At 33.4% G+C, this 72,089-nt stretch overlaps 1 protein-coding gene across 1 annotated transcript; it reads left to right on the top strand.

Moving 5' to 3' along the window:
- The first annotated feature begins 13,914 nt into the window (after positions 1-13,914).
- Positions 13,915-15,177, top strand: LOC120067330 (auxin-responsive protein SAUR50). The gene has a single exon (XM_039018895.2). It carries the CDS (start codon positions 14,425-14,427, stop codon positions 14,950-14,952), a length of 528 nt encoding a protein of 175 aa, XP_038874823.1. The 5' UTR covers positions 13,915-14,424; the 3' UTR covers positions 14,953-15,177.
- The last annotated feature ends 56,912 nt before the right edge of the window (positions 15,178-72,089 follow it).

Genomic DNA, 72,089 nt, shown 5'->3' on the forward strand with positions numbered 1-72,089 from the left:
AAATCAAAGGATGAACCCTCATAGGTAGGAGTTCATAACTCACTCAGGATTAAGATTGAGTTACACATGGTTATCCTAAGAAATACTAATCTCATCAGTCAATAGTCGTTACAAAGAGAGTTTAAGTATTTTACAGTCCGATCTTATACATTCTCATTGTATAGGATACTCTCACTCGCATGTCTCTATATGAACGACTTAGATCACATTGTTTGTAACTATTACAAAGTGGGTCATATCCATAGTGTTACCAGGATAAGACACCCAACATTTATCCATATTTAGGTTATTACTTAAACATGATCCACATGTGTGTCCACTACATACTATTCAAATCTTCATAAAATAATCTTGGATTTTTTTCCGTAATAGATAACTCATTATTGCATATTTAAAATAATGAACTATTATACTAAATAACAAATTAACTACGAGGCTTTATGGTATAAATCCCAATATATTGACATTTAACTTAAATTTTATAAACTATGATAGATAAAAACCGCCATTGAAAATAATGAGGAATAAAAAGTTAAAAATTGCTTGGAAAAAAGACACATCATAATGAAGATTTTGAACCATCACAAAAAAGAACAAAAAAAAAATTATATAAAACCTAAAACGATGTCGTTTGAGTAAGCTGAAACCGTCATCATAAACCTGGCACAAAACAACATTATTTTTGGCTTAAAGTTACCTTTAATCGCGAACTCTCGATCACACTTCACTTTTCACACTATTTCCGACTTCTACTGTTGACTCCCATATTCATAGCAAACCATGTTTAGTGAAAAAGTAAGGAGAATTTGCATTTTGAGTTGTTGACTTTTTAGAATAAGTATATCTACTCCTTCAAGTTTTAATTTGACTAATCTAGTACCTCAATTTTAGAAAATAGGTTCAAAATATCCTATTATGATGTTAATGGAATATTTATTATTATTTTAGAAAATTTAAAATCTAAAAGATTAAAAATATTTTATATGTCCTCTTTCTCCTCCTCTCCCTCTGTTCACCAATCTTTCTCTCCCAATCTTTCTCTCCCATTCTCGTCGTCATCAACCCCTTCCTCTCAAGCAATACGCCAGTTGTGTGTGCGCGCTTGCTTTCTTGTTTTTTGGGGTCGTGTCAAATGGAATTAAATTAACTCATGTTCTAAATTATAACGTGTTTGGTTTAATTTTTCAATATTTAATTTTGAAAGTAAGTCATTTTTAAAAATTGAAGTGTTTGACAACCTCTCAAAATAATCTTTTGAAATACTTTTAAAGTGTATTTTAAATAGTTTTTATCGAAAGAGTTTAAAAAATTATTTTTTTCTTTAATCAATCCAAACAAATCTTAAATTGTCGTCTTCGTCTTTCAATAATAATGTGGGTTCTTGTTCTCCAAAATCCTAACAATGTGCATTAAATCGTTAGTGACGGCAAGTCTGCAATAAATAAGTGTATTGAGGGTGTCTTTAGGTTAGTGATGGAAAAACTACATTTTTTGTCTTTAGGTTTTAGCTCTAGTTTCTATTTAGTCTATAGGTTCCAAAATGTTATACATTTAATACTTAAGATTTGAGTTTTGTTTCATTTTAGTTCCTGGATTTCAAATTACTACAATTTTATCCTCGACACTTGAGTGTTATTTCAATTTAGTCCTTAGATTTCAAAATGCTACAATTTTACCCTTCTCATTTGAGTAACTTCAATTTGGTCCCTATATTTCAAGATTTACACTTTTTACCTCGATTTTTTCCAAAATATTTACTTTTTTTGTTTTTAGAGTCAATTTATGTTGATAAATTAAAAATCATTACAAAAATATATAATTAATTAAGTTTCACAATTTTTATCATTTTTAAAATTAAATTTAAAAATCACTTTATAATTATTTGTAATTGATACAATGATTGAAATTGAGTATCTGATAAAAAAATAATATAAAATATTGAAATTCCAGTGACCAAATTGAAACAAAATTCAAATCTCAATGGTAAAATTGTAACATTTTGAAACTTAAGAACTAAATTGAAACAAAACTAAAAACTTAAAAACTAAATGTATAACATTTTAAAACTTAGGTCCCAAATAAAAACTATAGATTAATTGCTCAAAAGACCCATTTTAAAGGTCCAAAATGGCAAATGTCCCAGTTTTTGAAAAAACATATCAAATGTCTTTTTGCTAATGTCATGACCATAGGAAGTTGCGTTATTACCCTTCTTTTTTCCTTTTCCTCTTTTTTTTCGGTGTAAGAAATCTTCCTCGGCACGTCGTCGTCTTCTTCTCCGGCTTCTTCTCCTCTGTACATCGTCTTCTTATCCGACACGACGAGTCCACGCGAGCAGCTCCGATGCGACCAACTTTAATGAATAAGAGATGAGAGAGAGGAGTGATTTGGTGAGTGAGAAAACGGAGAGAGAGCGAGACGAACTAAAGCGAGACGAGTTAGAGCGAGAGATATAGTGATTTGTGAGTGAAACAAAGAAGAGAGAGCAAGACGAGCTAGAGTGACAAACATAGTGATTTATGAGTGAAAAAAGAAGACAGAGTGAGACGAGTGAGAGCGAGATTATTTTTCCTCATGCGTGCGAGTATATTTTGGTAATTTCATCCGAATTTGACATCAGCAAAGGGTCATTCAATATTTTTTTTTTTTTTTTCAAAAATTGAGTCATTTCACATTTTTTGTCTAATTTTTGGATCATCCATCCAACGGACCCTAAAAACTATAGTCAAAATATAAGGACCAAAATTGTATTATCCTCTTTTTAAATAAAAGATTTTAAAAAATGGTATTTTTAAAAAAAACAAATTGAAAACCCTAATCAAATCAACTACGTATGTGTCCCAACTAACGTCGTTTTGAATTTTGAACGGCCTGCAGTCAATTTTCACATTTTGCTAATAAAGGAGTAGTTTTGAACCATTTTTGAAAGTTCAGAACTCAAGTAATTTTTTAACTTTTCAAAGTTAATGAGTATTTTTACCCAACATCTGACATACTTGGGTATATTATAATTTGGCCTTTTTTTTATTACTTAAAAAAAAAAAAGGCTTTGTTTTTTTAATACTTAATGTGGAAGATTAAAAGGAATATATGTATATGGAAATAATTTATTTGATAAAAATAAATGCGAATACTTCCAAATTCCAATTATTTTCGGCCGCCCATATGACTTTTGATATTTGGAACATTATCTTTAATCAATCATAGTAATACCTTGTCTCTACGAAAGCATATATATTATTTTCTACGAAAGCATATTTATTATTTTCATACTTCTCAAGTACATCCAATTTTCCAATAAACTATTTTCATCTAAAACATTCCATTAAATTACTACCCATATTGACTTATTTGGCATATGCTTTTGTCAATCTAAAAATTAGAAGTCAACAACCAAGTTCATCTTCCGTTTTCACCTCATTTTCCCTCCACTTTTAATTCATTTTTATTTTAAATATGTTAAATTATAAATTTAGTCTTTAACTATGATTTTTCTGAACTTTCAAATCTTAAAAAAAAAAAATGTGAATGTACTAGACACAAATTTAAAATTTCATGTTCCAAATTTAATAGATTAACGAATTTTAAATTTATTATTACTCTATTACATATAAAATTGAAAGTTTAGTGACATATCACTCACAAAATTTAAAGATAAAGGGTGTATTTAATTTAACTTTTCAAGTGTTTAATTTTGAAAATAAGTCATTTTGGAAAAAATTAAAATATTTAGTAACCACTCAAAATAGATTTTGGGATACTTTTAAAATACATTTTAAACCACATTTGTCAAAAGAGATTAAATAAAAATGACTTTTTTGAAAAATATATTTTTTTCTCTTGTCAATCCAAACAAACCCTAAATAGACATATACCTCAAAGTTCATGGATTGAATTTGTAATAACCTAAATTTCAAATTAAATTTATTCTGTTTTAATTATTAAATACCTTTTAAAAATAACTTTCTTTTGATATTAATTGGCATTTTATTACTTCATCATAGGGTGGGGAAACTCAATTCTTTTGGTTGAAAATACACATTTTATGTCTATTGAACCATGCTAATGTAATATATTTTTTTTTCAATTTGTATATATTAAAATGTTGTCATGAATAGAGTATTGGAACTACATATAGCACCTACAAGAAATATCATAGACATTTGATAGCATTTTTGAAACATTGTCACAATGTTACTGCAAGTCTTTAACTTTTCATACCATTTTTCGACACTATTGAAATACTATGAGAAGTCTACTTTCAATTGCATAATTTTATTGTTATGGGAGACTTTTCATAGTATTGGAAAAAATGCTATGATTGCTCTTGCATAACATTGTTTATAATATTGATAAAATGTAATAAAAGAATTAATATAGTATTCTTAGATATGTTCTCATCGTGAATGAAATAGAAAAAACTATAAGGGTTATATCAATTTTTTTTTTTTTTTTAATTTATGACTAAAGATAACACCAATGGGGTGTTTGGTTCATTAACTCTAAAAAATACACTTAAAACACTTGAGCCATAAAAGTTGAGAGAAGAAAAAAAAAATTATGTGGAGAGTATTATAAAGAGGGTAATATAGAGAGTGCATTCAAATAAAAGAAAAATTGTCAAATGGATCATAATTCAACTAACATATAGATGTATTAATGACCAAAAGGTCTATGGTTTGAATCTTTCTCTCTTCTTATTATTCTTATTATTCTAAAACAAATTAAGTTTACGAGAAATGATTTTATTTAGATATTTTTTAAAAAAAATCATTTCAAGTTAGAGCAAAATATCAAGGAAAATTAAACATCTTTCTAAGTGATAGCTTCCGATTGAAATTCTGGTTTTCTCACCATTTTCACGAAATACATTTCAAGAAATTTTCTTTTTTTCTTTTTTCTCTTTTTAGGAATTAGCTATGTTACTTCCATTCAAGTTTTTTTCAATTTTATCGTCCTACATGTAATTGTATAGTTTCACTTGCAAAATTTTAGTTTCACACATCAATATCATTTTCGACAAAAGATGAAACTTTGTCAATGTGCTACTTTTTCTTAATTTCCAACTTTTTTTAAATTTCAACTTTATTTTTAATCCAAAACTTTTATTATCAAAGAACTTGGATTTAGAAAAAAGAACCACAAAATTGAATTGATTTGATGTGACTTTTGTTTCTTTTACCATCCAAAACTTTTATTTTCACATCGTTTTACGTCAAAATATTTCAAAATTTTCATATTATTTTGTAAACATGTCTTTTTTTAAATTCCTGCTCTCACATTGACATTTACACATATACTTAAGATATACATCTAAATATTATCCTAGTTTATAGATTTTTTTTTTTTTTGAAAAACTTGTTTTTATCTTTGAAATTTGGCTAAGAATTCAACTCTTATTTGAGAAAGATACAAACCATTATAAGAAATTAAGAGAAAATAACTTTAATTTTCAAAAACAAAAAAATTAAGGCACCGTTTGGTGACCATTAGTTTTCTTTATTTTTTGTTTTTAAAAATTAAGTTTATAAACACTACTTCCACCTCTAAATTTCTCATTTGTTATCTACCTTTTACTAATGATTTAAAAAAACCAAGATAAAATTTGAGAACTAAAAAAACAACTTTTTAAAAGTTGTTTTTGTTATTGCAATTTGGCTAAGAATTCGACTATTGCCCTTAAGAAAAATATAAATCAGGGTAGAAATGGAGAGAAAATAAATTTAATTTTCAAAAATAAAAAATAAATAATGAAATGGTTACCAAATAGACTTAAGAAATCATTGGATAATCAGTTGGTTTTGGGCTTTGACTTTGACTTTTTTTTTTTTTTTTTTTTTTTTTTTTTTTGGGTCTGGTTGGTATTCAATTGAGGTTTTTTGTTTTTCGATTAAAAAAATGAAAACGAAAAAAGCATTTTAAAAAAACGTTTTCGTTTTTACAACATAGACGCGTACGCATGCTCCAATAGCAATAGGCGAGGCGCTTATCTCCCATCTCTCATGCACATGCTCGAACCATTAGAATGTGCACAATTTTTCTACTTTTATTTTTTACTACTTTATATTAAGTTGATGAAATTTTCAATGTGGTCTATTGGTCAACTAGATTGTCTTCCATCTTTGAAGGCTTGGATTCCAATCCTACTTTTATGTCCAAGAAAACACTTTTTATATTCATTTGAATGAAAAATAATGTTACAAATATTTTCTTGTTATACACTTCATTTCCACACATCAATTCTCATCTTTTTTATTTTAACAAGAATACTTTAAATATTAAAAAAAAAAAAACTATTTCACAATTCAAAGTAGAATAATAGGATAATGTGAATTTGGAACGACACAATATTAATAGAAGAATGTGTCTTTTCTAAAAACAATAATGATTATTTGAATCGCTCTTAATAGTTTTTAAATATATGTGATTTTCTTATTAATTTAAAAACACACAAAAACATAAAGAATTATTATCTCAATTCTCATTTATTTTATATACAATTACCATTATTACTTACACAATGTAGTGTTTGTAGAGTCACGTGATTAAAGTGTTACATTTTCACATTAGTAATTTGTCCTATTTTGAGAGATGATTGTTCATGATACATGGAAAATTATAGATAAAACAAAATTATTTGTCTCCTATCTAACTTTAATCAAAACTATTCCTATCTCACCTTTTATATGTACAAATCTCAAGCTTATTAATGTTATGATAGAACATCTACTCGACAAAGATGAAGCCGTTAAGGATAGGTTTTTTTCCTATTTTAAGCGTGGAAAATATTTTTCGTATTTCTTGTAGTGTGATAGTTGTGTTTATTTATATTCTCTTATCATCACAATCGTTTTGGTCAAGACTTTATTCGTGAGGCAATTTTATTTTTAAAATTTATTTTTAAAGTAGCTGATTTTGTTTGGCCACTTGCAACGAAATTGAAGTACATGCAAAGTAATGTAAGCTTTAGTGGTGATTAATAATTAGCGATTTGCATATTATTAAAATGCAAATTTCTAATGTGGTTTGACTAAGCCCTCCTACCCACTAATTTCTGCCCCATCAATAATTGACTCCACCATCATTCTAATATTGACTCCAATTCCATAATTCTTTTTCATTTTTTATTTTACAGCACTATTTTCTTTAAAAATCTTACCATTCAAATAATTTAAGAAAGAGATATTCGAATTTATAAACAACAAAATCGTGCTAAATGGGCTTAACTTTCACTCATCCCCGGTAAAGAAAGGTTATTAATGTTATGAACAAATAAAATTAATTAAGATCGTGAAATATACCCATCTTTAACGACGAAAATATTTTATCAACAAATTTTGAGATGAAATCCAAATTTGACGTGTGTTTTATGTTGTTACATATATTCTTGCTATGTTTTTAAAAAATTGTCGCAATTTTCACTCACGGAAATTTCCAATGTTTAATACAATATTTGTTTTTTCATCACTAAAGGGGTATAGCGAAACTTTTTTAGTCTTTAGCAACATTTTCATTTTGTTGCAAATTCTGATTTTGTTGAAGTTAGTGTCATTCTTAAAATATAATTTGTATGTTTATCACTTATAACCCAATGAATATCTTTCTTATTATTATTTAGGCTAAAATACAATTTTAATCCATATATTTTGAAATTATATATTACTAATAAATTTTAAATTTAGTCGTTTGAGATTTCCTTGCTTTTACTCTTGAAATTTTTACCTTTGATTCGTAACATTGATTTTAATTAATTAACTTATAATAATTATGATCTAGAGTTGTTTAATTATTTTTAATAGTGAAAAATTAATGAAAACTAACTCAATTATAATTGTTATAATTAATTGTTTTTAATTAATCAATATAAATTAGCACAAATGCTAGCATAAATGGATTTGAAAGTAAGCATTTGGAAAAATTCATAGGTGAAACTATAAAATCTTAAAATTTAGGACCAACGAGTAAAAGTTTAAAAGCATAAAATTTTAAACCAAAGACCTAAAATACTATTTTGGTCCTGCCTTGGGACAATTTTATTTAAGTATATTCTTTAAATTTTTAATAGATCTTAAAATTAGTCTTTAGTATTTTTTTAATTTTTTCAAAAAATATATTAAAAAAAATCTTCTATTAGTCTTCATCCTACAAGTTTTGAAGGAAAAAAAATATTTACATTGTCTTTTTTTTAAATTTATTATCTTTATTATGCCAAATTCGATAAAATTATTAACCTCAAATTAATATAGTTTGAAAGAGAATTAACTTTTCAATCTTCGAATTTTGAATAATATATATATTTGGTCTATGAGTTTTCAAAAAATACCTTTTTAGTTCTCGAATTTTTTAGAATAGGTTCATTTGGTCTATCTCAAAGTATCCATTAACTCGAAACTGAACCGCTTCCATTTCAACTTTTCATAAGCGGGCTCAGGCTTTTCCCAGCTATTCAATGGCCCCCCACGGAGTTCTTCTGAATTTTGAATTGTTTTCAATATCCTCTGTTTTCGATTATCTAATAAATCACTTAATGAAAATAGATTGTCTTTCCATTCATTTCAAAACTTCAACGATCCCTTCCTGAATCAAACATGAATCTTTTGATTCATTTGTCTCTTACGCTCAATTATTGCAATTATTTCTAGGAAATTCTCATATATCGCATTAATTTATTTTATTGTTATTTTAAATTAAAAATTAAATTTTTTTAAGATTACCTCTTCTCTCTAAAATTATTTTAAATATATTTTTGTAATTCAAAAATTCATATAATTATAAAAAGTGAAAATAAAAAATAGTTCAGAAAGCTTTTAAACTATTCTTAAAAACTTGGAGACAAAAAATATATGTTTTGAAAATTCAAGAAACACGCACCCATTCTAAAAAATTAGGGATTAAAAAGGCATATTTTAAAAATTCAAGTACTAAATACACTTATTTTTCAAAATTTGGGACTAAAAAGATACTTTGCCTTAGTTTTAATTTATACTCTCCTCTTCATTATCGGTGAACTATCACATATTAATAAGATAATTGCGTTAACTATTAGCTTCCAAGGCAATGGAGCCTTGAAAATATGATATAAATAGTACATATATGTATATATATTTAAAAAAAAAAAAACCTTAATTATTAGGGGTCTCCCTTGTTGGTTCCTAAAAAATAAGAAAAGTTGCTCATGGTTTCTTCTTTCACGAGTATATAAATTTAAACCTATTATATAGGATTTGAAAACCTAGTGTCAATGGCCAAAACATAATTTTAATTAACAATTATTTTGACAACTAAAGTATAATATTTGAAGGTATAAAATCTAAAATAAAACAAATCCGAAAATGTTTAAATTATAAAATCGATCATATTTTGTGTGAGTCGTTTGTTAATAGAAGAAAACCTTATATATATTTTAAGTGAACATTACATTACAAATTATAAAAATAGGGATTTGAACCAATGGGCTGAAGTAGTTCTTAGAAAGTAAAAATACCTTAATTACATTTTGTTGTCTCATATGGTTGGCAAAGACAATTTTACTAGCAACACAATGGTAAAAAGTAATGATAATAATTTCCAATACAAATTTGATGTTGTGAAGTTAAAAAAGTCAAATTGAGTTTTGTGTTTTTTTTATTAATATTTGTTTCCTTCTAAATAAATGATTACATATAACGAAAAGTAAAGAAATTAAATCAAGAGTATTCAGAAAATCTGATGACCAGAAAAAACCGATCAACTCAATCCAAATTGTGCAGTTTGGGTTGGGTTATCAAATAATTTGAGTTGGGTTGGGTTCAAATAAATTAAAATTTTATGGTTGAGTTGGTTCATGGGTTCACCTAATATAACCCAAACCAACCCAAATTTATTATTAATTTTAAATATTAAATATTAATTATTAAAAATATTGAACACCATAAAGATCAAAAGATTTTAATCAAAATGCAATATGATGGGTAATTTGTTATAATTGATCAACATCATATATCATTTTAATACTAGAAAAAAAAATAGAATTAGGTTATTTTTATAATGAATTTAAGAATAACAAGTCCTTCAAAATTCAGTTTTAAATTGTTCTAAGACAAAATTCGAACCTAAAAATAAAATTCAAGAACAAATCACATTGATCACCAAAATGATTGGTCAATTAATTTTCACATGCAATAAGAAAACTAGCCTTTTATTTTTGAGCTCAAATCTAAACTAATGATGCAATTGATAATGCATAATTTATCAACTTTGGCAATTCAATCATTAAGGATCTTTTATTAACCTTCTCATCTTTTGTTTTTCGTTCATGTTTCTCATTTTTTTTAGAAATTAAACTTATTTGATAATCTATTTCATTTATTGTTTCAAAAAATTTTAAAATATGAAATCAAAATCCTTTTTATTAGAACGTTTCTAAAATTTTGGTAAAAAAATTTTCTTCCAAGTAATTCTGAAAAATGAGAATCCTTAAAAGTCAAAATCTTAAAATTTGTATGATTATCCAATGGGCATGCTTTTATCTACTTAGAGGGTTATAATTCCAAATGAAAAGTCTATGAATCCCACCAATATTAATTTGTCATTTAAATTTGACTTCGATATAAGCAATTTCATTTTGGTTGTTTTGTTTTAGTTTAGTTTTTTTTTTTTCTTTCTTTTATTTTATTCACAATAAAATTTACTTTGATTTTGGCCACTAGAATTTGACAAAAATGCTTTCATAAATCAAAATTAACTGATAAAAACTGTCTGCTTTTTTGCTTTGTGGTCCAATACAATTAACCTGGACTTTTAATGCCACCCAAGGGACCAAAAAAAAAAAGTATTATTTAGATTTTTTGGCCTTTATGTTTTTTTTTTTTTTCATTTAATAATACACGTTGACTTTTTAATTTAAATAATATTTATTGTTTATTTATTTCACAATGTGCTCTTTTTTTAAAAAATGTTTTATCGGTTTCATTTTCTTTTATATATTTGTCTATTTTTCAAATTTGGTTCATCAAATTAAATGTTGACAACGATGAAAAACGTCATTTTCTCAAATCTAAGGAACTAGTCAATGGAAGTTCCAGATGAAATATTAGATGTTGAATTAACAATAAAAAAATTTAAAAGGTTAATGCTCCTCAAGTTAAAAAAAGTAAATGCTAAATCAACGTTATTAGATTTATCTTCTAATGGTCAAAATTTCATCAGACATTTATAAGGAAAATCTTATTCCACATATTTAATCTGGTATGTGGTGCTTCGAACGATTAAGAGTATAAGATTTTTATTATTATTTACATATTTGTTATTTTTATGTTATTTATGTCTATAATCTTATGATTTAAAAAAGTGCGTTATATAAACTCTCTAGACCCTAGAGACGCCTTCATTATGTAATTTTGTATTATTCCCTCTAATAAAACTGTTATCTCTATATCTCGTTGACGTATCTAACACACTGTTAGTAAACTATGTAAGTTTGTATATTGGTTCTCTATTATTATGTTTTTCTGCTTTTTTTTTTCTTTTTCTCTTTCTTTCTTTCTTTTTTTTTTGTCAATTTCATGACATGTAAGGTCAACTTCTTTAAACTAGGGTTTTTTTTAGATTATATATTTTTAAAAAAAACATGTATATGAAAAAAGGCAGTGATTTTTTTTTTTATTTTTTTTTTTTTTTTATGTAGTAATGAAAAAGGTGTTGATTGAAGATTAAAATTTGAGTGATTTTGTGACATGATTAGATAGCTTTTCATTTTTGATACGCAAATTCACAAGACGACAATAGATAACCCTATTAAAGACGACGACAAAATTAATCAAATTAAAAAAATTTACATTTTCAAATCGTAGAAGCTAGTATGAAAAAAAAAGCTACCACTCTATTTTTGTTAGAAGTGTCTTTCAACCACTTGCAATGCAATGTTTTCCTCTTAAACAAGTAACAATCTCACATAAAAGTCACATTAGGGGCTATTATGAAAGCAACTCTTCAAAATATTTGTTGTTTATTTTTCATGAATCTAAAGAAAGTATTTCTAAAAATCAAGAACGGCATCTCTTATAAATACTATCCTCTAATGGCACATTCATTGAATTACATTAATAAATATCATAATTTGTTTTTATCACCAATTTAAATTTTAGTCTACCTACTCGATCTATCAATTTCATCCTATCCAAGTGGCAAACTTCCCTTAAGCCACATTACGTCACATTATAAAAGAGAGTTCGTTTAATCAACATGTCACGTTATTGTTCGAACACAAATTAATAACAAAATTCTATTAAAATCAAATTGGAAGCAAATTGATGTACTTCAAATTTGTTTAGAGACTAAATAGATACCATTTATTAAAGTTAAGAATCTTGAGTATAGTTCAACAATGCAAAGTGGGGGATTCAAAACTCTTTCACCACTTAATATTACATGTACGTACACTTTGTATTAATCATTTTGTTGTTAGTTATATTATGTTCATATTAGTTATTCGTATTAAATTATTTAATTGTAAAACATTATATATTTTCTGTAAAGGTTAGCGATGCCCAAATTCCCACTTCGCATTATTTGAACTATATATATAGGAATATACACGTAATTCAACCTAAAAATTGTCATAAAAATGAAGAATAGTTTAATTAAAAAAAAACATTTGCTAAATTAAAATAATAAAAGCCGTCAATTTCAAATGTAAGCTCTTCACCTACCATTATATTTTTTTTTTTTTCTAAATTCAACCATTTTTGTATAACTTCGAATTTTAATAACCTATACTTGGATTGACATCTAAAATTTTACTCCAAATTGTATATTTTGAATTTGATTTAATTTGTCAAATGAGTTTATTCATTAGTGCTAAGTCATCAATTTATTAGGATCATGTTTTTTTTTTTCTTTTTATGATCACTAGATATCATAATTGAATGGAATATTAAACAAATTTAAATGACTAAATAAACACAATTATTGAAGAAGTTTAATACTGAATTAATTATATTCTAACCTTAAAAATTAGTAAAATTTGGATGCTAGTTGAGTTGCACGAGTTAACCACGGGTCCCAACCTTATGATTCCACATGTCAACTTCGGTTTTTTTTTTTCTTCTTTTTTTTATACAAGTTTTCCTTCTCCTTCTCCTTCTCCTTTTCCTTTTTTCCTTTTCTTTTTTATCTTTTCAATTATAAAAGAGAAAAAGAGAAAAAAAAACATAAAAAAGGAAAAAAAATTATATAAAAAAAAAATTAAAAAGGGACTTGATTCAAATACTACGTATCTCGTAATATAAGAGTACCATATTTTTTTATCCACACTAAAAATTTATCTTCATAAATACTTTTTTAATATCGTAAGCCACACACTATTTATAAAGATATACTAATGTGAGGAATAAGTGGAATACTTTCATACTCATGCATGTATTAGAAATTTTCCATAAGTTTTCTCTAAAAAAATTTGTTCTAAAATTCAAAAATAGTTTCTCAATATCATCCTTTTAAAAAGAAATTTTTTTAGAACAACAAGAATGGGTATACTTCTTCTATTTATTATATGTCACATTATCATTCTATTTATTTCAACTGACATCGATTTTGAACTCAAATAGACATCAATTATAGACTATCGAATTTTCGACAGTTAGTTCTATTCGATTTTGATAAGGGTTTTAATCGATTCCATATTGTTGGTGAACTAAATGGGAGTTGATTCGATTGATTTTAGTCCGTCACCTCAAATTTTTTGTTTTGTATGCTCACATCTAAACTAAAATGTGAATAAAGAGGGTATATTTCTCGTAGTAATAGAAATTTTTCCTCAAAACCACCCTCGGTCATTGACTCATTAAATCATTATAAAATACAATAAATAAACATTAATAATTTTTTTCTTTCTTTTCCTTATTAAATTTTGCACTAAGAGACACAACAGTTGACAAGTGAGTGATGTCATATAAAATAATGTCAATAATTTAAAATAAAAAAAATAGAAAGAGAGAGAAATTGAAGGGAAAAAAAAGTTAAATATTAAAATTCCACTTGGAGTTGGCTTTATATATAAATCTCTTCTTCCTCCTTCCAGTTTCATACAGACGCCATTTTCAATCAATCCAGGATTAAGACCAGAGAAATTTCTTTTTTCTTTTCTTTTCATTTTTCTTCATAATCTTCAAGAAATTTTCACAACCGAACTTTCTTCCTTGTTTCTTTTTCTTTTTCATAATCATCATCAATTAATTTCCTCCCCAAATTCATCGAATTGATTCTCTTCGTTAATCACGATGAGTAACACAATGAGGCCTAGGGTTAAGATCTTGTTCTATCTGGTCTATGATCGAGGCTAATTTCCTTCAAATTCCACAATATCAAATCCAAATTTCCGTTCAATTCATCTCGCTAGGTTACGATTCGGAGGATTTTTATTTCTAATTCGTTTACGTTTGATCCATGGATTTCAGTACAGAGAAAGTGAAAAACAAGGGATTGATCTTGAAAACCTGGGAGCGGTGCAAGTCGATGGGCCGAAGGGGAAGAAATTCACCGTCCTCCGCCGGAATAAAACGATTATTAACGAGGAAGACGAAATCCTTGCCTCATCTTAAGGTCTTCTCCGGCGGAGAAGACGACGACGAGAAGGAACGACGGCGGAGCTTTGGCGGAAAGGGGAGAGTAGCGCCGGAAGGGTGTTTCACGGTGTACGTCGGAGCGGAGAGGCAGAGATTTGTGATAAGAACAGAGTGTGCGAACCATCCTCTGTTTCGGTCGCTTTTGGAGGAGGCGGAGGAGGAGTACGGATACAACTGCCAAGCGCCGCTTTCCCTACCGTGCGATGTAGAGAGTTTTTACAACGTGTTGATGGAGATGGACGACGACGGCGGCGCTGATCTCCGCCGTGGATGTGGATATCCTACTCCGAAGAGATTTGGATCTTATCATCTTCTCAGTCCTCGTTCTTCATCTCTCGTTGTAAAGTAAATCAATTCCATTTCTTTTTGGAATTTAAAAGTGGCTTTTATATGTATTTGGTGGGTTTAGATTCTAGGATATGTGTTGTTGTTGTTGCAGCAAAAGGAAGTTGTTGTAAGTGTGGTGTTTTTTGTTGTAAGGGTTTGTCTTTAAAAAAAAATCCAACCGTACCAAATCAAATCGATTTATTCCCACTTTAGTTGAAATAATATACATATAGTATGTTGGTTAAAATTTGTGCAAATTCGATTTAAAGAAGTTTGTATAATCAAATTAAACTCAACTCAAAAAATTCGACAATTGAGATTAACAAAAAAAAAAAAAAAAAAAAAAAAAAAAAAAAATTCAATTTTTACGATTTTTACTTATGGACTCTCTTTAAATATAATTTAAATATTTATATTAGAATTTAATCTAGATTAACATCATATGATAAATACAAACAAATTTAATGAGAGGAGTTTAAAAATGATGATTTGTTTTATAATTAGCTTTTAAATACATTTGATTGGGAGTCCAAAATTAATGTACTAACAATGATGAATTATAAGTATGTGTGAAGCAATTAGAGATTAGAAACCATATGAGATGAATGAATGTGCCAATATGTTTAGTCATTGTCATGAAAAATTATTTTTCATAATTATTATTAATTAAACAAGATGCTTCGACTAAAGAGCCATCAATAAATAATTCTTATTAAACACAACAATTCAATGAAAGAGACACATGGGACCAATTATAAAGCATAAACTCGATGGTTCAACCGAGAGCAATCAAGGGCCATTGAAAACGTAAAAGGTTTCGAGGTAATAGGCTTAAATAGAGGCAACCTACTTAAATTTAAATCATTTTAAAGTAAATTTAAATATTTTTAATATCCTATAATTTTTCTTGAAAATCAAATATAGCAAGGTCAAATAGAAGCTAAGTGATTATTAAGTGAAATAATAATAATAATAATAAACTTAGAATTTGTATGTGTCATTATTAAGGAGCAGGTAGATTTTAGAACCATATTCAATAATTATTATAAGGCAGCCATATATTGTAGCGTACTTATCGATAAATAAATATAGTATAATTAAATTGTTCCGACACTAATTGTTATCGATATTTTGAGTCTAGCTTTATGTTTTTTATATATTTAAAAACTAATTTGACTTCGTGTAGATTATATTGCAAATTAGAATGGATTAGATAGCTAATACTTAGAGGTATGTTTCTTGTCGTTTTATGTATAAATATAACAATTTAGTCTAAGATAGGCAGCTAAAAAAATCTAAGAATATTATATTATCACCTCAATAAATAAATAAATAAATAATCTAAGAATATGATATTGTTGCCTAAAAAAAAATCTAAGAATATTATATTATCCTTGGTTAATAAGGGGGCCTATTCTACAATTGTACAATACTACATTTATTTTGGATGTAGATAATTCTCTTTATTCTAAGGAGGGTGATTTCATGTACTTTGATGAGATTTGGAACAGACTTTCTCACTCTAGAGAGTTGGACGACCTTTTTGCACAAGTTCATTTGATTAGGATTGAGGTTGATCAAGAGGACAATGTAACCTGACTCCTTTATGTTGAGGTTTGTATACTAAATCTCTCTAGTATTCATTCTCATAATTTGTAAACTTTGTAAACAAAGTCTTATCAATAAAATAATTGTTATTTTATGAACATACATTCTCCAATAAACTAAGATCCTATATTATTTTATGTAATTTAAACATATATGTAGAGATAGAATACACATACAAGTGGATCATGTTTAAATGATAACTTGAACGGTCTGTAGTAGATGGATAAGGCTAGGTACTTTATCCTGGTGACACTACGGATACGACATGCTTCGTAGTTATTACAAGTGTTATAAAGTGATACAATGATTTGGTCCTGATCATTCACGTGGAAACATGTGAGTGAGGGTATCTTATACAAAGAGTTTGTATAAGACCGAACCACGAAATGAATAGTCTCTGTTTATAACACCCTTGCTAGAAGAGACTTACATTTCACCAAGATGACTATAGGTGACTTGACCTGAATCCTAAATGAGTTGTGAACTTCTACCTATGAAGGCGGTTCTTTGATTTGCATAGGTAAGAGTGGTCATTTTCGCCGACTCAATATGCCTTCCATTTTGGAAATTCGTCTGATTGGAGAGCTGGAAACACAGTTACACAAAAAGAAATTCACTCATTCCCTATTATTAGGGTAAGTAAATAAATTACTCTCTTAAGGGCTGATTCTGAGGCTTGAACAATGAGGCGCCTCACCCTCTCTTGATCAAATAAGGGTTCGATTATAGTTGGACTATAACTAATTATTTATTAGAGGGATTAGTGGTACTTAAAAAGTTATATGTAACTACAGAGACAAAACAGTAATTTTTTCTAGATGTACTTGCGAGAAATTTGTGAAGGATCAATGCGTTGTTGATTGGTTATATCCAATGGACACATAAATATATCTATCGTGTGAAGAGTGCAACTGTCGATCTTGTTGGGTTTTATGCACCAAAACTCATAGATAGTAAATGCTACTAATTGACCGTCATCAATAAAGAATTATACATGTTAAATCAATAAATGTTATTGTTTTTATTATTGCCTATTTTGTCTAAATAACCCTAAATCCAATAAACTAACATCCAAGACTGCCTTATGAGTCTTGAACTGTATGTGGAGACATATAAAGATCAATGTTCAAGATACAACTTAAAGAGTCTATAGTACAGGGATAAGGTTGGGTACCTTATCCTAGTAACACTATGGATATGACTCACTTTGTATTTGATACAAACGTAATGATCCAACGTGTTTGTGTAGGTGACATGTGAGTGGGGTTATCCTATGCAATGAGTTTACATAAGACTGGACCGCGAAATAGTAACCACTAGATGTAACACCGTTGACTAGTCAGGTTTCTAGTTTAATAGGATGAACTAGGCAACTTAGTCTTAATCTTGAGTATATTATGAACTCCTGTTTACGAAGGATTATCCTTTGATTTTCATGGGTGAGGATGACCAGTTCATCGACTCAATATGCCTACCATTTTGAGGATAAGACTGAGTGGGGAGCTGGGAATATAATAATACAAGATGGAATTCACTCCTTCCCTCCTTAATGCTAAGAAGATGAATATTCTCTTAAGTGGTGTCTCCAGGACTTGAACATAGGATCCTACCCTCTCATTGGCCCGAGAGGCGTTTTTATTTATTGGTTGGACCATAAATAGGTTGTTCATTAGAGGAACACTGATACTTAAGGAGTCAAAGGTAACCTAAGAGTAAAACGATAAGAGAAAATTGGAGTTATGAATACTCGTGAAGGACTAATGGCCGGTATTGGTCTATATCCGTGGATACAGAAATATATTTGTAGTGAGAAGAGTGCAACTTCAGGTCTTAGTAGAGTATACCCACAGGTAACGAATATTGATTAATTTGGTTAATGAGTTTAGTCAATTAATCTCATATCGTTGGAGCTTCTGATCTACAAGTCCACCAGGTCCCCTCGTTAGATCACTAGAGGATACTTAAGAAAGATAATTTGAATTGTTCAAATTAATTTGAGGAAACTATATATTAATGTGATTAAATTATAATTATGGATATGATTTATAATTAAATTGGAAAGTGATATTTGAATAAGATTCAAATTAATTAATTCAAGTGAATTAGATTCACAAAGAACTAATTAATAGAGATATTTTGCACATATACATGAGGCGTTTCAGACAATGAGTTAGTTATTATAATCCTAGATTATTATAGTTGGATTATAATAATGTGTGTTTGGGGTATAAATTATTTTAGTTTAGATTATAATAGTATGTGTTTGAGATGTAAACTATTTTAGTTTGAGAAGGAAATAATAAACATTGTAGCAATGAATAAAAAAATGATGAATAATAGTAAAAACTGTAGCAGATATTAAATACTGTAGCAAATGAGGGTTTTGAAATAGTGTTGACTGTAGCTAATTGAAGAATGCAAAATAATATTTACTGTAGCAAGAGGTGGTTATTATAGTCTAAGGATAATCTTCACCCCAAACACACCCCTAGTGTTACTGTATAGAATTTTCTTTAAGTGCATCATCTTTATTCTCCAAAACCTTTTTCTCCTCTCTCTCTCCCAATAGTTGGATACCACCCATCCCTTTATTAGAATCCTAGAGAATAACGAGGTTACTCTCATGGAAGTGTTCAAGATTGTTCAAGAAATTGTTCATGATCAAGATCGTTGGAGATTCGTTCGTTGGAACTTGGAGAGGATTGTTCGTGGTACTTGGGAATCTACAAAGGTAAGAATCGTTCTAATATTTTCCCTAAAGCATGCTAATTTACATGTTTATATATTATGTTTTGTCTAATGATTTTATTTAATGTAAAAATCAAATTGCGGGATGCAAGGCGTTCTAACAAGAACACTTCCACTGCGGGATTCGATCCCTTCAATTGGTATTAAAGTCAATTCCTTGCATCTTCATTCTTCGTATTTTTCAAAACAAAATCGTATAAAGGTGTGTTTCATATTCTGCATTCTGGTTTTTTTTGCAAAATTGGATGTTTTCAATTTTGACATTAGATTACTTTTAAATTTGATTAAATTGTAAGGGCCCATTATATTTTTTGGGCAATTTATTTCTTGCTTCGAGTTTGTAAGTCTGTGTCGATCGATAGAGCAATGGTCGTTGAAGAGATCGAGAAGAAATGAAGGTGTTCGGTGCAAGTTCAGAGCTGAAAACATGCATAACATGAGTGTTCTGCCGATCAATGTCGTGACGCTGTTATCGTAGCATTGCAACGCTGAAAAGTGGTGGTAAAGTGTAGGGAACATCTTCAGGTGCGTTTTTAACCTTTTTTTTTGTAATATTTAATTTTTATATTAATTAATTAAATTAATATAATAGTTATATTAATTTAATCAATTAATTTTTCATTAGGGTGCCAAAATCAGTCCAATTTTTGCTGTTTAATTTAATTATGCATTGGATGTATTTTTTAATTTATTGGAATTCATATTACATATTGTATGTTATATAAATTAAAAAAATACCCACCTTAGGATAAACATGCACATGCATCATAATTAAATATAAAGAGTTATATTTTATAGATGCACGATTGAATTAGCATGCTCATGCATCATAATATAAGTATTATATTAGTGATATATGATTAACCTAAACATATCCATTCTTCATACTACATATTAAAATTGTTCTAATAAATGGTGGAATGATGTATGTGAATGTTTGAAGTTTTTATAGATTTAATAATTCATTAATTTATAAAGAGATATATTATTAATGAAATAGATTAAAATCTATAATCTAAATTGCATGCAAAATAGATCCAAATTATTTTAAATTATTTAAAATTGACTTATGTTAATTCTAATGGGATTAGGAATAGGTTAATCTTTTTAATTTATTTTAATAGAATTAAAATGAATTTCAATAAAAAATTAAATTTATAAAATAATTGTCCATAAGGGACCTTTGTCTTAAGGTTCTGTCTATAAGGGGGTGTTTATGCTGACGAAAACGGAACACCTCCACCTGGGAACCAACCTGGAAGGTGATTTAGGCAAGTATTTTATAAGCATGCAATAAATGATTGATTTTATTAAAAGAGTTTAATAAATAAAATCAAGTATTGTTAAATTATTTAATATAAATGTTATATTGAGCAAATTTAAAATACTTAGAAAAATTCTTTAGCCGGGGCGTTTTAACTAAGTATAATAAAATCCTAATAAAATATTATAATACTTTAGTGGGAGAAAATTGGTATATATGATATATCAGATATCTAGCTTTCACGTCCCCAAGAGTTCACACCGTGAGATTCATGCTCGACTTCTTGTCGCCCTGGGCACGACCTCGCTTCGGAAAATGTTTGCATGGGTCAATATAATAAGGTGAATGGGGAAAGTATTCATAGTAAATGGGAGAGGGATGTGTGTCAACGAATCCCACAATCTCCTTCATGAGGTTGCACCATAAGATTCCTATGGTTTGCCTACGTATCGTCCTAGAGCGACCATCCCTTCGGAAAGCCTCATCATAGGGGTCAGAACAACGCAAACTCCAGAAATTGATAGAGTTTCTTAGGTTAATCTTCAACAGTTGTCTTTTCCTTCAGTAGGCTAGTGAAGCGTACCTCTAGGATCCGAAAATGGGAGGGTCACAATTACGAGAGGAATTAAGTCAGTTAATTAATCATTGACCGGAACAACGGTAGCTAAAAACTATAGGAATAAGAGTTATCCTAGTATTAGTGATTGGCTGAGATTGTCTCAATTCAGGGGAGGAATGGCTGATCACCCTTCAATGGTTGTTACTTTAAACCTCTGAAGTATCGTTGCAAAAACTGAAATCAATAGTTTAATTAGGGTTCTATGATTAAATGTATTTTTGCTAAATTGATTGGATAATTATGTGATAGGTTATGAAAAAGATAACTAATAAGGTCAATTGATTTTTATATGTTTCAACATGTCTTCCACAATCATATCTTTGCTTAAAAATGAGAAATTAACCAGTGAAAACTATGCAATGTGAAAATCTAACCTGAATACGATTCTGGTTATTGATGATTTGCGGTTTGTCTTGCCGGAGGAATGTCCTCCAGTCCTCGCTCGAAATGCATCTCAAGTGTTGAAGAATGCTTATGACCATTGGACAAAGGCTAATGATAAGGCCTGAATCTACATCTTAGCAAGTCTATCTGACATTTTTACCAAGAAGCATGAGGCCATGATGGCTGCACGTCAGATCATGGAATCCCTCTAAGAGATGTTTGGATGACCGCCCACTTAGGCTCGGCACGAGGTCCTCAAGTACATTTATATGTGTGCATGAAATAGAGCTTATCAGTGAGAGAACATGTTCTTGACCTGATGGTCCATTGCAATGTCATTGAAATAAACAGTGCAGTCATAGATGAGCAGAGTCAGATGTTCTTTATTTTGGAATCTCGTCCAAAGAGTTTTCTTTAGTTCCACAGCATTGTGATAATGAACAAAATACAGTACAATCTGACTACCCTTCTGAACGAGTTACGAACTTTTCAATATCTTATGAAAGATAATGGACCAGTAGAAGGAGAGGCAAAATGTTGCCCATTCCAAAAAGTTCAATAAGAGTTCATCCTCTGAAACTAAGTATGTTTCCTCGACTTCTGATACTAAGAGGATCCAGAAAAAGCTAAGGAGGGAAGAGGAAGGCTCTCTCTACTGACAAAGGCAAGAGCAAAGCTAAGGCAGACAAGGACAAATGCTTCCACTGTAATGTAAATGGTCATTGGAAATGAAATTTCCCCAAGTACCTTGCTGAGAAGAAGAAAAAGAATGAAGGTAAATATGATTTACTAGTCTTGGAAACTTGTTTAGTGGAAAATGACCATGATGTCTGGATACTTGGTTTAGGAGCCACTAATCATATTTGTTCTTCTTTAAAAGGAATTAGTTCCTTTAGCAGCTAGAAAAGGGTGAAATAATGCTCAAGGTTGGAACGGGAGGCGCCATTTCAGCTCGTGCAGTAGGAACTGCTAAGTTACCTTTTGGAAATAGATTTTAGTTTTTAGAAAAATACATTTTTTCCAATATGAAGAGGAATCTTGTTCATGTTTCTTGTTTAATTTAATAATCATACTCAGTTTCTTTTAATTCTAAGGAAGCGTTCATTATGAAAAATAGTGTGATTATTTGTTCAGCTAAACTAGAAGACAACTTATATGTGTTAAGACCAACTGAATTAAAAGCACTTTTAGATAATGAGATGTTTAAAACTGCTACTACTCAAACTAAAAGGCGAAAAATTTCTCCAAGTAACAATGATACATACCTTTGGCATTTGAGATTAGGCCACATAAATCTTGATAGGATCGAGAAATTGATAAAGAACGAACTTCTAAGCAAGTTAGAGGATGATTCATTACCTTCATGTGAATCCTGTCTTGAAGGAAAAATGACAAAAAGACCTTTTAGTAGAAAAGGTTATAGAGCCAAAGAGCCCTTAGAGCTCATACATTCGGATCTTTATGGTCCTATAAATGTAAAAGTTAGAGAAGGATACGAATACTTCATCTCTTTTATAGATGATTATTCGAGGTATGGTTACTTATACCTAATGAAACATAAGTTTGAAGCTTTTGAAAAGTTCAAAGTGTATAAAGCTGAAGTTGAAAACCTATTAGGTAAACTAATTAAAACACTTCGATTTGATCGGAGGGAGGGGGAAGGGGGGAATACATGGATTTAGAATTCCAGGACTATTAGATAGAACATGAAATTCAATCCCAACTCTTAGCACCTGGTACACCACAGTAGAACGGTGTATCAGAAAGGAGAAATAGAACCTTATTAGATATGGTTCATTCTATGATGAGTCATGCTCAATTGTCTACCTCATTTTGGGAGTATACAGTAGAGACTACAATACACATCTTGAATAATGTTCCCTCGAAGAGTGTTTCTAAAACACCTTTCAAGTTATGAAGAGGACGAAATTGAGTTTACATTACTTTAGAATCTGGGGTTGTTCTGCACATGTATTAGTGACAAATCCTAAGAAGTTGGATTGTGCCAATTTGTTGGTTACCTTAAGAAAACGAGAGGTGATCTGTTCTATGACCCTTAAAAAAATAAAATGTTTGTCTCAAAAAATGCTATATTTTTAGAGGAAGACCACAGGAGAGATCATAAACCACGTAGCAAAGTAGTATTAAGTGAAGCGACTGAAGAATCAACAAGGGTTGTTGATGAAGTTGGTTCTTCATCAAGAGTTAATGAAGGAGTCAACACTTCAGGTCAGTCTCGTCCTTCTCAATCATTGAGAGTGCCTCGACACAGTGGGAGGATTGTGATACAACCTGATCGTTACTTGGGTTTAACTAAAACTCAGGTTTTCATACCAGATGATGGTATTGAGGATCCATTATCCTATAAACAGGCGATGAATGATGTAGACAAGAACCAAATGGGTCAAAGACATGGACCTTGAAATGGAGTCCATGTACTCCAATTCGGTATAGAAGCTTGTAAATTTACCTAAAGGAGTCAAACCCATAGGGTGTAAATGGATCTACAAAAGAAAGAGAGATGTAGCTAGAAAGGTACAGACCTTCAAAGCTAGACTTGTATCTAAGGATTATACCCAAAGGGAAGGGGTTGACTATGAGGAAACTTTTTTCCCTTTTGCTACGTTTAAGTCTATAAGAATCTCTTGTGCATAGCCACATGTTATGATTATGAGATATGGAAAATGGATGTCAAGACTATTTTCTGAATGGCAATCTTGAGGAGAATATCTTTATGTCTCAGCTCCAGGGGTTTATAGCCTAAGGTCAAGAGCAAAAAATTTGCAAGCTGAATCGATCCATTTATGGTTGAAACAGGCATCCAGATCTTAGAACATTAGATTTTATATAGCGATCAAATCTTTTGGTTTTGATCAAAACGTTGATGAATTTTGTATCTATAAGAAAACCATCAAGGATAACGTAGCTTTCCTAATAATTTATGTGGAGGTTATCCTACTCATTGGGAATGATGTAGGATATCTTACTGATATTAAGGAATGGCTAATAGCTCAATTCCAAATGAAAGATTTGGGAGAGACGCAGAATGTACTATAGATCCAAATCATTAGGGATCGCAAGAACAGAAAGTTATCTTTGTCTCAAGCAACTTATATCGACAAAATATTGACTTGATTTCAATGCAGAACTTTAAGAATGGTTTAGTACCTTTCAGGAATGGGGTTCACTTGTCTAAGGAACAATGTCTTAAGACATCTCAAGAAGTTGAGGATATGAGACGTATTTCCTATTGTTCGTTGAATTCGTGATGCGAGCTTAGGAGTGTATTGTATAAAGTAATTGGAAAAATAAGTGCAAATATGAATGATGCGTTGATGCGTTAGTGATGTGCAACGGGATGCATGACACTCCTCTATAGGCGTTTAAGTTTTCCTAAATCAGATCGAAGTATAAATCCAACTCAGGTTCCTGGTAAGTCCAGAGTCGAACTCAGGGATTCAGATTAAAGCTAACGCAGACCTTGCGTTGTAACTATTGTAGAAATATCCTAAGTGAATGTAGAAATGAGTTATTTACACTAAGTTGCTGTGTGCGTGCAAGAAGATACAAAAAGGTCAAGTAGAAAATAAGGGGTCGTGTGAAAATGGAGTTTGATGCAGGGGATATGCGTTGATCTAAGTTAGATGTACACGAACAAGAATGAGATGCGGATGAGATGACTTGCTTATCTCCGTTTATGCGTTAGACTTCTATTCGGCACTTCTCAATGCGAATGTCATACAGTACCTTATCTCTAGGATGTATGCGTTAGTCACATGATGCAATAAAACACTAATGCGTCTATCTCTAGATGTACCAAGCGTTTCTAACTTAATGTTGGCTTGCCTATTCTCTCGAATAATTCAAGCTAAAGTGGCTTTTACCAAGTGATTTAGTTGGCTCAAGCGTTTAGAAATAGAATTTGCATGATGTTATAGATGCATCTAACATAAAACAAGAAATAAACAGTGACGAAGTGAGATAGATCAAATATGTGAATTTATAAAGAAACTGATTGTCTTCACAAAACCAATACTCAATCAAATGAGATGGCGAAAATGATAATTCAGATGAAATGAAAGGACTCAAGCCGTAGAGTACAATCTTTTGTATTCTTTGGCTCACTTCTAAATCGTGTATAACCACTTATGAAGAAATGGAAGAAAGTTCTCTCTCGAGCTCAGCTTTCTCCACTCCTTGATCGCGGTGATGGTGGTTCTCTTCCCTCTCGTGTTCTCGTCATCACAGCACAGCTCTAAAATCTCAAAATTTCAGAATTACACAATGAGCTAAGATCTCTTTATTTGGTGGGATTTCTTCTATTTATAGGCGTCGGTCTTCTCTAACTTGATGATGGGGCAACATTAAATTCCATACCCTGGTCAGCCGCCTGACACTCAGATGATTTTCAGATGCCGCCAACTGCAGATGCCCATGCTTGCAAGTGGTGATTTGACACAAACAGCTTGAATCAATGAATCTTCCTTGCGTTGAATCCCTCCGACGCATGCCCATGCATTTGACATTGCCTGCGACACTTAGAATATTTGTTGAAATCCTGCAATATCATGTGTTAGCGCCATAGTATTTTAGCGATAAACATTCTTTTGCATGAGTTTGATAGTGTTCGAGTAATTTCATGCGTTTTCTCTAAAAATGATGAGATTTTATCATTAAAGACCCTAATTGTTCCAACTTTTGAGTTGCAATAACTTGTATTTCTACAAGTTATCACCTATGCCTACTGTGGGCAGCTTAATGTATGTTATGCTCTACACTAGGCCAAATATTTATTATGTAATGGAAATTGTTAGTAGGTACCAGTCTAATCCAGGGTTAGATCACTGGACAGTGGTTAAAAACATCCTCAAGTATCTTAAAAAAACGAGGGACTACAAGCTAATGTATGGAGCTAAGGATTTGATCCTTACATGATACACCGACTATGATTTCCACACTAACAAGGATTTTGGGAAATCCACGTTAGGATCAGTGTTTACCCTAAACAGGGAAGCTGTAGTATGGCGTAGTATCAAGCAAAGATGCATTGTAGATTCCACTATGGAAGCTGAGTATGTAGCTGCTTCCAAAGCAACAAAAGAAGCAGTTTGGAAGTTCTTAAGTGATTTGGAAGGGGTTCCAAATATGAACTTGCTCATCATCTTATACTGTGAAAATAATGGGAGTATGATTTAAGAGGAAGTATCACATAATACGGGAGATTGTGTAAAGGGGAGATGTGATTGTCACAAAGATTGCCTTAAATCATAATATTGTTGATCCATTTACAAAGGCTCTTATGGCTAAAGTGTTTGAGGGTCATCTGGAGAATCTAGGTCTACGAGACATTGTATAATCTAGGACAAGTAGAAGATGTGTAATGGGTATATGAATGCCCTAGTTTATTGTATTTAGCATTATCCTACCTTTTGGATTGTGTACAACCCACTGACTAGACTTTTAGTTGAAGTGGGAGTTTTTTGGTTTTATGCCCTAAGAATCGTAGATAGTAAATGTTACTAATTGACTATCATCAGTAAAGAGTTATAGATGTTAAATCAATAAATGTTATTGTTTGTATTGTTGTCTATTTTGTCTAAATAACCCTAAATCCAATAAACTAACATCCAAGGCTGCCTTATGAATCTTGAACTATATGTGGAGACATACAAAGATCAATGTTCAAGATACAACTTAAAGGGTCTATATTATAGGGATAAAGTTGGGTACCTTATCCTGGTAACACTATACATACGATCCACTTTGTATTTCATACAAACGTAATGATCCAATGCGTTCTTGTAGGTAACACGCAAGTGGGGGTATCCTATGCAATGTGTTTGCATAACACTGGACCTCGAAATAGTAACCATTAGATGTAAAACCGTTGACTAGTCAAGTTTCTATTTCAATAGGATAACCTCGGCGACTTAGTCTTAATATTGAGTATATTATGAACTTCTGTTCACGAGGGATTATCCTTTGACTTATATGGGTGAGGGTGGCTAGTTCACTGACCCAATATGCCTACCATTTTGGGGACAAGATGGAGTGGGGAGTTGGAAACATAATAATACAAGATGAAATTCACTCATACTCTCCTTAAGGGTAAGTAGATGAGTGTTCCCTTAAGTGGTTTCTTTGGGACTTGAACAAATGGCTCTACCCTCTGATTGACTCAAGACGAGTTTCTGTTTATTGTTTAGACCATAAACAAGTTCTTCATTAGAGGAGCACTGGTACTTAAGGAGTCAAAGGTAACCTAAGGGTAAAACGGTAATTTGACCCATTTAGAGTTACGAACACTTGTAAAGGCCTAACTGGCTAGTATTAGTCTATATGTGGATATAGAAATATATCTGTAGTGAGAAGAGTGCAGTTGTAGGTCATTCGTGGAGTGTACCCACAGTTACCAAATATTGATTAATTTGGTTAATGAGTTTAGCCAATTAATCCCATATCGTTGGAGCTTCTAATCTACAAGTCCACCAGGTCCCCTCATTAGCTCACTAGAGGATACTTAAGAGGGATAATTGTAATTGTTCAAATTAATTTGAGAAAACTATATATTAATGTGATTAATATATAATTATAGATATGATCTATAATTAAATTGGAAAGTGATATTTGAATAAGATTCAAATTAATTAATTCAAGTGAATTAGTTTCACAAAGAATTAATTAACAGATAGGTTTTGCACATATACATGAGATGTTTATGATAATTAAATATATACATTAAATTGGGTTTAATGTATAAATAGTTATTTAATTATTGTACAAATTAAAATTAAATAAGTGTTATTTAATTGGGCTAAAGTGTTATTTAATTAAATGGGATAATTAATTAAATAATTGTCATTTAACTAATTATAGAAAAGAAAAATAATAGGAAAAGGGCTTGACCCTTCTCTATATAAAGACCTCCTTATGGCTCTTTGAGAATATACGCCACACCCATTCTCATACAAAGAAAGACTGACAATATACAACACCCCAATGTTATTGTACAAAATTTTGTCTAAGAGAATCCTCTTTATTCTCCAAAACCCTTTTCTCCTCTCCCTCCCCCAATAGTTGGATACCATCTATCCCTCTATTGGAATCCTAGGGGATAACGATGTTACTCTCGTGGTATTGTTCGAGATTGTTCAAAAAATTGTTCGTGATCAGGATCGTTGGAGATCCGTTCGTTGGAACTTGGAGATGATTGCTCGTGGCACTTGGGAATCTACAAAGGTAAGAACCATTCTAATCTTTTCCTTAAAACATGCTATTTTACATGTTTATATATTTTGTTTTGTATAATGATTTTGTTTAATGTAAAAATTGAATTGTGGGATGCAAGGCGTTTTAACAAAACGTATCCATTGCGAGATTCGTTTCCCCCTTCAGATCTTTAGTGGAATGACCGACAATTAATGAAGGTTGATTAATTTAATTAAAAAGTTTAATTAATTGATCAAGTACCATTGAAGCTTCAATCTATAGGTCCATAAGGTCCCCTCTGTAGGTCAACTAGGATTATTGAGAATCGAATTAATTTTGGATTAATTTCAATAGTTCAAAATGATTGAGGAAATTAATTATATATGATATAATTAATATAATGTATGTGATACATTATAATATAAAGTTTTATTTGAGAGGAAATACATATTTGAATATGATTCAAATACTAATTATATGAATATAATTTATATAAAAACTATAGGTTAAATTTAATATGAATTTTATTCATATTAAATACTATAAGTTAAAGGAGAGGTTAATAAACTATAGGTTATGTATTATATTTAATATAACATAAAGTTTATTATACATACATATTAAAGTAGTTAATATGTATATGTATTTAGATCAATTTAAATTATTTGAATTTAAATTATTTTAAATTTGGGGAAGGAGTTATTATAACTCTCTCACCCCAATTCTCTCATTTTTTTGATCGTGTATAGGCAGAGGGAAAGTGGGGTTTTAAAATTGATCTTTCTTTCCCTCTTCACAGAAGATTATCTCCTTACAAAATACATAAGGATCACTTCTGCGTTTTCCTCTCATCTCAATTACTCTCCCTTCCCTCTCCCAAAAATTAATCACGAAGCCCACACCTCTCATGGTTTTCAACCCTATAGAGAATAAAGAGGTCTCTACTTAGTTGTGTCCAAGTCTTGTTCATGAGTTTGTGGAATAAGGAATATGGTTCAAAATGCATGATCAAGAAGAGGAATTCGTGAAGATATTGTGACTTCAAGGGTAAGCACGACTTCCCCTTTGTTCTTATCTTGTTCTGTAAAATCATGTTATAGGATATTGAATGTTTATCATGCCTTGTTTCTGTCACATCTCTTATTTATGTTTGTTCTGTAAAATTAATTTAGAGACATGATTGCATATCACGCATCTACACAAGTTTTCCAAACCTTCACCTTGTCGCTTTAGTGTATTTCTGGTGGCTAGTGGTTGTGAATCTTTATGTTCTAAGCACCCTATGGTGCCATGGGCTAGCCTCATTTGGTTTAGTAGTAATATACCTAGACATTCTGTAAACACTATAGCTTGTTTCCTTAAGTAGTGATATTTGAAACTGTCACACCCCCTCCCTAGCCTTAGCCCCAAGACTTGGAAGAGGGCATGAAGATATACTAGTAGCCTTCCAAGACAACATTTTAATTTAACATTTTCCCCTTTATCTATTAAGACCTTAACATGTTTACAATAATCTATCTAGGTTTCATACATATAGTTCAATTTCCTATATTCTTTTATCACATGATCTGAGCCGTGCCTTGAGAATTTACCAAGTCCTGGTGTTTTCCTGAACGCTTCGCTTTGCTACCTTGGGGGGGGGGGGGGGGATAGAAGAAAACATTTGGAAGAGTGTGAGCTACTAAGCCCGGTGAGTGGTGCTTTTTAAAATAACAATCACTTTACAAAACATATTTTTAGGAAGTCAATCCACTTCTGCTTTCTACCCTGGGGGTAAAATTTCTTGGTTCTTCTCTCCACCACCGACTCATTGATGAGTCTCTTTTTGGTCTTACTTCTTCCGCCGTTAAACTTATTTCTACTCTCATCGTGGCTTCTATTAGTTTTGAAAATTCTCCCCATTCTGCGGTTGTTGTAACAGGATTTCGAATCTCCTGTCCTAATCCTGTTTCAAACCTCCGACAGCGTTTCTTTTCATCCACAATTATGTTTAAAGCATACTTGGATAGCTCTGTATACTTTAATTCATATTCTGCTACAGTCATGTTTCCCTGCATGAGCTGTAGGAATTCATCTTGTTTCATATCCCTGAATGATCGAGGATAGAATCTTTCAAAAAATGCTTTTCGAAATTATTCCTAACATATTTCTTCTTGATCGCCTCTCCTATTCTTTAGTAGCTTCCACCAATCTTCTGCTTGTTTTTGTAATAAGAATGTGGCAAGCTTTACCTTTTTTTTTTTTTTCAGGGCATCTCATTACCTCGAAACATTTTTCTACCTGATTCATCCAAACTTCTGCATCTGCAGGATCCTTTGTTCGTTCAAAGTTTGTGCCTCCCAATGCCTTTAATCGTTCTATCCCATATTTCTTTTCGGGATCAGGTTGTATATTTCCTAAACTTGTTTGAAGTCTTTGGGTTAATTTATCCATTTGTTCTTCCTCCCTGAACTTTTCTCTTGGATGGCTTGAGGCACTTTCACTTTTGTTTCTAGAGGGTTGCCCAGTTCTACGTTTTCCACTTCTCAGCATTTTGTCTACAACCATTCATATATGAATTAGTCATACGTTATCAACATACTACTTTTATTTATAAACATTATTGCTATTTACATTACTGGTTTTCTTCAGTCTACATAGTTTCTTATTTACTCATTCTCATATAGTCGTAGGTTTTCGAAATTAATGCGCATCCTCTCATTTCTCCACACACACCTCTCCTGAACATGACCTATCTCCTTACAGAAAATACAAATAATTTTTACGTGCCCACTCCTGGTCTACCGTCAATTCGGGCAATATGTTGTTACTTCCGGAACTTGAACCTCCCATCATTTCTCGTTGATATTTTTCCTGCATTTCTCTTGTTTTTCTTTGAAAAACATAACAATTTTTATGGATATGGCCAGTCTTGCCACACCCATAGCAGATCCCTGTCCCTTTCAGGCACAGACCGCTATGATTTTTATCGTATTGCGGACATCCATGTTATTTTGGGATCCCACTAAGTTTGCATTGTTGAAAGTAATGAAATGTTCAGTATTATTGTTCACACTATGCTCAGATATTTCAGGGTTTTCCCCTGGGTTAGCGTCGCGGTCTTCAGTTCGCGTTCTGGAGTCATTCCACCACCAGTCTTGTCTGCTCAGATTCATTTCCTATAGTGGACATTATTCAGGTTATTACTTACTAATTTCTTTATTTCTACTTCCCTTTTTCATATTTTCCTATGTCCAACTATTATTCCTCCTTTCTTTTCCTAACCTTTCCTGATTTTATTTTAGGTTTTCCTAATATATTTCATTATATCTATCCCCTTTTTAGGTTCTGACCTAGCCTAGTGTCTAATATTATATGGCTTCCATACCTTAGGTAAGCCTTTTTCTGATGCTGCTTTGGCTTTAGCCTACCCCTTATTATTTTTTTTTCTAGATTCTATTTATAATTATGTTAGACTCAACTTTTTCCAAGTTTTACGTACACCTTGGCCCTGATACCAAACTGTCACACCCCCTCCCTAGCCTTAGCCCCATGACTTGGAAGAGGGCATGAAGATATACTAGTAGCCTTCCAAGACAACATTTTAATTTAACATTTCCCCCTTTATCTATTAAGACCTTAACATGTTTACAATAATCTATCTAGGTTTCATACATATAGCTCAATTTCCTATATTCTTTTATCACATGATCTAAGTCGTGCCCTGAGAATTTACCAAGTCCTGGTTTTTGGTGGTTTGTAGACCCCTTCCTGAATGCTTCGCTTTGCTACCTTGGGGGGGAGGGGGGAGAAATAGAAGAAAACATTTGGAAGAGCGTGAGCTACTAAACCTAGGGAGTGGTGCTTTTTAAAATAACAATCACTTTACAAAACATATTTTTGGGAAGTCAATCACATAATCACAATTTCAGTATAATCTATGCATGATCATATGTAATCTCATTCAATCATTATCCTTCAGTCCTATGCTATACTTGGTATGTTCACATCATGTACATATTATCAATCATAACATCTTTTTATGGAAACTTTCCTATAACCCGCTTTCCCCGCCAATATGCACATCGACAATTCTTTCCCGCCGGTCATCACCGACTATTATTTCCCTCCGACCGAGGTTGACTATATTTTCCCACCAAGTACCCTTTTTAAGCATGCTAACTTATGTATTTTGGGTACAGTCTTAGTTTTCATAGAAATTTCACAGACAATATCATGGCAAACAACATAACATCATAAGCATGTATCTTGCACTTACATATGCATTTATTCACATATCAACGCATAAACTAAATAACCACTCACCGTAAGCAAGTTTTTCTACTAAAATCACCTTGAGAATACCTTCCTGATAATTCCTCCATATCAATGAAAATCCCTCAATTAATACTTGTTATATCAATAAATAATGTTAAAATAGCCAAAATACCATTATATAATAAAAGTGCCAGCTTACCCTATTCCAATTTAGCCAAAATCCTAAAATTAGCCCCTTTAGAGGTTATTTGGACTGTGGTAGGCAACTGGGCGTTTGACTGTGTGCAGGGTGGGCGTGCTGTGCCGCACAGTGGGTTGATGCATTGGGCATGCGTGATGCGTTGCACGGTGACTGTTGTGCTGGGCATGATGCGTCGTGCGAGGCGCGGTGATGGACGGACGCAGCGCTGCAAGGTGCAAGGCATGCGCGCAGGGTGCTGTATGCGTTGGTTGGTTGTGCGTCCGGGCTGGCTCCAATGTTTCACTAATGCAACCTTAGCTCTTTTGGACTCTCATTAACTTGGTAGCCTAATTACTCAAGTGTAACACTCTAAATAAGCTCTCCATCAAAGATTTTGGTGATGGTATGAATAAATTTCTCTCGCCCAACCCCTCTATTTATAGCCATTCCAAACTCACCACCTTGTGACAACTCAATCCTCATTTGTCTGATTTTGGAGCTGCAAACACTTAGCATACTCCAACATAGCCTTGAGTTTTTCTCACCCTAACTTGCCAGCCAAAACTTCTTTTTTGCATGTAATCTCCTTCACCCACCTCCTGCTTAGGGTGATAAGACCTCCCTTGCATGTAATCTCCTTTGTCCACCTCCTGCTAAAACTTTGTGTGAACCTTCTTTTGCCACCTAAATCACTTAAATACTTAAACACATTCCTCTATTTAAATTTTTAAGACTTATAATCGTATAACTATTGGCATCTCCCCTTGGGATTCTTTTCCCGTCAATTAGCCTCCCTTTTTGTCCATAACGCATAGCAAGCTAACTTACCTTCATCAAAATCCTACTTAGCCATCGCATGAGTCGGCCATCACCAACGCATAGGGTAGCCGCTCACCCTCGACGCATGGCGTGCTAGGTATGCTCGCTCGACTTGCTTGGCATGGATGCATGGCACTTGGCATAGGTGCTGACCATCGACGCATGGGCATGTTGCATAGCCGCTTGCTTGCTTGGCCACATAGGCGCGCTCGGCCGTATAGGCGTGCTTGGCCGCATGGGCGTGTGCTTGGCATAAGGCATCGACGCATGGCTGCTCGGAAGGCTTGGCAGCGCTTGATGCATAGGCATGGCCACTCGGTCAGGCTTAGCAACGCTCGACGCATAGGATGGGCGTCCGACTTGCCCGCTCGACGCATAGGCAGGGGCGCTCGGCATACCTGCTTGATGCATGGGCTGCGCGCTTGGCCTCGACGTATAGCCTGTGCGCCTGGCATGCCCACTCGACGCATGCCTCCTGCCCGTGTCCGCATGTCTTATGCATGCCTTTGCGTTAGTTGTATGCAAGCCCTTGGCTCTTTCCTAAGTCTTCTTGCTTCCATCCTCCATGCACTCTTGCGTTCAATATGCTTAAGCCCTCCATATGCGTTGGCCCATTGGTCACCTTTTGGATAATTTAGTATTAATGTTTTTCATCCTTGTCCCAATATATTTTCTTAGGATTTTTCTTCTCTAAATAACCTTTCCACTTTAGCTTTAGTGTTAGGGTCTTACATTTACCATCCCCTTAAAATAATTTCGTCCTCGAAATTAAACGAAACTTATTTTACAACAGAACTTTTTATTTAATAATTTGCCTCATATAGTTTTATTACACCATGAATTTTATCCTAGTCTTCTAAAAACTTTCTCTTTCTCTTTTCCCACGACCGATATATTGTCTTCCTTACCTTGAGTTAATCCATATAGTTTTCCCAACATCATATTTCCTGTTTCCTCTTTTCTAGCAACGGTGCTATATAGAGAGACTATTCATTTCGTCGTTCAGTCTTATACAAACTCTTTGTATTGAATACCACTGCTCACATATCTCCACATGAATGATTAGGATCCGGGTCGTATTCTTAGTGTCACGAGGATAAGGTACCCAGTATTTTTTATAAAATAACTTTGGATCTTAATTTATTAGATTGAATTAATGCAGTCTAAATGTTAATAAATATACCTCTTATTTTATTAAATATATGATTTTTTTACAAACTACAAGATATATGAGATTTAGGACATACCTAATCCAACAGTATGCTTGTAAGTTTGGATGGGGATATGTGGAATCGATAGACGCAATGGAAATAGGTTTTAGGGGTAGGTTAGCAGTGTGTGTCATAAGAGAGTTGACATCTCACATTCGATGGTAATATAACCAGACATTCTTTCATTTAATAGCTAGTTATTCAAAATCGTTTGCAGATTTGTGATGTGTTATATAGTGGTGTTTTGATATCTCTAGCGACAATAGGTTTCTGTACTCGTGAAGTTGAGCATAAAGATCATTTATTATTTGAGTTTCCTTTTAGTAATGTTACATGGAGAGACATGTTTTTGTAGGGAAAGTGTTCCCATGTAATATGGTGTTCTTCCCGAGATGATTAATGTAGATGTTAGGTCGGAGGTTTTTACTTGTTTTCTTAGGAAAAATTCAAGTCATATAGCACAAAAGAAACTTTCCTTAAAAAAAACATATAGCACTAAAGAAACTTTCCTTTAAAAAAAAAACAAATCACAAAATTATTTTGAATTATAACAGTGATTCCTCTACACGTGCTCTTAATTTTTGAAAATCCTAAAATATCCTCACTATACTTAGACTTTCACCTTTTTTTTAATATCAACGAATCTATCCTAAGATATCGCCCCATTTGAATCTTTGAGATAGAATGCAATTTTATAAATTAAAAAAAAAAAATCAAATTATCTCATTCTTCATATTTAATAAGGATCTTTAGTTTTTTTATTCGACAAGTGTTCCTCTTTCTAGTGCTAGAAAGTAGATGAAAAACACATAATTGATAACCAAAAACCACAAATCTCCAAGAAACACACCGAGTGTAGCTCCAACAAAAACCTATGCAACAATCATGAAGACAAGGAACAAAAGGACCCAAGCTAAGAGAATGGTTGAGATAATCTTCCCTCTGGTAAGGTCACCGGTTTGAGTGGTGTCACCACCATGGAAGTGAAAAATGGAGAACTGAGGTTGAAACTGAATGGATCACAAATTTTGAGAAATTTAGATACTATAAGTGAACCATAAATAGATCAAAGATGAAAGAAATTTGAATGCATGAGATCGGAAAAAACTAAATTAATTTGATTGATTTGATCGAATGACGATGAAGCTTTTTCAAAAAAGATATAAACGGATTGCGAATTTGGAATGGAACTTGAGCCGTGGAGTAAGCATGAAAATTCGAATTACAGTGTATGTATATTGGTAAGTTGTTTTACTATTTCCAACTACTTTTATGTTTTTTAGTTTAAACAATATTTTCATATACATAAATAAAGTAAAAGTATACTTTATTTGGTATTTTGGTATTTTCACCTGATCTAAACAATATTTTCACTTTTCACGAGTTCTGATCCATCTTTTTTGACATCGAAGATTTTGTTTGTTAAGATTATTTTAAAAACGAACCAATCTATTTTTGTTCCGATTAAAAAATATGTGATTTTTTTTTTAAATTCAAAATAATATTTAAGATATAGTTATTCTCATTTGTTTTCAATTACTCCGTAGTTTTAGGTTTTGATTTATTTAGAGGATATTTTAAGAACAAAATGTAGTACTTTATCACTAAAAATTATGTATTTTAAAAAAAAAAATTGTATGTATTTTTAATATTTATTTTACCATTAAACTCAATGTTGTTTTGAATCTAAAAATATTTTAAAATCACATATATTCATGTACAAATCAAATCTCACCTCTTTTTAAAATCTTGTTTAATTTGCAATTGAGGTTTCTTCAACCATTTATTTTAAATGTTTAGATCACGGGTTATTTCTCTTTTAATATTTTTGGTGTTGTTAAGTCAATCATTTATTTTAAATGTTTAGATCACATTTTTAAGTGCGTAGTGGCTGATTGTGAGGTATTTTTCTCTTTTTGATATATATTATTGACCATCCTCTCTAAACATCAAGTTTAGAGAGGATGGTCAATAAACAGTTTTGATATATATTATATAGAAAACATCAAGTTGAGGGGGCTTAAGCTCCCCTTGGGCCCATAAGAAATCCACCGTGTTTTATGTGTGTGTGCTTCACCTGTTTTTTGTCTTTGTTCGTTAACTTGTTTCTTTGTTGTGTTTTGTTTGTGTTTATCTCAGATTGTGAGGTATTTTTCTCTTTTTAGCAATTCGTTATCTTTGGGAAAAAAAATAATTTAAGATCGTTATTATTATAGAAAGAAAAAGAAAAGGCTAAGATTATAGGCCAAGACGAAAATGTGTGTGAATATGTATTTATATATAAGGCATAATAAGTTTTAAATACGACAAAAATAGATTAAAAATATGAAGAAAAAGATTAAAGTATTGAGGTTTAAAACTGCAGCCTACATCTCTCCCTTTTTCATATGGAATAATTAAGTTTTCTTTTTTTTAAAAAAATATTTGATACATGAAAATTTTTTATTGATCAATTTGGCGGACCACACCTATCTTTGTGGGGGTAACGTATAAGTTTTATAAAGTGTTCACATGCCTAAAAAAATTAATAATGATAATAATTAAGAAGCAAAAAAAAGAATGTTGTGGCACGTATCGTATCCGTTAGAATTTTTGTCAACTTAAATGAAAAAGTCAACGCCTATCCACACCATGAAAATTTCATCATGCATGACGTGCCACCATACATCCTTAGCCTTTCTCCATAATTTCTCATAAACTCAAAACTTTCTATAAATTTATAATTCTTTTTTCAAACGTATTGAATTAATATATAGGGTGGGGAATAATATGTGTAACAAAGGTCTTTTTAATTTTAAAAAACACTAATTATCATCCCAAAGCCATCATTATCTTTCTTTTAATTTTGTTTGAAACATGAACGACATATTATCGAACTCTCCATTAATTGATTATCAAGCTCTTCAAAGTTCTCCATAAAACACATTTTTCCAAAGCTACTCCATATACCATGACAATAGAGGTATCCAATACATTCCATTTTCATTTATTTGTGTCGGCATTAGGATCAAACTCTTTATTTTTATTTATTTTTTTTTTTTTATAAAAATTTGATCCCAACTAACCCCTCTCCACTACCCCCACGATACTAATAATAAAAAAAAAAAAATTAAAAAACAATCAATCTTTTGATTATCAAGCTACTTTATTGATATTTAAAAATTTCATAAGAAAAATCCATAATCTGAAAAGTGAGATCGTCGATTAGTTGTGTTTTACTCATTATTTTGAAGAAAAGCTTTAATGTACAACTTTCCAAACACCGAAATGCATGCATTAGGGATTTGAAGATAAATCACAGTTCCTAAAATCTACAAATTAGTGCTTCGACCCTTCTTTTGAGGTTGATTTCATTGATAAGAATAAGAAATTAAGAACTAAACCCTATAATTCATGTTTAAAACAAAATAAAAATAAAAATAATGATGATTCAAAATTTAAAAATAAGAAAATTTGGTAAAAATGAGACATTCTTATATTTCATGTTTAAAACGAATTTATAATAAAGACAATGTTAAGAACAATATAAAAATAATATAATTTAGTAAGGATTAACTGAAAATAGAATATAAATATAGAAAGTCAGATTTGGGAAAAGTAATATATAATATGAGATTTCAAAATGTAGATCAACATTTGAAGATAAAAGATTCTCTAGATACAAAATTAGAGAATTTTCAAATTATGGAACAAAAATTATTTCAAAATATCTGTATAGAAAGATAAACTTAATTCACATTGAATATCTAAAATGAAATAAATAGAACCCCAATTATGAATTTGTTAAAATAATTAATTATAATTAATGAAGCTGTTAGATTAATTACAATGCAATTAAATAAGTTGTTAAAGACATTTTAAGATTAACACATAAATTGAACTCATGTACATCCCATGTGTTTTTCCATAATCTTGATAGAGCTCGATTGTAAATTTGATAAATTAAGTACAGTGTAATTAGTGAAGCTGTCAGATTAATTACAGTGATTTTTTTTTTTAAAAAAAAAAAAAGCTAAGGGGGGCATTTTAGGATTAACATAAATGGGACTCACATGGGATTCATGTATGTTGATGCCAAATTTGGCCAAGGGTAAACATACGTAGCCTCATGTGACAACAACTGTAAATTTATAATTTAGGGAATAGATGACCTATAAAACAAAGCAAAAAGGGCTTCAATACCTAAGTTAGTAAGAGAACTAGATGTATAGAAGAAATCAGAACTTCTAATTTACCTCATATGGAGACATAAGTGGTGTATTTATAAGAAAAGTTGACATTGGTTGTTCCTTAGAGTTTTCGAACCACCTTAGGATAATTTAATGACCTATCGGACCAAGAGGCGTGTTAGAGTTAGCATGCAATTAGCAGAAGCAATTAGGATCTTAAGCACTTTAATTCCACCAATTTTTGCATAGAAACATGCATGTTCATAACAAGAATAGGGTTTTGAGATTACCTTTGGAACTCTTCAACTTAGCAACTTTAGCTCAAATTTCTTCTTCAAATGCTTGTAAATCACCACTTGATCTTCCTTACTATCCTCTAAGACCTTATATTGAATGGGATCTAAAATGAACTGGAATTTGAAGGAAAATTTGAGAGGTTTCAAGTGTTTGGTGAAGAACTTGAGAGAAACCCTTTTCTTTTAAAATCAAAATGCATGAAAAAAAAAAATCACAGCAAATTGAACTGATTTTAGTTCAAAAAATTTCATGCAATTAGATTGCATAATTTATTGACACTAAATACCTCAATGATTTATTGGAATTAAGGTGTATTAGATAGTGGAAAAAATGGGAATTTTCCACTAATTCATTTTTCCATTTTTTAATAAATGAAAAAGAGAATTACCATTTTTCTTTTCAAATCAAATTTCAAAAATGGAAAAAACCAATATTGATATAATATTAATTAAATAGTTAATATTAAATAAAAACCATTCATTTTAAACAAAAATTAAGTCTATAATTAATTTTGGACAAAATTAATTCTTAAAAATAATTAAATATATTACCTAAATAATTTAATATCAAATATTAAATTAAGAAAACACCAACTCCTTGATTATGAATCTCTATTAATGAAATTAATATTTAAATCAAATTTGAATATTATCCAATTCTCCAATTTTGTTTAACTCGATAATTAAACGTGTAATTATATCGTATATAATTACTAATTTCCTTAATTCGAATTTGAATGCTTAGAATTGTCTCATCACTCTATTCTGTACAGTGAATTGGATCAGTGGAATTAAGAAGCAAGATGTAATCTCGAGGGTAAAACAACTTTGGACCCCATCGTTATTACGAACAACCTGTGAAAGGTTGACTTACTAATTATGGTTATATCAAGTGGACAGAAGTATATCTACAGTGAGGGGAGTGCAACTATTAGACTTTAGTGGAGTGACTTAGTAGTTAACGAATGTTGATTAATTTAGTTTAAAGAGTTTAAACCATATAATAGAGTGATGAGACAATTCTAAGCATTTAAATGGACAGTAAGTTTAATTCAGTTTAAGGAGCACCTTGCGATGCCTAGTTAGCTGATGCGACGAATTATTTGTACCATCATAGATGCATCGCAAAGGACTGCAATCAGACAAGGAAAATTTCAAAAGGATAATGCATAAAAGATAACAAGAAAAGAACCTTAAGTACAATAACGCATGCGACAATGCATTGAAGCTCATGCGATTGAAGCCATGCGTTAAAGGATGGGGAGGATTCTTCTGTTGTAACTGCGTACCGAGAAGAGTTATTATCGCACCTACAAGGAGTAAACACACCACAACCAAGGAAGCAGCCGCATATCCAAAATAACAATGATCAAATAAATAAAGTTAACTAGGAAAGCAAAGTAAAGATAGAGTAGAAGACGTCCCTCGAGAAATTGGAGTGAAGCCACCGCACGGAGTTTTCCATGCAGAAGATTGATCTCAACTGCTTAGGTCGAGACTCGTTGTCCTAACCATTGGAGCTTCTAGCAATTTTTGGACGCATGATGGTTGACATGCGCCTAAGATTGCTTCCAGCTTGTGCGACAGATGACCTTTCTATCTCGGGGTCAACATTGACTTTCGACACATCGCCTATACTTCAAATATTGTTTGTAGCTTGGTCGCACAAGCTACAATACGCCCAAGCTAACAGGGTGTCTGCGAAAACACAAAACTTAACAAACCATTAGCTGCCAAGTCCCTGACAACGGTGCCAAAAACTTGTTGGTAGGAAAATTATAGGGTGTGAACGCATTATTTGTTATGTGCTGAATGTCTTAAGTTATGTGTTTATGCCCATGCGTCTGAGGTCATGCGTTGGAATAAAAGTATACGTTAATCTAGTATGCAATGACCATACGTTCCTATCACAATTTTTCTTGCCCTCTCGTCAAGTATAATGAAAACGCAAGTTTCTCGGTTAATCCGAGGTGGAACACAGGGACTTGTCACTCAATAATGCTTGTGAAGCAATGCGTTTGAGGCGATGAATAAAAGTAAAAAGAAAAAGTTTAATGGATCACACACTACTCCTATTCCTAACTAAACAGATTGAGCAATGGAAGACTTACGATGAGAATTGGTAGATACACAACAACTATTAATGCATAGTAATGTTTATTATCTTAAATCGTTCAAGTAATCCCAACTCGTCACACTAACGCATCGCACACCTCTCGGTGGTCAGTCGCATGACTATATCTCTATAGTGCATGGGTGCGTCGAGCATAAGATCGTGCCTTTCTCTAGAAACAATGCATACTTTGCTTTAGTGTGTTCCATTTCTTACCTTCTCAAGTAGTTAGATGTGGCTAATTAACTCATAGACAAGCATTGCAACAACCCATTGACAAGCGTTGCTACAACCTTTCACCAAGCAAAGAGGATTAACTCACTATACTCACACAACACACACCTCTCGGTGGGTTGCTACATGCGTCCTATCTCTAGGCTACACGGTTGAGTATGCGATCGCATTTGATAAATAAACGATGAAGGTAAACGATGATAAAGATAAAGAAGATGAAGAAGATGGCGTTGAAGGAATCAAGTTATGCATTAATTACAAAATGTCTTAATATCTCAAGCTAAAATGTAATACAATACAGAGATTAGAGAAGAAATGAAATACTTTGCATCAAGGCTGCTGGTGGTGCCATGGATGAATAGTGGAGATGTCTCTCTCGAGTTCTATCTCTGACGAAAGCTCCAGTCGTCACTCAGTCTGGTTTGTGGAGATGAAGAATCCTCACAGAAAATCTCGCTCATGCTCTCATCTGTGATCGCAAACCTCTGCCTTGAGGCAGAAGTTCAGATGTCTTGAAATGAAGGTCCAATGGGCTATTTATAGAGTTTAAATGCCAACAGTTATCATGATTACGTTATGTCTCACTGCTGCCTTTGTCGCGGTATGGGAAATGTCACATCATCTTATCTTGTTGATACTCCCAAAGTATGCGTCCGAGCTTGATTCAACTGAAGTATCAATGCATTCTACCCATCTTGCGATCACCCTTTTATTTAAGATTATCACTCCGTAGCCGCAATCTCCAAGTGATTACCACATTCGCTTGATCATCGCAACTTCCATGTGATGGATGCATTCGATCACCACAACTTCCATGCGATGGACGCATGCGATCACCGCATGCATCCGTCTATGCGATAGCTCGGCTTATAGCACATGCGTTTGTCTTTGCGGTCGCTGGCTTCCGTGAATACGTTTGATTGCGATTGCATATTTCCAGCGCATGCGTTTGATTCTTGCGATAGCTACAAAAATAGACACTTTGGCATGGAGTAACGCATAATATTGGGGTCAGTGAGGATTTAGGTGCTAATCGACGCAAAACTCAAGTTTTCACAAATTTTAAGTATTATCACTGCATTTTCTACTTGTTAGCCCTCATAATTCTAAATAAAAGATTTATAATAACTGGCATTTCTGCCAGTTATCTGCCCTCATAGGCAAGAGTTCCCAACTCACTCAGGATTAAGGTCATTACTTATAGTCATCCTAGTGAAATAAAAGTCTCTGTCATGAACGACGTTATATAACGAGACTAAACACTTCGTGGTCCGGTCTTATACAAATTCCTTTGTATAGGACACCTTCGCTCGCATGTCTCCACATGAATGATCAGGATCGCACTTTACAACACTTGTAACATCTACAAAGCGGGTCGTATCTGTAGTGTCACTAGGATAAGGTTTCCCTCATTTATCCATATACTACAGACCATTTACGTTATCACTTAAGGCATGATCTGCTTGTATGTCTCCACATACATGCTTAAGTTACAACGACAACCAAGGATCTTAGTTTATTGGTTTATGGTAAATGCAACTAAAATATCTCATATTTCATAGACAATAGTGAAGAAAATATCTCATATTATTACATCACAAGCGTTTGTTCGTACATGTGTTTACAAACTACAAGACCCTACGAGATTTAGGGCATCAACCCCAGCATTATATACTTATAGACCATTTTGGCTATAAATACTCGAACTTGATCCACTCTTATGACTTCACATAAAGTCCAAGTACTCATGTAATAGCTATGGATCTTAGTTTATTGGATTTAGTACAATTTATGTATTCAATAATAGTTTTATTGAACAAAACCTCAATAACATTTTTTTATTGAAAATAGAATATTTTTAATCTTACGAACAGCGAGTTTTATGACATACAACCCAACAAACTCCCACTTGGATTAAAACTCTAGTGGGTTTACAAATAAATACAATGTTGAGTATGAGAGAATAAATACAATAAGTTAGGACATCAGATACCCAGTGAATTCTCCCACTTACCCTAGATTTATCTATCTCATAGTCCTAGTCCTACTAGGTGACCATCGAACACTTTAGCCGAGAGGACATTCGGAAAAGGATCAGTTAAGTTTTCTTCTGAGGCTATCTGCATTACGATCACGTCTCCTCGGTGTACAATTTCCTTGATGAGATGATGCTTATGCTCAATGTTTTTTCCGCGCTTATGGCTTCTAAGTTCTCTAGAATTTGCAACTGTTCCACTATTATCACAATAGAGGGTGATCGACAGATGCTATTTGGAACCACTTCCAAATCGGTCAAGAAATTTCTAAGCCATACTGCCTCCTTGGCTGCCTCGCGTGCAGCTACATACTCCGCTTCCATGGTGGAGTCAACAATATAACTTTGCTTGATACTCCTCATACTATAGCTCCTCCATTTAGAGTAAATACTAATCCGGAATTTGATTTCCTTGAATCCACATCAGTTTGAAAATTAGAATCAGTGTATTCTATAAGGATCAGATCCTTAGCACCATACACGAGCATATAGTCCCTCGTTCTCCGAAGATACTTGAAGATGTTCTTAACGACAGTCTAATGATCATATCTAGGATTGGACTGATATCTGCTGACTATTCCAATTGCATAGTATATGCTAGGACGTATACACAACATGGCATACATCAAACTTGCAACTGCTGATGCATAGGGAATTCATTTCATGACATCAACAACTTGAGGTGTCTTAGGGCATTGTTCCTTAGACAAATGAATTCCATGCCTGAAAGGTAACAAACCTTTTTTGGAATTTTGCATTTTATATTTAGACAACATCTTGTCTATATAAGATGTCTGAGATAATGCTAGCATTCTGTTCTTGCGATTCTGAACTATTTGGATCCCAAGAACATATTGTGCATCTCCCAAATCCTTCATTTGGAATTGTGATGCCAAATGAATCTATAAAACTAGAAAAGCTATAGTTTTGTTGACATTCTTTTTGTAGACACAAGGTTCTTCGATGTTCTGTTCAAAACCATAAGATTTGATTGCAGTTTCAAATCTCATATTCCAGGATCGAGATATTTGTTTCAACCTATAAATGGATCTTTTAAGCTTGCAGACCTTTTTTTCTTGACCCTGTACTATAAACTCCTCTGGTTGAGACATATAGACACTCTCTTCAAGATAGTCATTCAGAAAGGCTGTCTTGACGCCCATTTGCCAGATTTCATAATTATAAAAGGTAGAAATGGATAGGAATATTCTAATAGACTTAATCATGGCAACTGAAGATAAGGTTTCTTCATAGTCCACCCCCTCTCTTTAGGTAAACCCTTTTGCCATGAGTATAGCTTTATAGGTCTATACCATACTAGCTTGGTATCGTTTTCTCTTGTATATCCACTTGCAACCAATAGGTTTTACTCCTTCTGGTTGATCTACAAGTTCCCAAACTGAATTGAAGTACATTGACTTCATTTTGAAGTCCATGACTTTTATCCATTGGTCTCTATCTACATCTTCCATTGCCTGTTTAAAAGTCAACGGATCCTTTAAGCTATCATTATGTATGAGAACCTATTAATTTTTTATCGTTTTCGAGCAAGGTAGAATCACACATTCACACAGAAAACATTATGCTTGCTCAATCACATAGGTCGTTACTCTAGTATCAACAGTCTATAAGGATGAGATTTGCAATAAAAAATAAAATCCGATTACAATCAATCAATGAAGAACATTTTAAAAATGATTCTAAACTATTTGTGCACGAGTGAGTCAAACGCCCTACTAATTAAGCTCCCAAAACCCAGAATGGTCTTAGAAGGCCCTCAATTCATTTTCCCCCTACACTGACTCAAAAGTTCATGAGCCAAGCTTCCTAGACTCAACTTTGTAATGACACACTTAAGGAAACCAAACTTTTATTTAATTTTTGTTTTCATATTTTTTTTACCTTCTTTTTTTACTTTACACAAAAGAGGAAACCTTATCTAGACACGCTACCTTCGTTTTGGCTTGCTCACATGGATGTCATATAGGTCATCCAACTACGAGCAATGTCTCCTAACAAGGTGTCGAAGCTTACTCATACCTCATGGTACTTTAGCTTAAAGGAAAACTAGGGGTGTCATAGCCGTCCCAGGTTAATCATAACCCAAGAAAGAGGAGTAATCCCCTTCAAAAATAACATACAAACTTGCTTTTACTTTACAACACGCTCTGCCTTATACAAACTTGCTTATTACATACTCTACACTTGGATTTTACAATACAAAACAAGAGTTTGACAAAAAATTAGGCATGCATTACTAGGTTGAGCTTTCAGTCACTTAACACGTATCACCTAGGTCTTTCGGGGTGACAACAAAAATATAAGCCCAATAATATAACTCTAAGCATGCAAGTCCTAATTTTGTTGGACAAGGGACTTAAAGATGCATGAGAGATTAGAAAAGTTTTTAAAATGGGCTAAAAATCATGATCATGCTCTTTAAACATAGTTTCATGCAAAATTAATCACAAAAAGGGTGCGTCATCAACTACTTATCATAACAAACCAAGCAATAGAGCAAGCGAGCAAATTCAAGCATACAAACATCGTCTAAGCATAGTGCTCAAGTACCCCAATAGTCATAACATATCCCACCCCCAACTTAAAATGATACATTGTCCCCAATATATCTTCAATCTAAGCCCAATAAAATAAGAGAGTCAAGAGAATAGAAAACCTCCCTTGATGATGTTTCCGCATATGGGATGGTGGTAAGAGGGTTGTCTTACATTGATCTTCTTCTTCTTTAGGGGAGAGGAAAGAACCTACAAAAGAAAAACAAGAAGTTAAACTAGAAAGCAGTAGAGGAAAACAGTAAATTTTTACCTAGCTCTCTCCAAGAAGGGAAAATTTTTAACGTTCATTGCTCGACGTGACCTGCCCCTTGTCAAGGTACAAATAAATTCTCGTATTTCTCTGATCCTTTCTTGGATGAGTCAATATAGCTCGGTAAGGCTATAAAACTTCTCATCTTCTGAAGAGAACCAGAAAAGTCGAATTTGGGGTTTTTAGAATATGGCAAAAAAGGTAAAAGAAAGAATCAAAAGACTCGAGTGACCCAAACAAGTCAAAACAAATAAAAGACTCAACAGACTCGTGAGGACTAGGGGAACAAAACTCGAATATATACGAATACTAGGAGTCAGAACAGGGCAAGTTCTTTTGACCTCTAACTTTATCACCTAGATCTCATCGGATTTAAGCTCTAAATTCTCCTTAACCTCACAAATTGGAAAGCATGGAGTGACGTCCTCGTCATTAATGTAGTAATAGAATTCCACAAGGGACTCTGCCTCCAAAGTATAGACGATGGGTTGCTTTAGCACACTCTCCAGTCTCTGGATGGCCTCAGTTAGCTGGGCAACATGGGTGATCAATTCTTACAGTCGAGCTTGAAAATCCTACTGAAAATTTTTTGTATCCTATTGAAATTGAGAAATACTATTAGCAAGTTCATAAACTAAAAACTCTAAAGTCATACCTGGGCACGAATCTCCAGGAAGTGGTTCATGCTCTTCCACCATGTCAACATGGACTACCTCATAACTTTGGGTCTCTAGAAAATCAAAAGAAGGGTCTGGCAACTACTCGTCCGACCTTCCAACTGAATTTGCAAACTGAGCAACAAGGTCATTTAGACTCTACAAGTCAGTCCTACCCTCGATCTTAGGGCGAAGACTCTCCTGCTGGATGCGCTTGAACTCTTGCTACCTACGGAGGTTGTCTTGCTAAAACTCAAAAGTGCTATAAGCAAGCTCCATAACCAAAGCCTCTAAAGACTTACCTGACCAAGAAGACTGAGCATGAGTCGACTAATGTGGTGCTGTGAAATCTTGGCTGCCAAAGCTCTATTGCCATCCTGAGTATCCATGGTCAAAGGACTCTCCCCACCAAGAATGGTGAGACTCGTAGTCCCAAGTTCCATAATACCCCTCCTCAGCGAATCCACATAGTGCTGGCATCCACTATAACCTTGAACATGCTTACGTAGGATGCCCCTTAAGTAGGCAACTCTTGCACACCTCTACTTGCAATGACATCCTTTTCACCAAGTGGCCAACCAAGGAAGTCAAATCGACAAGCTCGTGGTAAAGGCCGCTTACCTCGTCATCACAATTTGCAACTTGGCTTTCGGACGTCCAAGATTGATTTGGAAATCTTGTCATGTTTAACTAACACAAAAAGAAAATAAATCAAAGCAAAAGAAACTTTAACTAAAAACTAACTAAGAAGAACTAATTGGCCGCCAATTTTGTAGGGTCGAGTTTACATCGCACATAAATCCTTGCTACACAAATAAAATTTATAAATCACTAAACGAACTACTTATACTAATTAGTAGTACAAGCAGCAAGTCTGGGGTCGAACCTCAGGAAAGCGGGAAAGATTAGTTCATCGAAGCTCATTTTCAATTAAAGAGATAAATAAGGGGTTTGGTGTGGATTGATAAATATAATTGCATAAAATTAAGTGTAAGAAAAGTAAAGATAAAAACGCAATTAATCGAGATATCTTAGCTTAGAGGAAATGGATTCACTCAATGTTATTTAGATCATTGGACCAATTTATGACTTAAACTTCTTATTTATGCTTAGCCCAATTGATTGGAATACCAACCAATGGTTCTAATTATCTAATTAATCAAAATGCACAGAAAATGAATCCACTCCATACAAATTGATAAATCGCATTAAGTTATAGGGATTATGCTAAGATGAGTGTTTAACTTCCAACGTCTAATTAAACAATCAATATGGTTTTTCTCTAGGTTGATAGAAGTCGTCCTTTTTTCCTTACTAACCTACTGCTTCCAATGATATTAACTTATAATTACATGTCATATATTACAAGCCAATCACAAAGTACTAGAATCACACAACAAATTATTAAGCGTCAATCAACAATTAAAATCATGCAATTCATAAATGTAAATTCTGATTAAAACCCATAGACAAGTCTGTATACATCAATAAATCGAAATCTCACAAAATAACATTGAGTTCCTTCAAATCCCTAAGCTAAGAAACCAAAATCTTACCTTCCCATGGAGATGGAGAAGCTACAATCCGGCATCTACTCGATTAATAACTATTAAAGAAACACCCAAAATACAAAGTGAAAGAGAAAAGAAAGAAGAAATTCGGCTAGAGGCCGAAGGTGGGCGAATCATTTTGACCTAAAGCAAAGAAACATATATATAGTGCAGCATCGCAGCGTTGCAACACTGCACACATGAAAATTTGTAGCATTGCAACTCTACTCTGCCTCGTGCGCGCTTCCGTCTTCAACTTGTAGCGTTGCAACACTTCATGTAGCATTGCAACGCTACCGTGTTTTGCACAAAATAGGTAACTACTGTCTTATGGCGTTGAGCAATGCTCGTTTGAGCGTTACAATGCTTCGTTCGGGGCTATTTTCATCCATTCACGTTCTTTTGAAGCCTGATTGCTCAAGTTAGCTTTTAATTGCTCCAAATTAACCCCGAATAGCTCGTAACGACTGATTCTACCTCCAAGATGCTCAATACCTACAAAATCATCAAATAAACATATTAAACATAGTAACGACCTAGAATTAAGAAAAGGAAAATAACACATTTTCGGTGATATCACCTATGTTTCTATTAAACCCATGTAACGGTCTCTGCTACTGAACAACCCTTCTATTACGTCGAGGCATTATCAACTCTTGAGAAGGATGTGAAGTACCAATTTCATCAACAAATCTTGTTGAAGGACCAACTTGATCAACAACTCTTGTTGATATGTTTATAGCTTCTGTGGTTAATTAATTTAATACTAGCTTACTGCGAGGTTGATGATTCTTTATGTGGATCTCCTCTAAGAAGGTTGAATTTTTCAATACAAATATTTTATCTTCCTAAGAATCATAGAAACAACCACATTTTGTCTCTTTAGGATAGCCTACAAATAGGCATATATTTTAATGGTATTCCAATTTCTTCTAGCTTTGCACCAACACATGAGTTGGGCATCCCCAAATTCCGAAGTGACATAACTACCTTTACGTCCTCTTCATAACTCATAAAGTGTTTCTTAAAAATTTTTGGAGGGGAACCATGTTCAAAATATACACTACAGTATGTACTATAAATCCGCAAAAGGACTGAGATAACTAGGTGTAACTCATCATTGAACAAACCATGTCTAATAGGGTTTTACTTACTTTCTACTACACCATACTGTTGGGATGTCCCAGGTGCTATGATTTGAGACTAAATTCTGTGTTCTATCAAATAGTCTTGGAATTTTAAGTCTATATACTAACCACCTCGATTTGATCGAAGTGTTTTGATCTTTTTACCTAATTGGTTCTCAACCTCTGCCTTATGTTCCTTGAACTTTTCAAGGGTTTCTAATTTATGATGCATTAGGAAGCCATATCTAGAATCATCATTGATCAAACTGATGAAATATTCATACCCTTCTCTTACTTTAACATTCATCGGACCACAAAGGTCTAAATGTACTAGCTCTAAGGGTTCTTTGGCACTAAGACCTTTTTCTGTAAAAGATCTTTTAGTCATTTTACCCTCAAGACAAGTTATCTTCTAACTGATTTAGAAGTCCACTCTTAACTAATCTCCCAATCCTATTAAGATTAATGTGGTCAAGTCTTAACTACCAAAGATAGGCATTAGGAGAAATTTTACGTTTCTTGTTTTGGGTTTCAGCTCTTTTAGACATCTCTATGTTCAGAATAGCTTTTACCTCAATTGGTTTTAACACATATAAGTTATTTTTCAATTTTGCAGAACATATTTCAATATCTTTTGAAATAACAAACATTTCATTATCTTCAAAAGAGACTTTTTGTTCTAGCAAACATGAGATAGATATTAAATTCCTCCTTGTGGCAAGAATGTAATAAACATTTTCAAGTAAAATGAATCTATCTTCAACAAATAACTTCATATCTTCCACTGATTTAGCTGAGACAACCTCCCCGATCCTTACCTTAAAGGTTGTTTCACTTTTTGTAAGCTACCTCCAGGAACTAGTTTCCTGGGATAAAGAAAAAAAAATATGATTAGCGGCACCTGTAGTTAATTTAACATTTTCCACTAAATATGTCTCAATGATAAGTAAATCATGTTTACTTTATTGTGCTTCTTTTGCTTCGTCATCTACAACATTCAAAACTGTTTGGTTTTCAGATGAATTGAGAGATAGAGAACATTCATCTGTTAAAACAAATTTTAAATTATCATCTGCTAGTACTGCGTTTATATTTGATGCTGAAAGTTAAAGATCGTTAAAAAATTTGAAAATGAGTAATTTAGAAGAATTCGACATGTTGAAAATATAAATAAATTCTAATCAGTAAATTGCTTTTCAAATCCAAATAAATTTTAGTAAAAGTAATAATGTATCTAAATTTCATTATTTATTTGCAAGAACACTTTAATGAGTCAGAATAGATGCTACCGAGGGCAGTCAAATACTCATTCATTGAAGCAAGACATTCTTGACTAAATACTAATTCCAGAATAACTCTTATTTCTATAGTCATTTAGTTATCATTTTTTGTTAAGAACTTACTAACACTTAGTAACTCTTGTAAGTGTAACCCTCCATTTTCATACCTCAGAGGTTGACCCAACGATGCTATTGAATAAGAAAGTCAAGGTTGGGAATAAACCTAAGAAATCCTATCCATTTCTGGAGTTTGAGTTGTTCTGAATCCTGTGTTACAATCCTCTGAGGGGACAGCCGCCGAAAAATGACTAGTTTATGTCACCTAAACACGAAAAATAGGCGCAACATAGGAATCTCACGGTCCAAACTAATGGAGAGATAGTAGGAAACGTTGAAATGCATCCTTTACCCATTTACTATGAACTATTTCCCCTATTCATCTTGCTATTGACCCATGTAAGCACTTCCCGAATGGAGCAGTCGAGGTAAAATCGACATGAAGCCGAGCATGGATCTCACGGTGTGAACTAGAAATGTAAAAGCTATGAACAACATATCGTATATGTTATTAATCTCCCACTGACGTGTTCTATTTGTTTTGGGTAAATATTTACTTAGGTATATTCCGGCTAACAAAACAACCTAAGTCTAGGTGATTTTCCAAGTATAACGTTTATATTTGGATTTATCCTACGATGTTTAGGTGATAAACCAACTTTAAAACCAATTTGAATATGATTCAAATGTTAATTATGTGGATGAGATTCATATAATTGAATTTAGTATAAATATGATTTGTATTAAATGCCACGCATTATTGAGAGATAGTAAAACTATAGGTTATATGTTATATTTGATAAAACATATAGTATATACATCACTCATGCATGCTCATAAAATCGGTTTAACAACACTCAATTATTTGGCTATAATCCCCAGATTTTAGGTGTTCCGTAAACTATCAACTTAAATACCTCTAGCCTTAGACAGGATTATAGACTGGTTGAGTTTGTAACCAAAGTTTTACAAGATAACGACTATTTTAACTTTTAAAACAAGTTGTTATTTGTTAGCCCCAGGTGAGCATGCATCTTATCTTTGTTATTGATTTTAAATGTATAATCCATTTTTATAACAACTTATAAAACTTAGACATGTTCTCCATCCATAACATACTTCAAGAATTTCGGAATTTAATATAACATTCTATATTAAACACTAACCTTAAACATGCACACTATATATTATAATTTTTATAACATACTTTTAATGCATGCTACATGCTTCCTATGGTGGGATTTTAAATCTACATGGTATACTATATGCACATACAAGATTTATTTAATTATAACATATATTCACAATGCATAAATAATTAAACACATGTTGATATGGACCAGTTATGTCATTCGAACCAGACCTTCAGGGCTCCAAAAAAGGTTGAACTGGCCAAAATCAGGCTGAACCGATCCTCGAGGACCTGAACCGGTCAAATCGGTTTAGTTGAACTGCTGGTCAAGTTGCATGGGCATCTTCTGGGTTGTGATGAACAGCATCGCAATGCTTCAACCTAGCGTTGCAACGCCAAGGGAAAATGCTTCAAATCTGGGTTGTCTGAAGAACAACATTGCATTGCTGCTTGACAATAGCTTCATCCCTTGTTTTTTGCAGTTGACCTTTCCTGCTTCTTTCTTCAAAAAACTTTATTACAATTCTATTGACTCTAACAGATTTACAGACACTTAATCACACAAGACCCATAAAAAAGGAGCCAATTATAACTATTAACACTTAATTGAAGAGAAATTAAACGCCAAAATTGAAATTATCTATATTAGCTCTCATTTTCATACAACCTATGAAAATCACTCAACAAGCTAAAATTAACACAAATTGAGTACTTAAATCATGCTCTGATACCAACTAGTAGAGTTAGCGTACAATTAGCGGAAGCAATTAGGATCTTAGGCACTCTAACTTCATCAATTTTAGCATAGAAACATGCATGTTCATAACAAGAAAAATAGGGTTTTGAGATTACCTTTGTAGAACTCTTCAACTCAGCAACTTCAGCTCGAATTTCTTCTTCAAATACTTGTAGACCACCACTTGATCTTCTCTACTATCCTCTAGGACCTTAGATTGGATTGTGGAATCTAAAATGAGCTAGAATTTGAAGGGAATTTTGAGAGGTTTCAAGTGTTTGATGAAGAACTTGAGAGAGAAACCCTTTTCTCCTAAAATTAAAATGCATGAAAAAAATCTCTAGCAAATTGAACTGACTTTTGTTTAAAAAAATCCATCAATCAGATTGCATAACTTATTGACACCAAATACCTCAACGAGTTAGTGGAATTGAAGGTGTATTAGATAGAGGAAAAAGTGGAAATTTTCCACTAATTCATTTTTCCATTTTTTAATAAATGAATTTTAAAACATTTTTCTTCTCAAATCAAATTTCAAAAATGGAAACAAACCCAATATTTATATAATATTAATTAAATAATTAATATTAAATAAAAACCATTAATTTTAAACAAAAATTAATTCTATAATTAATTTTGGAAAAATTAATTCTTAAAAATAATTAAACATTTTAACTAATTAATTTAATACCAAATATTAAATTAATAAAAAAAAACCAACTCCTTTACCATGAATCTCTATTCATGCAATTAATATTTAAACCAAATTTAAATATTATCCAATTCTCCAATTTCGTTTAATTCGATAATTAAACGTGTAATTATATCGTATATAATTACTAATTCCTTAATTTGAATTTGAACGCTTCAAATTGTCTCATCACTCTATTCTAAGGTTTAATCCGTTTGTGAGCTAGTAAGGGACCTAATGGATCTACAGATCTTAGGCTCAACGATCCAAGATTAATTGGCTAAACTCTTTAAACCGAATTCATGAACATTCGTTAACTACCAGGTCTTTCCACTAAAGCCTAGTAGTTGCACTCCCCTCACTATAAATATATTTTTGTCCACCTAATATAACCATAATTATTAAGTCAACCATTCACAGGTTGTTCGTAATAACGACTGGGTCAAAAGTTGTTTTACCCCCGAGCTTACATCTTGTTTCTTAAGTCCCACTGATCCTCTAATGAACAATTGGTTTGTGATGCAATCACCAAACCGAGTCCCTTTCGAGCCACTGAGATGGTGAGGTCCTTTGTTTAAGACCTGGAGTCAATACTTAAGGGAACAACCTCTCTACTATGCCTAAAAATGGGTCGGTTTTCCATCTTGCATCGTATGTTCCCAGCATCTGTTGGGATTGATGCCCTAAAGCTCACTAGGTCTATAGTTTGTAAACATATATATGAACGAACGTTATGTGATGTAATAATATGAGATATTTTCTTCTCTACGGTCTTTGATATATGAGATATTTTGATGCATTAACCACAAACCATTAAACTAACATCCCTGGTTATTGTTGTAACTTAAGCATGTATGTAATGACATACTAGTGGATCGTGCTTTAAGTGATAACCTAAATAGTGTGTAGTAGATGGATAAAGGAGGGAAATCTTATCCTATTGACACGACGAGTGTGGCCGGCTTTGTAGATATTACAAGTGTTGTAATGTACTACAAATGGTCTGATCCTGACCATCCATGTATTAGACATGCGAGTGGGATGCTCTATACAAAAGAGTTTGTATAAGACCAGACCACGAAATGTTTAGTCTCATTATATAACGCCGTTCATAACAGAGACTTTCATTTCACTAGGATGACCGTAGTTAACATGACCTTAATCCTGAATGAGTTTGGAACTTCGCCTATGAAGGTGGTTCTTTGATTTATATGGGTGCGAGTGGCCAAATCGCCAACTCAAACCTACCACTGTAGGGATTTGTCTGACGGGGAACTGGGAACTTAGCTACACAAAATGGAATTCCCTCCTTCCCCGATTTAGGGGTAAGTAGATAAATTTCTCTTTTAAGGGCAGATTTTGGGACTCGAACAATGTGGCGCCACACCTTCTCATGGCCCGAGAAGGATTTACTCATAGTAGGATTATGATGTATTATTCATTAGAGGAATCAGTGGTACTTAAGAAGTTAGATATAATTATAAGGGAAAATGGTATATTGGCCCGACAGTACTTACGAGTGATTTGTGAAAGGTTATCGTACTGTTGATTGGTTATATCCAATGGACAAAAAAATATATCTATAGTGCGAGGAGTGCAGCTGTCGGTCTTTAGTGGAATGTTCGGTAGTTAACGGTTGGTGGATATCATGATTAAAGAGTTTTGTCAGTTATTCATGCACCATTGGAGCTTCAAGCTATAGGTCCATAAGGTCCCCTTGGTAGCTCTATACATTTATGTTGAGAATCAGTTTTTTTGGGTTAGTTTGAAATGTTCAAATTAACAAGAGGAAATTTGATTATATATGATATAATTAAATTGTATCAATTATATAAGATATAATTGACTTAATGTATTGATACATTAATTGGAGCAATTATTATTAAATGCTATAAGGGAGAAAAAGAAATATGGTTTATATATTGCATGAGATGTGATATTAAAACTATATGTTATGAATATATTGATTATATTTGTAATTAAATCAATTATGTGATCAGTTATGGTAATGATGGATAAAATGAAAATTGTTTTCATTTTTACACTAAGCGATCATTACGAATTTTGTGAATCGTGTGATCAAAAGATATAGCTATATGATAACTTGAGAGCATACGTGATCGTGTAAGAGTTTTCTATACGATAGTGACTTGATTTTTAAACGATTGAGTATACTGTCTATATGATAGACCAAACCTATCTTCCACTTACTCGATCGTCTACACAATCTGAAAATTCCTTCTACCCTCTACCAAATCCTACAGAGTCCACAACTCCTGGATTCTAACACCGAGTATACCAAGGTAACCTACTTGTGGTGTCTGTTTACTGTTCAAAGGACGAGTGTTGTTAGTGCTTGTTTGAAGAGATTGTTGAAGCCTGACGTTCGTGTTTGGTGAATGATCATGCAACAAAGTTCGAGGGAACGAGAAGAATAGTTCTCAAGGGTAAGTTCACTTGAACCTTTGTATTTCCCTTTTGTAGCACGCTGTAATTTAGAGTTTTGCATAACTATTACTGTTTGTTTGTAAATGTGTATGTTCTGCACAATGGGGTTTGGAACGATCTCGCTTCCGCTCACGGCTCTCTTTGTTAAGAGTTCCTTCAATTGCTATCAGAGACAGATTGTTCCGATAGTCCAAATTTCACTGTTGCATCAAATTACATTTACGGTCTTTGTGGGTTTTGTATAGTCTGCAATATGTTTAAATGTTAGATGTACTTGTGGATTTTGATTCGATGGATGTTTCGAGATGGTTTCCTCTATTCTTTAAAGCTTTCTTTACATTTCAATTTCATTTGTAAGGGCCTCTATGTTTTTGGGCATAATGCAATGCTATCGAGTCTGTATTCAAAGTGTTTGAATCTATAAGAGTCGTTCATGAAGAAGATTCAGCGCATGAAGATGTCGTTCTCATCGTGGAAGCCCAAGCTAAACGATCGTTTAGATTTAGCTACGCGATCGTGTAGAAAAGTTCTACCCAATCCTGTCGTATTTACTAAACGATCATATGGCTGATGTTGAATGATCGGGTAAAGTATTTACTCATGCTTTGGCTACCCGATCTATAGACGATGAGCTAAACGATCGTTGAGTTTTTAATTTTCATCGCATGGTAGGCGCGCACACTAAACGATTGAGTCAGCCAGCATGCTTCATCGCATAGTCCCTGGCTACTCGATCATTTGGTATACAATAATTGGAATTTGCTTCATGATCATTTAGACGATCATGCTTTACGATATAGTTATCATCTACTCAATCGTTTAGGCATGCGTTATACAATGTGCGCTACACGATCGTGTGGCCTTCATGTTTCATCGCATTTTCATAGGCATGCGATCCATGCTATACAATCTTTTATTCTCATTCAGTGTCACTAAATGATCACAAGGACCTGTTATACGATCAGTGGAATGATGCTTCAGCAGTTCAAGACTCGGTTCGCCTGTTTGAACTGGTTGGCTCGTTGGTTTTGTAATAGTTATCTTAGTTTGTTTTCAGTTTTGTGAGGCAAATCATCTCGGTCCATTGATTCTTGATGAATGTACATATGATGTATGTTTATTTTTTATATGTCATAAAGTATGCCATATAGATTTTAAAAACCCACCATAGGTTATGCATTTGTCATGCATCATCTCTATATTGTAAAATTATGATATAGTAGCTTGCATGACTAAATTACTTTAAAGCAGGCTCATACATCATATATATAAGATTTATATTTATGCATGCATTAAGCATATTCATGCATCATCTTTATATTATAAGTGTTATAGTATAAGGGTTTATGAAAGTATGTATGCTTGGTTCATTACATTTTATATAAGAGTTATATATAGTAATGAATGAACATTACATGAAGCATGACACATAGGTTAATTTATAAAAGTTATAAATACCTAGTCTAGCTTAGCAATGTGAATGATTTTGGTTGTTTATTTTAGAAGAGTGATATTAGAAATTAGAACTAAAATTAATAAGAAAGACATGCATGAAAACTTAGGTCTAATCAGGTTTTAAACGAGTTTTAAAATTTGAAGGAGATAGACCTAAGATCACGATTCTAATGAGATTAGAAACGTAAGTTTAATCTTTTAATTGATTTAATAGGATTAAATTGACTAATAAAAGATTAAATATGTATCAAATCTATCTATAAGGAACCTTTTGTCTAAGGCAGGTTCTGTCTAGGCTGGGGTATTTAAGGTGACGGAAATGGAACACCCCTATCTGGGTATCTACGTGGAAAGGTGAATTAGATAGATTTGGTGCATGCATGCAAATTCAATGTTGGTCTGTTAAAGTGTTTAATGAGACTTGATTCAAACTTGTTTAATTATCAAAAGCAAGAGTTATTTTTTAGCAAATTAAACTAACACTTAGATAAAATCAGTAGTCGGATTGTCTAAGTTAATGAATCCCAAGGTAGAACATTCAGTGGGAGGGTATATGACACTTCACTCAAACCTCTACACGTTTCTACCTAAAGTTCACATCGTGAGATCTATCCTCAGCCTCGTGGACCCTGAGAGTGTTCCCCTAAAGGATGGTGTTTGGGTAGGTCAATACCAAGGTGAACGAAGAGAATGTTCATAGTAAATGGGAGTGGGTCATGTGACAACATATCCCTCGATCTCTCTCATTAGGTTGGATAACGTTTTGTGCATCGCCTCGAAGCACCCTAGGAGTGTCCCCCTAAAGGAAGGCAGTTTTGCACGACTCTTTATCTGATCTATTGAATAGGATAAAATCGCTTTAGTCTCTTGTCCTAATCTGTTTTTTCCCTAAGGTGGGCGCATTAGGGCGGGACTCTAGGGCCTAAAATGAGGGGTTACACTTACCGGAATTGTTAAAAGTTATCATATTCTAGATCGAAAAATGATAACCGTTAGATTCAGTTACAAGAGTTATTTCTGTCTAATGGTTGAGAATGTCTCATCCCAGTGGAGGGGCACTTGATCACCCCATCGAGACTTTTGTCCTACCTCATTGAAGCATCATTGCAAAATAGATGTCAACTCATTACTATTAATATTTTGCTCAAACCTAAAATTGGTGTTAAAAGTAGTAATGCATAGACTTATTAAGTTTGTTCATGTTTGTTTTAGAAACTTTTAATTATGGCAACCGCGACATTAGCATTATTAGCTACCGACAAATTAAATGGCGACAATTATGCTAGTTAGGAAAACTCATTACTTACCATATTGATCATCGATGATCTTCGGTTTGTCCTTACGGAGGAATGTTCTCCTATTCCAACTTCTACTGCTGCTCGAAACGTTCGAGATTTGTATGAGCAATGGAAACGGACGAACGAGAAGGCCCGAGCGTACATCTTGGCCAGCATAAATGATGTCTTGACCAAGAAGCATTAGCCCATGGTCACTGCACGTGAGATCATTGAGTCCCTGAAGGGAATGTTCAGACAACCGTCCGGACAATTGAAGCATAAAGGTCTCAAAAGCATTAAAGGAATCAGTGGTACTTAAGAAGTTACATATAACTACAGGGGCAAAAAGGTAAATTGGCCCAATTGTACTTACGAGCGATCTGTGAAGAGTTATCGTCTTGTTGATTAGTTATATCCAATGGACACAGAAATATATCTGTAGTGAGAAGAGTGCAACTGTCTGTCTTTAGTGGAATGCTCGGCAGTTAACGGATGGTGGATTTCGTGATTAAAGAGTTTAGTCAATTATCCACGTACCATTGGAGCTTTAAGATATAGGTCCATATGGTCCCCTTGGTAGCTCAATGGATTCAAGTTTAGAATCAATTTTGGAGTTAGTTTAAAGTGTTCAAGAGGGAATTTAATTGTATATGATATAATTAAATTGGTTCGATTATATGTGATATAATTGATTTAATGTATGAGATACATTATTTGGAAGATTTGATATAAATATGATCTTTATTAAATAAAGGTGAAAAGAACTATTGTTTAAATATTACATAGGATGTGATGTTAAAACTATAGGTTATAAATATAATATGATAAGTTAGTTATTATATTTATTTATAATAAAAAAAATTATATGATAATTGTGGTTGGTTGTTTTCTTCATTAACCGTGAAAGTGGGAGGTTATGTTTAGTTTTCATAACTGAAGGATAAAATGAAAAGAGTTTTCATTTTGTTTAGAGATCGCTTCAATTGTGCTTTACTAATCATTTACTCATGAGAGACTACACGATAGGCCTCACGAGAGACTAAGCGATAGAGTGACACTTACTAAACGATCGTGTAAACAATCCAGCGTGATTTACTAAACGATCGTGTACTAGCGAGATTACTAAATGATCAAGCATTCTCAGTTTATGGGATAGACAGAACCTTCTCCCACTTGCTTGATCGTGTAGTTCGATCGTGTCCTTCCTCCATCCTTCTACCAAATTCACATAGAGCTCACACCTTCTAGATTCTCACTTCGAGAATACCAAGGTTGCTGAGTGGTAGTGTCGAAGGGTGCTTGTTCAAGGAGAAGATTGTTCGTGATTACTTGATGATTGGCTAGCTAGAGGTTGTTGTTCGATTGTTAACGAGAACGAGAGATTGATAGAAGAAGTGTTCTTCAAAGGTATGTCTCTCATTCCCTTTTGTATTTGATTACTTAAGCATGTTGTAATTTTGTATAAATTGCATAACTACTTTGTATGTTTGTGAATGCGTTTAATTCTCACAATGGACTTGGCAAAATCTTGCTTCCGCTCACTGGTTCTCTTGAATAAGAGTTCCTTCATTATTTTGACCAGCATGCCATGCTTCATTTTGCGCAACTTCTGCCTTACCGGTTTACACCCAGACTTGAGTGGTAAATGATGCACTACGACATCCGTATATGGACCTGGCATGTCTTGATATGACCAAGTGAAGACATCAACATACTCATGAAGTAAATCTATCAACTTTTGACGACTTTCAAATGACATATTAGCACCAATTTTAAATTCTTTTTTCTCCACCTGGGACCCTAAATTAACATTTTTTCATCTTCTTCAATCATTCTCAATAACTCAGGGGAAAGTTCAAGATATTTTTCATCATTACTTATTCCTTCATTGAATTCAACATCGTGTGCAAAAGAACGGAGTTCGTGTCTAAGATCATTTGCGCTTTCAATTTCAATATCACTGTTCAAAATGATGATTATTTGGTGTGATGAACAGGAAAATAAAGAAATAAATATAATTAAAAAGAAGATGAGAAAGAAACAACGACTTTTATTGATAGGAGAAATGAATAATAAAGAACATAAAACATTCAAATAATAAAAAAAGAAAATAATTACTTTGATAAATCGTTAACAATTGATGGTAGCTCCAATACAGTCCAATTATTTAGTTCAAAGTTCTCCGGGCATAAGTAGACTAAAGGATCTTCTTCATTTTTATCTTGTATTATTGTCATCACTTGAAAACTTTGACTTTCTGGATGAATTGTGCCAGTGAACTTAAAGGACTCATAAAGGTGGGGAATGCTGCTTAACTGCCTTCGAGGCTCGTGATGCTCGAATTTCGTCATTTGATTTTACTCTCTCGTTTTTGTGCTCTAATCATCTCTTCTTTTCTTGGTTTATATCCCAGACCAAACCTTTCCATGTTTTCGACACCCTCAACAAGTCATTGAAACTCTTGCCATTTTTCTCTAAAGGTAACTTTGCAAACTACGGCTTCTTTCTCCCTGTCCTTCCATACAAAGTGGTGGTATTTACAACCTCGAAGGATTGAAACGAGGATTCAAAAGCCTCTTCTGCTGCTTCTATGTATGGCATTGAGGATGGCCTTGACACAAAAATGTCTTCTTGTCCAGATACAATTACTAGCTTGCGATTGATTACAAATTTAAGTCGTTGGTGCAATGATGAAGGGACTACTCCAATTGAATAAATCCATGGATGCCCTAATAGAAAATTGTAAGATGAGTTGATATTCGAGACTTGAAAAGTTATGTCAAAGGTACATGGGCCTATTTGAATAGGGATTTCTATGTCCCCAACCACTTCACTACGTGCTCCTCTCTTACTATCATGATGTTTGGTTTTGGGTGCGACATATTGACATGTGACTTTTCCAATGTGGACATAAGCATTAGGTTAAAAAAAGAGCCATTATCAGCCAGAAATTTTGCCACAATAATTTTCTTACACTTTATTGTGATGTGCAAGGTCTTCGTGTGACCTATGCCTTCAAGAGGTATCTTATCATTAGTGAAAGTTATAGAACTTAATGTTGTTATGCTTCCGATGATGTTGTCTAAATGGCCTATTGTAATATCTCATGGAACATAAGTCTGGTTCAGGATACCTATTAGAGTTTTTCGATGTAGGTCTGAGGATAATAATAAGGCCAAGATGGAAGTTCTAGCAGGCGTTTTGCCCAACTGCTCAACCACTTTACAATCGTTCTGCTTTACAAGTCTTAAAAACTTTTGGATATCATCTTCAGATGCTGGCTTTTTTGCTTCTAAAATTCTTACCACCATGGGTTCCTCTACCCTATAATCAATAGCATTGTTGATCTTGGTTTTTCCCTTATCCTTATGCTTCAATAGTTCTTCTGGTGTATAACACCTTCTACTACATGTTATACCTCCAATTTCATCAACATTGTCAACAGGGACTGGTCCCGATTCAACAATTACCCTGTACTCATAATTCCATGGTACTGCTTTTAAGCTTTTATACTCGAAGAGAGATGGAACCTGTATGGTAATTGGTTTTGGATTGGAATAGATGGTATTGGGCTTCTCTCGGTAGAAGATCGTTAATGGTTTTCGCTTCAAAGAAATCTTCAAGCATTCACCTACTGAGATCTCTTCTGCGGTGTCTACTTCATACTCGCCTTCTTATTGTTCGACTATCTCTTGGGATACTGATAAGAAACAGGAATCTAATAACTCTTACACCTTTTGGCAGAAATGGGGGCAATGATCAATAGAGTGGCCTTTTGCCCCAGTATGATACAAACATATGAAACTATCATTATATTTGTTATTAGGGACATCAACTTACAAATTCTCTTGTTTGATCAATCCATTGCTGAACAAGATTTGAAAAAGCTCTTCTTTGGATGTAATCATGCTCCCGACATCCTTCGAACCAACCGCCTGCACATCTATAGCATTTACTTGCAATTCTGGTGGTTTGGAAGGAGGTTATTATTTACGTCAGGCCCGTTCTCTTTCTTAAAATTCAACCATCCCGCCTTGATCAATGCTTGTACCCTGTACTTAAGTCGGTACAACTCTCAATTGAATTCCCAATTGCTCCTACATGGTAATCACAACGAGCATTTGGATCATACCACGTTGGGTAAGGAGGTTGAAACGGATAAATTGGTATGGGTGCTAGTTGATTATTCTAAAATAGTTATGGTAGAAGCTCAGTGTAAGTCATTGGGGTCGAATCAAAATGTGTTTACTTCCAGCCTCCTTTATTGTTCTCCTATCCTCGAGCATAATAATTTTGTTGGCCTCGAGGTCGGTGTCCCTGATTCACATAAGGACGTGGGTTATGAGTAATTGGAGGATAACATTGTATTGTCGCATGATTAACATACGGTTGATAGTATGGGTTAAGTGGTGTATAATAGCTATTAGGGTAATAGGGAATTCCAAGATTTGGGTACGATGATTGTCCCACGATGCTATGATTAACCTTATTTACCATTTGTACCTCTTCTTCTTTTTTTCTTTGAAAAATTAACTTTCTTTGTACTTGTTGAAATGCCTTGAATCTATTTGTTGGCACTTCGAACAACCAAGTACGGGGGTCTCTTTTAGAATTTGTATTCAGCATATTTATTTATTTGTAGTTATTTATGATTATGACCCTAGGGTTTAGAGTAGTGCGTATATAAACTCTCTAACCCTAGAGGCGCCGTTTTTTTATGTAATTTTCTGAAAACATTCTCTCTAAACATTCTCATTTTTCTTGTGGACGTAGCTAACACACTGTTAGTCAACCACGTATATCTGTGTGTCGATCTTCTCTATCTCTACGTTCCTTTTTGTGTTCTTTAATTATCGATTTCATAACAAATTGGTATCAAAGCCTTGTTAGGGTTTCTTTGAAATTTCGCATTTGTTCGACAATTGAAGATGTCTGGCATGAACGTAAAGATCGACAAATTTATCGGGAGGAACAGTTTTGGTTTATGGCAGATCAAGATGCGATCCCTGCTAAAGCAGCAGGGGCTATGGGCGCCGCTGATAGGTAAGTTAAAGAAGGTTGCCGTGGATCACAAAGAGTGGCAGACTCTTGAGGAGAAGGCTCATTCGACAATCATGCTATGTTTGGCTGATGACATCATCATCGAGGTCGCAAATGAAGAAACCGTTGCTGGTCTTTGGTTAAAGTTGAAAAGTTTTTACGAGACCATCTCGATCATCTTGATCAATTATATAAAATTTTATTAGATCTGTGTAACGTAGAGGTTAAGGTTGATGATGAGAATGCTGCCCTAATTTTGTTGACATCTTTGCCCCCATCGTATGAGACTTTCGTTGACTCGTATATTGGAGGGGAAAAGAACTTTGACCTTAGTAGATACAAAGTCCACGTTGCTTATGAGAGAGGACCGTTAGAATGCAAGAAGTTCAGTTACAGAAAGTCAGGCATCTGGGTTAGTTGCTACATGGAGCAAGGGATATAGGAATTCTGGTAAGAAAAAGTCGAACCAGAATAAAAAGTCTTCGAAGTCAAAGGGTTCTAGGTCAGATGATATTTGTAACTACTGTAAAGAAAAGGGGCATTGGAAAACCAAATGCCCTAAGATAAAAAAGAATCAGGAAAATAAGAAAAAGAGTGACAAAAGGGAAGCATCCGCCTCTGTTGCACAAGTTGAGATTGATTCTGAAGAAGTCGAAATCGATTCTGAAGGAGATCTAGCTTTAGTTGTGAATGAACATTCACATTCTGATGATGTGTGGGTTCTTGATTTTGGGGCATCTTATCATATGTTCCCAAATAGAGAGTGGTTCTCAACTTATCAGCAAATAGATGGAGGGAATGTGAGCATGGCTAATAGTGTTGTGTGCAAGATAGTTGGAATCAGCTCAGTCAAGATACGAACACATAATGATACCTTCTACACTTTAAACGAGGTTAGGCATGTTCCACTAATGAAGAAGAGTTTAATATCCTTTAGTGTACTCGGTAGCAAGAGTTACAGTTTTGAAGGTAAAGGTGGAGCAATGTATGTCTATAAGGGTTCTGAGGTAATTCTGAAAGGCATAAAGCGTGGAACACTGTATTTTCTATTAGGTTCCACGATAACAGGTTATGCTGTTGTTGCATCGTCGGTCGTTCACAAAGATGATATGACTAAGTTATGGCATATGAGACTTGGTCATATGAGTGAAAAAGGGATGCAAATTCTGTCAAAAAGGGATCTTCTTTGTGGGCACAAGGCGCAGGATTTTGAATTCTTTGAACATTGTGTATTTGGGAAGCTTCATCACAGCAAGTTTCCAAGAGGTGTTCATCTACAAAAAGACACTTGATTATATTCATTCAGACTGTTGGGGACCTTCTAAAGTTGAATCTATTGGAGGCAGTAGGTATTTTTTTTCTATAATTGATGATTACTCAAGAATGACTTGGGTTTTTATGATGAAACATAAAAGTGAAGCCTTCAAGAATTCAAGCAGTGGAAGATATTGATTGAAAATCAAACTGGGAAAAAGATCAAAAGGTTGCGAACTGATAATGGTTTGGAATTCTGTGGATCTGAATTTAACGAGTTTTATAAAGCTGAAGGGATTGTTCATCATCACACTGTGAGGGATACTCCACAGCAAAATAGGGTTGCAGAACGTATGAATCAGAAGTTGTTGAAGAGAGCAAGATGCATGCTCTCTAATGCAGAGCTGGCTAGAAGGTTTTGGGCAGAAGCAGTAAATACATCATGTTATCTGATCAATCGTGGACCTCACATAGCTATTGATTGTAAAACACCTTACGAGGTGAGGTCTGGTAAGCCTACAGATTATTCTTTATTAAAAGTTTTTTGTTGTACTGTTTACTATCATGTTAATGAGGGTAAATTAGAACTGAGAGCTAAAAAGGGTATATTTGTGGGCTTTGGGGATGAAGTTAAGGGATATAGAGTCTGGTCACCTTCTGAGAATAGAGTCATACTTAGTAGGACTGTAATATTTGATGAAAATTCCATGCTTAACTCAACTGTAAAGCCTTTTGTGACGTCTACTGAGTGGAAGAAAGTAGTAGTGTTGATAAACAGGTGGAGATGCAATTCATTTCAGCTATGAATGAATTACAACATCAAGATGGAGAAGACCAATACGTTACTACAGAAACTAATGTGCAACCAGAAATTAATGTGCCTAAAACGTCAAAAGTTGCTTTGCCTGAAAATTCTAGATCACGAGTAGATCAACTGAGTATAGCTCGTGATAGAGCTAGAAGAGTTGCTGTTGGACCTCCTGTAAGGTACGGTTTTGAAGATATGGTTACTTTTGCGTTGCAGGTTGCTGAAGAGGTGGATCCTCATGAGCCATCCACCTATAGAGAAGATGTGTCATGTGGTGAGTCTGCTCAATGGCTTGCTGCTATAGGGGATGAGATGGAATCTCTTGACAAAAATCAAACTTGGGAATTAGTTAAACAACCTAAGGAGAGAAAAATTGTCACTTGTAAATGGGTCTTCAAGAAAAAGAAGGGAATATCACCTTCAGAGGGCATTAAATATAAAGCTCGAGTTGTTGCTGGAAGGTTCACACAAAGGGAATGAGTTGATTATAATGAGATCTTCTCACTAGTAGTTGACATACTTCTATCAGGGTGTTACTACCTATAGTAACACATCAGAATTTAGAACTTGAACAACTAGATGTGAAGACAACTTTCTTACATGGATAGTTGGAGGAAGAGATTTATATGACCCAACCAGATGGGTTCCAATGTCCAGGTAAAGAAGATTATGTTTGCAAGTTGAAAAAATCTTTGTATTGTTTAAAGCAGTCTCCAAGACAGTGGTACAAATGATTTGACAGCTATATGATTGGACTTGGCTATAATAGAAGTCTGTATGATTGTTGTGTATATCACAACAAAGCTGATGATGGTTCGATGATTTATCTACTTTTTTATGTAGATGATATGCTCATAGCTGCAAAGTCTAAGTCTGGTATTCTGAAATTAAAGAATCTTCTCAGTGCTGAGTTTGATATTAAGGATTTGGGTGCTACTCAGAAAATTCTGGGTATGGAGATTTATAGGGACGGAGATAAGAATAAGCTCTTCTTATTGCAAAAAGGATATATTCAGAAAATATTGTCCAGGTTTGGTATGTCATCAGCAAAGCCTATAGATACTCCTAGTGCTGTAAATGCTCGTTTGTTATCTGTGCTTTCACCACAGTTTGAGGCTGAGAAGGAGTACATGTCTCGAGTTCCTTATGCTAGTGCAGTGGGAAGTTTGATGTATGCTATGGTCTGTACTAGGCTTGATCATGCCCATGCTGTTAGTGTTGTTAGCAGGTTCATGGGTCAACCTAGGAAGGAGCATTGGTAAACCATTAAAAGGATTTTTCGTTATCTTAGAGGTACATCTGATGTTGGTTTTATTTATGGGAATTGCACAGAGTGTTTGGTGACCGGTTATTCTAATTCTGACTATGTTGGAGATGTTGATAGTAGGAGGTCTCTGACTGGCTATGTGTTCATTCTGGGTGGTTCTGTTGTTAATTGGAAGGCAACCTTACAGCCTACAGTTACTTTGTCTACTACTGAAGCAGAGTACATGGCCTTGACAAAAGCTGCTAAAGAGGGAATATGGCTAAAGGGGTTAGTTGGTGATCTTTGTTTGCATCATGACCAAGCTATTGTATATTGTGATAGTTTGAGTGCAACATTCCTAGCTAAGGATCAAGTTCATCATGAAAGAACTAAGCACATAGATGTAAGATATCACTTCTGAAGAGGTGAGTAGAGAGTTAAAGTGATGAAAATTGGTACTACTGATAACCCGGCTGATATGTTCACCAAACCAGTTCCACAAGGCAAGTTCCAACATTGTTTGGACTTACTGAATATTCTGAATTATTAGTGGTTCTCTTTGTGGGACACTTTGAGGCATGAGGGAGAAGTCTGGGTACGTTTGGCAATATTGATTTAGGTTGCATTTGGTACATCTGTTATCTGGGAGAGAATTCAAGTCAAGGTGGAGATTTGTTGAAATGCCTTGAATCTGTTTGTTGGCACTTCGAACAACCAAGTATGGGGGTCTCTCTAAGAATTCGTATTCAGCATATTTATTTATTTGTAGTTATTTACGATTATGACCCTAGGGTTTAGAGTAAGGCGCTGTATAAACTCTCTAAATCTAGAGGCATCATTTTTTTATGTAATTTTTTGAAAACATTCTCTCTAAACATTCCCCCTCTACCCGTGGACGTAGCTAACACACTGTTAGTGAATCACATATATGTGTGTGTTGATCTTCTCTATCTTTACGTTCCTTTTTGTGTTCTTTAATTGTCAACTTCATAACAGTACTAGAAATTGAAGTCCCCATCACATCGGTTATTTTTCCATGCTTAATTCCATACTCAATCCTCCCCCCATTGTCATTATATCAAAAAAAGTTATTTGATGTGCTCCCAATCATTCTGTCATATAAGGGAGTTTTTAGAGTATTAATGAACATAGCAAACAACTCCCTTGTCTGTTAGAGGAGGTTGTACTTGTGCAGCAATGTCTCTCCATCTCTATGCATACTCTTCGAAACTTTCTATACTCTTTTTCTCCATCCTTTGCTGATCTAGATGGTCTGGAGCCATGTGTATATTGTGCTTGTATTATTTTAGGAAGGAATCTACTAGGTTCTTTCATGTGCTAATATGAGCCCCATCTAGTTGCATATACCACCAAGAAGCTGGCCCTGTCAAGCTATCTTGGAAACAGTGTATGAGTAACTTGTCATTATGGACATACGCTGTCATCTTCCTACAATACATAATAATATGACTTTTTGGGCACGAGGATATGTCAAACTTTTCAAACTCCAGAACTTTAAATTTTGCTAGAATAACAAAATCTGGCACCAGGCACAACTGAGTAGCATCTATGTTGCCGAAAACTTATGTTCCTTCTACAGCTCTCAATCTTTCTTCTAGATTTTCATACTTTCCACTAGAAGAAGTTTTAGGCTATTCCTTTGTCAAATTTCTTCTCATCTTAAGATCATCTAGGTTAGGAATTGTGATCATAACTTTTGATGGATCGGAAACCTAATTAGCTAGCCAAAGGAGTTGGCTCACTCTTGGTTGAGAAGGGAAAAGGCAACTGCTCAATAGAAATATTGTAAAGAGGATTATATACAGTGTACTTTGGGATAAATCCTTTAATTGGTGGATGCAGTGGCAGATTTTCCCCATTTGTAGTACTGGGTTGAGCTACATCGGCTGTGAATTTACCCTTCTCCATATGAAGAATAGTTTCTATATTTTCTTTTAATTCCTCAGTATCTTTCCTGGTTTTTTCCATTTTTGCATTTTGTTTCTCCATTTTTCTTAATCTGTACCGAGTAACGTGAGTGTGATTGATTGTGGTGATCGAGCTATCTTATCTATTTGTTTTTTTATTTAGGAAAAGAAAAAAGAAACGAATTTAATGACATGACTGAAAAAATTTTAAATCAATGTAGGAAAATATTCTACTAAATGAATAAATAAAATGAATTACAAAAAGAAAGAGAAAAAAAAGTCAATTAAAGAAAAAGATCAATAAAATCGCCTCCAATATTCTAATTTAGTACACAACTTTCCCAAGAATTTGAGCATGTTTTTTTTGTTTGGTTGTGTGGGTGCGATGATCAATGTCATGACACATGCTTCTTCTGCCAAATCATCTGATTTCTTTGTAACTTTTCTAATTTCTGTAAGCATACATTTCGTCTTGTTGTGCAAAGTCGCATTATCACATCTCAAAAGTTCGTAATCTTCTCTTAATCCATCATATTGTCTTTTTAAATGCGTATGATCTCACATTAACCCTTAAGCAACATCCTAATATTTGGTAAATCGAATGTTGAGGGACTGGATGGATTCCCTCAAGGTCAGGTTTTCTTTGTTAATTTCACATAGTTGTCATTCTCTCATATCAACTGGTTTGTGAAATTTCTTGTTTTTTCTTCTAAATCTAAAATTTCTTTGTTCTTAGATCAACTCCTTTCTCCAATTCTCTTACTAATTCATGGAGCAAGGATATATCAAAATGTAATTGTGAAATTTGATTATCTTGAGACTTGAAGGCTATTTGTACAGCTTTCTTATCCTTCCTTAATTGATGCATTTGTCTATTTAAATCACGAGCTTCTGTATCCAATGCCAACAGTTCCCTTTCTAAATTCCTATACTTTTTTACACTATCGTTTGACTCGCGTAGTTCTTTTTCAAGTGTAGTGTTACGTAACAAGCATTGATCCACTTCAACCTTTAATCGTTTGTTTTCTCGAACTAATGATGTATTCATCCTCTTTAATTTCTCCTCACGTAATTCATATGTTGTCGCTTTATTAGGAATCATTACTTCTTCTTGGGGACGTATTTTAATGTTGGTAGATGGAGATGCATCCATAATCTTCACTTTATTCAAATGCCATGTCTTAATCTTCTATGGTGTCATCATGGAATTTACCACTTTGAATTTTACTAATTTTCTTCCAAGTCTTTACAATTTGTTGAAGTCTTCACAAAATTCTTTATTGTAAAAAAATTTTGAATTATTGAGCTTATGTGTTGTAGGGATGAGTTGTATCCACATTTGACGTAACACCATTAAAGGAGCATAGGATACATCCTCGTGGGCCTAAGAGAGGTAAATTCTGGAACTCGCAACATTTGTATATCATTAGCCTGATGGATATCTATGGAGTCTTCCCTACCACATCCTCTATTTTCAACTCAACAAAGAAAGCTTTCCAAACATTTTCTTTCGAAAATGTTGAGCTCCAACCTGATTGTACAAACTCCAAAATAGATTTTGGAGTTTCTTCCATGATTTTGAAAATATGACTTGAGGACACTTAAATTCTGATGGACACTTCACATGACTTAGAATCCAAACATACAGCAATGGAGCGCAACCAATAAATTTTTCAGCCCTTTCTGTCCTGCAATGGTTCAATGACCGGAATGCCTCAGCCAATATTGGTATGATAGGATCTACTCCTTCCTCTATCTTAAAAAACAGTTTGACCACTCATACTTCGACATATCCTTTTGCCTTCGGGAATAAGATTGCATTGAAGATACCTTAAGCTAACAATGATAATCCCTTGTCCTCATTTGCAAATCTTTGTTGAAAGGGAAGTATGTATTCTATAGGCGAGCACATGCTCGTCTCTTTAGTCTTCACATGTTTTTCAGTTTCATTTGTATGAACTTTGCGTAAGAATACTAATAACGCCTTTTTCATAAGTGACCTAGTGTAGGAATGTACTTCTACTTTCTCTTGTGATGGTGTTCTTAGAAGGGACTGGTATTCTTCAATAGTTGGAGTCATGTCTATCGACTTAAATGTGAAGCATTGATAGGTAGGATCCCAATGTTGTATTAAAGCGTTTAACACAAAAACATTAACTTGCATATAGAGAAGTTGGGCTATCTGACCATATTTTTTTATGAATCTTTCATTCCTGGCTATGGTTAAACCTTCCCATGGTAGCTTCAAAGCATCCAACTAATTTCCAAGGAAACTAACATCTTTAACTTTTGTTGTATTGCTAGATGATAAACAATCTCCATGAGCTCTCTGTAGATTTTTTTACCACTGATGTACTATAGACTGATCTTCTATGCTCATTTCTTGTGGGGTTGGTACTAAAGATGGTGTTTTTGAACTCATTCTTTAATCTACGACCAAAACTTAAGGGTTGTTAGATCACTTATTTTGAAAAACAAATACCCCTTTTAAGATCAAATTC

This window comes from Benincasa hispida, chromosome 12 (assembly GCF_027475165.1).
Source record: "Benincasa hispida cultivar pf3 chromosome 12, pf3_genome.v1.1, whole genome shotgun sequence".
In the NCBI taxonomy this organism is placed as follows: domain Eukaryota; kingdom Viridiplantae; phylum Streptophyta; class Magnoliopsida; order Cucurbitales; family Cucurbitaceae; genus Benincasa; species Benincasa hispida.

Bases quoted from the DNA above. Each gene is read 5' to 3' on its own strand.
- LOC120067330 (XM_039018895.2), top strand. From the start codon at position 14,425: ATGGATTTCAGTACAGAGAAAGTGAAAAACAAGGGATTGATCTTGAAA.